We start from the raw sequence: 72,089 nt of genomic DNA on the forward strand, positions 1-72,089 counted from the left end.
ACAAACAAACAACAGCAACAACAACAACAAAAATACAATGAGCTCATGAGTGCAACAACTGTGTTATATCTAGACGACATTATTATGCCACATACAATCCCATCCTTTGGCTCTTGCATTTGTTCCCCTCTTTCTTCCGAGATGTTCCTTGAGCTTTGCAGAGGGTTTTTGAAATATGGTTTCTCATTGGTTTGTCCAGAGTTTGTCAATTAAACTGGGCTAGCTAGCCAGTGAAACCTAGGAATCCACTGGTCTCTACCTTTTCAGCACTGGGGTTTTAAGTGTGAAGAACTATAGCCAGCTTTTTACTTGTTGCTGGAAAATCAAACTCAGGTTCTAATGATTTTCTGACAAACCCTTTACCAACTATGTCATCATCCCCCGCCCCCAGTACCATAACACAGTTGTTTTCAAATTTAGGAGCTCAAAAACATTTTTGTGGACATGCATCCAGACTAATGGGTCACTAATTTAATATGACTAAAAGATGTTAATCAGTTCAATTTAAACATCTCCCACACTCATGAAACAAATGGGTGGTGAGATACATTATGTGAATAGTTTCTGTAGTCTTGAACTTAATAAAACTTCATGAAATGGAAGGTGACAATAAATGAGATTTCAGGAATGTTTCTTTTGCAGCAGAAACTCACAGTTTTATACTGGGGATGCTTGTTTTACAAACACAAAAGTACGTATACACATGATTGACTGTCAATTTGTTAAGAAGAGAACTGTAAAAAATAATTTATTAAAATTTACTTATAAATTAAAGATGATTGTTGTTTAGTAGTTGTAGATAAAGCTGTATGTTAGTGATATCATTCACATAAAAAACTATTCTTTTCATTGATGTAGTGTTTCAACAGAATTTCAGTTTACAGAAATTATGGGTTTAACAGATTGTTTTATAATTACATATAAAATATATCAAAAAGGTTGGTGGGTAAAATAAAATATCCCTTGTATTCTTCTCAGAAATTAGAATGATTGGTCAACAATGTGGAATATATACTTTCCAAAGCCTATTTTTGAGAAACAGGGTTAGGCACCTCTGTAAAGATGGGCCACGTCAAGTTCACTCATATTCCCAGTAGCCTTGTCTCCTAGCACATTATTAAAATGGGGGCATTTTTCTGAAGATATAGACTTGTGCTTCATGGGATTTTCACAGGCTACTCAAGAGATTATTCCCCAAATGATCCTATGGCAGTGTTCAATGTAGCAGTTTGTTGTTCTAGTCATAGACGTGAGTGTAGGGCCAGGCAAGCCAAAGAAAAGATTCTGTCTCAGTGGCCATAATGAGAGAAAGGAGATATATTTCTTAGGAATGGTAAATTATAAATTTATGACGAAACTGGTGAGTGATAATGCTCTCTGCCATGCACGTGGCCCTGAATGACTGTGTTCAGTATATACTCTGAATATAGATACATAGATACTTACCAAGTCTATGGTGTCCCCTGTCTCTCTCTTTTTGTATGTCTCTATGTGCTGTTTTGACTAACTCTCTCTCTCTCTCTCTCTCTCTCTCTCTCTCTCTCTCTCTCTCTCTCTCTCTCCCTTCTTCAGCTATACATACCATCTGGTAATTATTACATGATATTAAGCTGACTAAGAAGCTAGATCACTTCTCACTGTGTGCGTAGCAGAGAAGTGATTTGAAGCAGAACAACTAATCCCCTTTTCAGCTGGAAGAGATCTATATTTCATTCTTCTCTTAACAGACAGAAGTTTCTTAACCCATCTTGATATGGCTGCTCATTTATTTGAACTTTTACACACAACACTTTAGTTAATCATAATTATGACAAGTCAGCAGAATATCATGGTGATCTTAGTAGCTTTCCTTCTTTACACACAATGTCTTCCAGTATAAGCAAAACTGAGCATAGCATTTCAAGGTTCCTATGAAAACTGGCGATTCAGTGAGCTGGGAGTCACTTTTGGTGGTCAGCCTCAATCATGACTGTGCCTGACTTGGTGTGGTCTCTTAAGAATACTTGGAAAATTTTAAGGACTGCTCAAGCTCAAGTTATTAACATGACTTCACCCTTTTCTTCTTTCTTCTTGATTAGATTAAAGTAGTTTTGAACACACGTTCTGTGGCTCTCCACACTGTGACTGTAACTTTGTTTTGGTTTAGGCTGTATCCAGCTACCTACCTTTGAAAGACTTTAAATCTCAACCAGGTAACTTGCAGGGGACTGACCTAGGCTCTCTGCATATTTGTTACAGTTGTGTAGTTTGATCCTCTTGTGGGAATCTTAACAGTGTGAGCAGGGACTGTCTCTGACTCTTTTGATGGTTTTGGGGACCCTCTTCTTCATACTGCATTGCCTCGTCCAGCCTTCAGACTAGGGGAGATGTCTAGCTTTATTGCAACTTGATAAGTCGTGTTTGGTTGATACCCACAAGAGGCTTGATTTTTTCTGAATAGAAACAGAGGAGCACTGGATGGGGCAGGAAGTAAGATAGAGGGTATGTGAGGGAAGGGACTGGGAGGAGAGGGAAGATAAACTGTGGTCAGGATATAAATAATAATAATAATAATAATAATAATAATAATGATGATGATGATGATAAATTTTTAAAAACATGTTAAATCCTCATGAATCATCTTCATTGAAATTGAATTGTACCCTTGTAACCAAGTGAAAGACAGAAAATTATCATTTTGAATCAGCTCCTTTTATCTGTATGTTTTAACCCACACTTGTACTGTTAAGCAGAACTTTATTGGAACAAGAATATGTAAAGTACATGGTAAAAGGCAGTCATACATTGTTAGACTAACAATTGGCAGTCTAACATTGGTTAGAACCTCAACCTGACATATTTTTCTTCACAATGATCCACACATTTGGAGTGAAGAATGAAATGGTATGCAGGAAAATCATACATTTATTTATAACTGTCTCCTATCTTCTTACAGGATGTGATGCCCATATACTCATTTGGGCAGCATGTGTACTAAAATAGAGTGTGTTGACCTCTCTAGTCTTGCCATTTTGTAAGTGTGAGCCCTGACTGAAACCCTAGCTTCTTATTTTGAATTTAATTTGTTGTTAAGGATTTCTGTATCTGGGGGATGTAATTAGGCTTTCTCAGACATCTGTCTGTCAGGAAGGATAATGACCTTTCCAGCACACGTTCACCACTGAACACAAATCTTAATCGAAGACAGGACTTGAGGAGCTCCATGGAAACAACAGAAAGTTCTGGTCTCCTGGGTCTGGTAATTTAAGAGAGCTGGCCATCCAGCTGCATTTACAAGCAGCTCTTCACACAGAAGTCAGCAATTATCTCCTCAGACCAGGTGACAGATGGTAGGAAAACATTCTCTAAGCCCAGGAGCTAGGTGTCTGCAGCTGTGAGACATATCTCACCAGGGTTCCTCTGCATTTGCGTCCTATGACAGGCTTCAGTGCTATCAAATGGGCCAGACCCCTTTAGAAATGCCACTCATTGCATGTCTCTTCTTCTATGAATCTTCAATCTCCCCAGAGCAGGCCTCTGCTAAATCAAACAAACAAACAGAAAGGTTTTCATTTTATACTCATCTACCTCTGTAACAGTAATTTAATGCATAAAGTCCTATAATCATAAGAAAGAAAAAAACACAATCAACTTATAGTTAAGCAAGCAAAAGCCCATTCTCACTTCGTTGACCCATTAGGAAACTCCACTCATACTGTGTTCCTGTTGATTTCTCTCTCAGAATTCTAAAGTTCCTTGAAGCCAAAGATCTTATTTCATTCGTGTTACTTCTAGGTAGCTACCTAATGTACATTTTACACATAAATTAGTTACATGGAACAAATAATGGATTAATTAGCTGGGAAGACACTACTGATATGCTCTGATGAACTAAGGGTTATGGTTGGAAGGAAAGGGAGCATTGTTAATTGATGAGGTCCCCCTAGATCTTTGAAAGCAGTAGGTAATTCTGAAGGATATCAAGTACAAAGGTTTCATCAGAGCAACACATAACTGCCAATTCTGCCAAACAGTTGCCTTGACTCCAGGTTCCCTTTGGAACTGAATTTTCACCAGAATTAATCACTTAGCTCCTTTTCTAATCAACCTCTTAGTAGGCCCAAATTCCAACAGCAGTTCTTACTTAAACAGTTCTGCTGAACTTCAAGCTTTTTGTTACTCAGCTGCAGCCCTGTGATATTTTCCAGTCTCACTTCCAAGTTTGAAGCTACACTCTAACAATGATTTTTGCCAATGTCTTTTATATGTTTATAGATGTCAAATTTTAGAAGTACTTGCACATTTTATGACAATGACATGTACTATCGTGGGTGATGCTACATATACAAATCAATGATGTTATGAAAAATGCTATCTTTAGATGGTACATGAAAAGTAAATATATGTATATTAATTAAATACAGTTTTCTAACATTTACAGAAGAGTTTCTGGGACAAATCATGTCACTCTCAGGGGCAATGAACCCCTTATATCCAGAGAAAAAAGTATCTTGAAAAATTGTCATCTATGTATAATATTATAGTGGGTATTCCTTCTACTTATGGCCTTAGGGTACCAGCCCCTAGGCTAGCTTAAGACCTGAGGAGCATGTACGCAGGTCCCTTCTCTCTAGCGCTCTTGGATGGTGGAGACCGAATCAGGAGGCCAGAGCAGCATGAGACCAGTACTCAGCCTTTTAGGACTCTATAAATGAATCTGTCTTATCCTGTAGTCGTGAGTTGTTTTCCCCACAATATAATTCTTTAATAAATAATCTTTTTATTAGTAATATACATATTTCCTGTATTATGTGGTGCATAGCAATAGACAACTTCTCATAACCCAAGATATTTCTGTTTTGCACCTTTATGGCAGTTAGAATTTTAAGGAACATAGAACACAAGTGCTTTATTTATATTTCCCTAATGATTAAATTCATCATTATCTATTTTCATTTTACTGATGTATGTGGGATCCAATGATGACAACTGACAAACAAAACCAAAATAAATATCTCTGAAATTTTTATCAGAGCATTTGACTTCATGGCACATGGCAATCTGATGCCTAAGTGATAGGTCATTGTAAAATATTGATAAAGCATACCAGACACCCTTGCCTAGTGAAATTATCATGAGGTATTCCTGAGACTGTGCCTGAAGACACATATATTGGAACATACATAATGATACAGTTAAACATTGTAATGACATATATAAAACTATTTTATATTCTCTTAAAGAAACATGTGAAAACTATTTCATATTCTGTTAAAGAAACATAAGAATGCTTTGTTTTGGAATTACATCCAAAACAGAAATGGTAGTGTGCAGCTCTCTCTGCACTCAGGAGGCTGAGGCAGGATGGCCATAATTCCAACACCAGGCAGTCAGTGCTACACAACACCTGTGTCAGAATACCAAAAACAAGCACAAAATCAATCAATTATGTGCACTAAGAGTTTTTCCAAAGTACTGTGACATTTAGGCATTTGCCTTTACACATTTAATACGATTAAAGATCTCAGCAAATTTCACCATGATGAATTGGAATCATCAAATATTACTAAGGCAGTGAATTTCTCTTGATATAAAGATGGCTAACATGTTTTGATAAAAGTTTCACAACAATACTTATTTTTTTTAATGTAGAAGCATCCAAATGGAACAGAGTATATTTAGAATAAAAGATATGACCAAGGAAGAGCATCTTCATACCCATCCTTATAATTCAAATCCTACTAGCCCACAAATGTCAAATGAATAACTTGGAAAGTACAATTATAACTAGGGGAAGGATATACTGCTAGCCATCCAAATTTTCTGTTATGTCTGAAAACCCTTAGGGATGCCTTATGTTCAGAGACTAAATTACTCATATTCTGCTTTTTCCAGGATTGCAGGCTGCCTGTAGTCTCCACACAATAAATCTCTTTCTAGCAAGTGTGGTCAACTCCAGAGTTCCAGCCAGGACCTAGCCGCCAATATGTGCTCTATCTAAACATCAGGGGTGCCTAACAATCCTTTGTCCCCATTGTATCTTTCTGTTTACATTTGTGAATTTCACTAGAATTATCCACAAAAGTGGTCAAAATTTTCATTTCTTTCTGCCTATAACTTACACTATGACACACGATCTATGGTCTCAAAGCATTATCAGAAATAGATTTAAAGTCCTGTCTTCTATTTCAAATCTAATCAGAGCCCAGACCTCAGGACTCTTCCCTCAGGTCCCCTTTTCCACATCACTTTATGTGGACAGATGCCTGTACAGAAGGTTCTGCTACACCTGTCAAGTTCACATATCAGCATAGTCATAGGATAACAAAATCTCCAAAGAGAGTCCACCCACAGGGACCTCACAGTTTAGTGTCAAAATTATTATAAAAGATAATACAATGAAACCCAAAATTAGACAAATGTGGTTTTAGTGACTATGATTAAGTTGAAGAACATTGTGCTTTGGCAGAAAGTCATAAGAGAAATTTATTTTATTTCAGAATCAGTGAAACCAAAGTCATCGATGAGATCAACTGTCAGGGCCAGACTAGTAAGCAGGGAGCAGGCAGAGGAGTGGGTGCTGACCCAAGCAGGTGATCACCAGGGACATGGGTTTTTGTTTAGGAAGAAATGTCCTTTTTTGAGCATTGAAAACAGAGATTCTGTAGCAAAAGCTTCTAAAGTAAAGAGAATAGTGACAGGAACTAAGGCCAAAGGGAGATCTCTGAGCTTGAAAGCTGTCTCATAATGTGAAGTGGGCATTGCTGAATGCATTTGTCAGAATCAGATTTACTTCAAAAGGTAATCATTCTCAGAAAAAAATGGCAAGGCTAGCATGTCAGAAAGCATGTGCTCTTCTCTGCTTCAGGACTCACATTCCATAAACACCACTGCTCAGAATGATACCTAGAATACACTAGACTGTAACCTAGGGTGCATAGTACTAAAAGAACTCAAGCTATCACAGGCTTACTGAATGAATATTCATTTGTATTATGTGTAGTCTATGGCTTTTCCTTTTAACCATAAATATTTTATTGCTATACCCAAGATATGGAACATCTTAAGGTGAGGGAAACAGGAATATGTGATACAGGGAATTAAGAAGAGTCATCTCTTGGTGGGCCACAGAAAAAGACATGAAGTATTAAGAAACTAGTGGATTTCCCAGAAAAATGACTTCATGAAGGTCAGTAATACAATATACACCATATGTTATAGGTTGGGGGTAATGTGAGGATAGTCAGATAAGTGGAGTGTCAAAATCCCATAGAACTTGAAGATTTTGTTTTCCACATGGCCAACTGCTAGACAGGCTCACACTAACAAGTCATGGCAAACTTTACTTAAGTCAAAGGCCATCTGGTATCGTGTACCTTGCCACACAAAATGTGATTGCCAAGAAGAGGTACCAACTTGTTATGCTCAAGCCCCCATGAACATACTTCTGAAACACGGTCCACTATTTCCTCATTCTAAGAAGTTCCAGATCACGAGTCACACTAAAATCTCCTTTTTTGTTATTTTCTATTAAAATTTACTTTTCTCCAAAGTTACATCAGGATCTATTTAATAGTTACTATTAACATTTATGAATGTTTTCTAAAGAAAGCAAATCTTGAGTCAAAACACAAAGAAATAGAGATTCTTAAGTACAATTAATGTTTTCTCACCAAATTTCAACTACCTTTAATAACTTACTAATTTCACCTTGATTTCATTTTCAATGCTAAGAAGGGAAACACCTTCAGCCACTTTTCATGAGGACAATTATTCAGGATCTGAGTACATGCTGCTGTTAGAAGAACACGAAGGGAGTTAAATAGGCACTCACACTGACCTTGAGTAGTTTATGATCTAAGTAGAACATTATGATGCAGAAATATATCTTCAGGGAACGCATTAGAGACCTTACAGTACTTATGTGTTTAAATTATGTGCAAGCAAAAAGGCAACATAATTTAATTCAGTGATGAAGAAGGCAAGGACTTCAGTTCAAGGGAAAGTATCAAAGATTAGCCTTAAGCTTAGGAAGATTGAAAAATAAAGAGTTTCAGATGTGTCTTTCTAAAGGGAAAAGGATCTTAGTGAATTGGGAATGGAATGATCTTTGATGTCTTGATGACTGCTATCAGCTATATCATGCCATTCATGAATATGTTTGCCTAGAAAATGTGATATGTTAGAATAATGGAGTGTGGTTGTTCTGGTAAATAGGAAATAAATGATCAATGGAGCAATATGGGTTTGACTTGGCTGTGGAAGGATTTGGTTGAGATGTTGATCTGAGACAAGTTATGTTACATCTAGAATATCAAACAATACAGGAAAATAAGGAGTGTCTGTTCATCTGAGTAAAATAAGTTCAGACACAGTTAAGGAGATTTAATGTTAGAGTCAAATGTAGGCCTGTTGATCGGAGATTGGAGTTGCTCCAAAGAACATTTACATAACTGTGTCATTTTAAAATCAAAACTCTGCAAACCTGGAGTGTTGAGTAGGCTGGTTCATTGTGTTTTTCTCCTGTGGGGTACAGGTTCCTGATATACCTCGCCACCTTTATCACCTTCTTGTCATCAGCCTTCTTGAGGAAGACTTTGTGGTGTCATGTACATGAAGTATCATTGTTGAGATTGAAACAACACTTCCTTTTTCTATTTGGAACATATTCTGAGTGGCATCTTGCTCCCTAAACAACAGCCATAGCCACACAAACAAGGAAAACTGTCTAGCATTCCCTAGGATGAGCAAAGCTAAATTCACATACCTTTCTTCCCCCAAAGAGATTTTCCGTTCAAGACACCTGGTGTCTTGGAACCAGATTCCCTACCTACCAAGAGTACTTCAACCCAAAGAACCAGCATTTGCAAATGTCATTTCTATCTATATACATTACGTAACATCTTGCCTTGTAAAACCTAGTCCAACATTTTTTTTCTTTCATAAACTTCTACTATGTGTTTTGTTTGACACCTAGAAATCCCTTCTATGAATTCATGACTATTTTCCTCTCAAAGTGAAACTGTATTTTACTTAACAAACTGGTCACATGGACCTTTAGTGGTAACTGAGCTTTAATCTTTAGCAACTCTTCTATGGCCTAGACATAAGAAGATGGGCTAATATGTTATTAACGATCACTTAGGCATATTCAGATTTATTATCTCTATCCTCCAGCTTTTAGAAATTAGGATCCTCTTAACATGGATCCTGAGCCTCACCAATATCATGGATAAAGTGTGCTTCATGTTATTTCTCAAACCTGCTGCCATTTGGGGAAATGGCACAAAGTTTTCTGCCTGGTGAAACGAGGCGAGTAATTTCTGTTCCTTCTTTCTTTTCAGTGATTTCAGTAAAAATACAGACTAAGCAATGAAACTCTTTGAACTGTCTGGAAGAAAAATCCCATTTAAATCCTCTGTATTATTAACCGAACCCCAGACCTGAAAAGCTTAGCTTGGCTTTTACACTTCAAATCCACCATGTTCTTGGGCAGTTTGAGCTTGACAAATCACATCCCAGCCCATCTCTTCTCAGCAGCTCCTGATCCTGTTCAACTCACGAAGTCAGTGACATGAGCTTGTGTGAAGAAGGGAAGGGATGAGTGCTGTGGGGGGAAATTCATATTCATCAAATAGACTCAGACTTTGAATTTTACCAGGACAATAAATGAAGGTACCAGTAAAGTGTTAGTGAACTCTGAATAAATGAAAAATGTACCTTACCTAGCATACCTCACCAGCCCTCAGCCAGAGTTTCTTTGTTTCCCTGAAGAAAGGTAGAACAACAGAAGGTAAAACAAAACCAGCTTTAACTGCCCATCACTTACAGCTTCAATCCTCTTCCCAAAGGTAACATCCCATGCCCCTAACATGGGCTCCACGTACACTGAAATTATTTCAATGTAACTAAAGATGTTATAAGAACATAGAATTAAATGCCATATAAGAGGCTTGATATTGATGACCCCCGCCCCAAATTCAATACATCCTATAGAGTTTTGGGTTAGTACCTTCGGCTCTCTTCTGTACTTCACTGAAGTGGTGCAAAGAATTGCAAGACAACTCACCGGTCTTCTCCCTCAGTCCAGCCACAGAGTTCCAGGCAGAGTTTCGCTGAAGTTTTCCTCATGACAGAAGAAGAGCAATAAAAGTTTGATGACAAAGTCATTTTGAGAAATTAACTTTGGTTAATTTGTCTGACCTTGCTTTCAGAGGGGCAGCTGTGCTGAGTCTACAGGCAGCGTCAGCCAAGCAGCACCTGATGAGTGGTTCTTTAGGAAAGGCAGATGGCTCTGACTGCTTTTGCCTGCACAGAGAAGTTCCCCCCATATCCCACCTTATCGCGAAACAACATAATTCAACTGTTTGTTTGGATATCATTGTCTCTCTTTCTCCCAGTTCAATGATGCATGCTCTTCCCCCTGAACTTAAAACATTTTGACAATCTACCAGTAGTGTGTGTTGGTGTAAATACTCTAAGAAACTGTAATGTCTCTATCCTGTTTTCTGACATGCAGTCCTTAAAATATTGTTTCCTTGATGGTAAAAGTCCTTTTTTTTTTGGTAATGAGTGGTGAATAGGTTCCTTGCCTAGTTTCCTGGTGGTAGTTGGTCATCAATAAAAATGCCAGAGTAAACTAAGAAGCATAGACCTTCTATTAGCATCTATACATTCCAGGAAAGAAGAGGAGCTCAAGGTTAAATTGATGACCAATGATTAATGATCAAATCAATCAATATCTGCAAAATGAATCCTCTACAGAACCAGGAAAGTGCCAGGTTCCCTAAGCTTCCAGAACATAGAAGGCAGGCGCTGGCAAGCTCAATGAGAGTGTGCACACTCTATATCTCTTCATACACATTTTCCTTGTACATCTCATTATATGGCTGCTCATTTACACACTTTCTGTAGTAAATACAGGGGTTCTCTTTTTCAGTGAGTCACTGAAACTAATAAAGCAAACTCCATAAGAGGGTTACCTGGTTAGTATCCATTCAATAAGAAACACAAGTCAAAACTTGAGGCTTCTTGTCACCTGATACTGTTAAATCATGTGAGACTGAGCCCTTATCCTCTGGGACATGATCCTGTCCCCAAACACATACTGTTAGAATTGAATTGAACATTAGGATATCAAGTTAGTGCCCAAAGGAGACTCACTACATGTGAGGAAATCTCTCTCTAGATTAATATATTATCTTAAATACATTGTTGAATGGTGTAAACATAAGAAGAAACCTTTGCCTTTTCTCTTTAATGGATGCCATAGTGAGTATTAAAAGAGATAAAAAACAAAAGCATTTGTTTCTAATTGCATAAGGTTCAACACAGTACTTAAGGCAGCTGAAAGACTTTGTTTTTATTTAGTTTTTACATATAAATAGTTGTTCTGCAGAAATCTAATGCATTCCTAGAACTCAGTTTGAGTCAGATGCTAGCTATTTGGAGATCTCCATAGATACCATAAAATAATGACTTACATTAAAGTGTGTCCCTTATGTCAGATGCCAGTCATCAGCCTGAGATCACAATGTGTATTTCTCACAGACTGTAAATAATCAGAGCTTCTAGAATTTCATTTGTTTCAATTAATTGTTTAAACATATCCCCAAACTCAGGGGAAATATTGGGCTTACTCTTTGATTATAAAGGATACTATATGATAAGCAGATCAAAATCCAAGCAAAGAGGTAACTAGTGAAAAGTATGTGTGAAGGGGCTTGGAGTAGCTTTGCTCTCTGGGTGTGCTGCTTTCAGGAACACTCTTATATCCTGTTTTCTTGAAGTTTCTCCCATTCAGGCCTTTTGTGCTTTTATGAAGAGTTTATTATGTAAGTGTGGTCGATTAAATCATTGGCCAATGGTGATGAACTTAACCTTCATCCTTGCTCCCCTCCGTGGAGATTTGAGTCTATAGAAAGTTCAAACCTCTTAACACCCTGTAGGTTTCCTTGGCAATCGATGTCTGTTTTGAAACTTTTTAAGAGGACAGCCAACAATCATATCATGAAAATACAGAAAAAGAAGCATTTCTAACTTTGGTCTTATAAAAGATTAGCCAACTTACTATTCTGGAGCCAGAGAGTATATATTTATTAAATCACAAATATCACAAGCACATATATTGTTATATTTGAGTAGAATTGTCTTTATTGTAAAACATTGTTATTACTAAGCAATTGCCAAGTTATAAAAATTATCAAGACTCAGGTTGGGCCCTGCTAACCCAGCATGTCATATGCAAAGTACTGCTTTTCAAGTACACTCACATTCCATAGTTTCCAGTAACACGTAATATTTTAAATACCTGCTGTTGATATTTCAAATTAACATTTAGTTGCCCCTACCAAGATCTACACTGATTGTCAATTCTATGTAAAGCACTAAGAAATAATTATTGGTATATTTAGTATAAACAGTCTGACAAAATATTAGTTAAGTAAGAAAGAGCTTAATCAATCACAGAAATTATATTAGAAATTTATGTGTCAAAAATACAAGATGCAATAAAGCATTATATTCATCAATGAATATTATGTTTTACGTGAAGATGACATTACTGAGCAGAGAACTAATAGGAAACATAGTTATATGCACAGAATTTATACAAGGAAAGACTAGGTAATGTTCCTTGTAGAGTAAAATAATTAGAATAAGGAAAATGAAATAGAGAATGCTTTTCTCCTTTGTAGAATTCGGAGTTGATATTCTTTCTGTCAAGTACAACTAAAAACCCTATTTGTTATGTATGAGACAAATGTTAACAAATCTTTGAGGTTTGGGAAGAAAAAGGAATTTGGGAAGTGGCCTCAGAAGTGAAAAACAAAATGGTGGTAGGTATCCTGGGTTTCTTTGTATCTCATTAAACCCAGATTTTGACATAAAGAAGCTATTAACCTGGAAGCCTCAATAAAAACCCACTCCCTCTAATCCTATCAGCAGAAAGAGACTAAATGTGCAAATAAACAATTTTAAAATAAATAATTGGCCACCATACTCTTCCCATACTCTTTACATACATACACACACACCACCACCACCACCACCTCCAGTACCACCACACCACCCTCATACAGGGTGCAAGGAAAGGATAGAAAACTTAGCCTCAGTTGATTTCTAAACTTAGGCAATGGTACTGTTGTGTCTCAATATCTCTGCTAGCAGGCTGTCAGGAATGTAAAAGAGAAATATGGGCCCCCTCTCCCTGTTGACTGGTGAGGGGGACACTTCTTGCTTCATTTTCCACAGCATTTGTGATGATTGGAATACCCTGGCTCTGGACAAGCTCCTAGCAGTAATGAGGGAACTATTTACCTCTTAAGCATTGTGTAAGATGTGATCTTGTGTGGTGTCAGGACTTTCATCATTACCCAAAGGTAGCAGGAGTGCTTAATGCTGCCGAGAATGCCTCCAGTGAAAACTACCATTTCCATCAAAGAGCTGTTCTCTCTACGAGAACCATTTTCCCACTTTGTATAGCAACAAAAAGTTATTGGAAAACTTGGACTTTTGTCTGCACTTGACAGAAATTGAGTGAAAATCTCATCTTTCACTGTTGCAGAATGAAAGCTGAAATAAAAGGTTTAAGTGAATTATAGTCTCAAGACAGTTAAAAAAAAAAAGTCCTGGTTTCACTATAAAACCTCTTGTCACACCAGAACACAGCAGACATCAAACAAATGGGAATAATTACCAGTAGAGGCAAATACTGAGAAAACAGAGACAGGAGTTATTCACCAAAAATTTTAAAGCAGCTATGATGAAGAAATGATTTTAATATGAGAATATGAAGATACTTGAAAGGGATGGAAAATTAAAAATTCTCTGTAATGGACATCTCACCAAAGAAATACAAATACAATAGAGCCAAAGAGAAATGCGAGACTTTTACAATAATTGACAAACAACCTCAATCAATGGATCCAACATCAGAAATAGAGGAAGCAGAGGGGTAATTGCTGTGAACTGGTGGTTTACGAAGTAGAAATCGCTAAGCCTTAATGACAGAAATATGCCAAGACACGTCAAATCAATCTTCTGAGCACAGTGTTATGGCATGTACTACTAGTACCATTTTGGAGCCTGAGGTCAAACGATTGCTTCAGCCTCTGAGTTTGAGGCTAACCTGGACAACATAAGACCCTCTCTCTGCATCTGTTTCCATCAGTTACTGGATAAAGGCTCTAGCTTCTCTGGAGCTGTGGCTTGCAGTCTGGTTATCCTTTGATTTACATCTAGTATCAACTTATGAGTAAGTGCATACCACGTTTGTCTTTCTGAGTCTGGGTTACCTCACTCAGGATGGCATTTTCTATTGCCATCCACTTGCCTGAACATTTCATGATGTCATTGTTTTCACAGCTGAGTAATACTCCACGGTATAAATGTACCATGTTTTCTTTATCCATTCTTCGTTTGAGGGGCTTCTAGGTTGTTTCCAGGTTCTGGCTATTTCGAATAATGCTGCTATGAACATAGTTGAACAAGTGTCCTATAGAGACAACTGAACCAAGCTCGTAGGAACTCACAAACTTTAGATCAATGGACTAGGCCCTCTGCATGTGGGAGACAGTTGTGTAGCTTGGTCTATTTGTGGGGGCCCTGGCAGTGGGATCCGGATCTATCCCTGGTGCATGAGTTGGCATGAGCCCATTCCCTATGGTGGGATGTCTTGCTCAGCCTTGATGCAGGGAAGAGAAGGTTGGTCCTGACTCAAATGAATCTACCAGGCTTTGTTGACTCCCCATGGGAGTTCTTACCCTTTTGGAGCAGTGGACAGGGGAGGGGGGTGTGAGTTGGGGAGAGAGGCAGGGGGAATGGGAGGAGGAAAGAGAGGGGAGGGGGAATTATGGTTGGTATGCAAAATGAAAATAAATAAGTAAATAAAAGACTCTCTCAAAAAGTATAACAACAAACAAACAAACCACAAAATAATACGTCCCCAAAAATGAAGACTGGTACAAATGTGCAAGCATCCATATGAAAGTGATGCTTTGCTGCAGGGTTAAGCAAACTAAAGTAATGGTATCTTTCTTATTAGTGGATGAACTGTCCAGGAAGAATCTTAAATCCCATTAAGTATTCCAGTCCCATCTCTGTTGCTTTGATGAAACACTCTGACATAAAATGTCCAACTTAGGGGAAGTTTACTTGGCTTATACTTCCAGGTCATAGACTTTCAAAGAGGGATGTCAGGTCAGGAACTCAAGTAGGAACTGATGCAGTATTCATGGAGGAAAGCTGCATATGCGTTTCCTCTCTAGTTTATTCATAGCTTACTTTCTTAAAAATCCCAGGCCTATTTGGGTATTGGAATTTCCCACAGTTGACTGTTCCATCTCACATTAATCATCAGTTAAGACAACCTCTGATAAAAATGGCTACAAGCCAGTCTGCTCTGCACAATCCCTTAATTGAGACTCGCTTCTCCAATGACTCTATTGTGCATAGCTTACAGCTGCAGCTAAGGAGGACACGAAGAATAAAAGTAAATATACTGAGCATCCCTGTCTGCTTCCTTCACGGCCACATGGCTCTCCCATTACCACAGACGTGAGTATCCCAAAGCAGCCCTATACCTCTAATATTCATCCAACAGCCCTGCCCCTGTCCACCCCTGATTCTTCCAAACTCATTGATCCGTCAGAACCACCTTCCTACTTTCAGTCCATCATCTGCATGGAAAAGCCATGTTTAAGATGCTGCAGTGGGTGGAGAGAGGGTCCCCAAGACACAACTAATGCCCAGCCTCTGGAAAAGTAACTGGATGTAGGAAAGGTATCTTTGCTGATGTGATGAAGGATGTGGGGAATGAACCCGTTCTTGATCATTTGGTGGACTCTAAACCAACCAGCACTTGTCTTGAGTGACAGTGGGGAGAACATAGGAGGAGGCAGCCATGTGAAGTCAGAGTCCAAGGAGGTAATGATGCAGCCATAAGCTGTGAAAAATGACAGGAATTGCTCGAAGCTATCAGAATGCGGGGAGGGAAGAAGACCCTGCTCTGGAGGCGCTCAGAGAACATGGCTTGCAAGCTTGAGAGCTGCGAAACCCTCTCCATTGTTTCCTACCTCCAAGCTGGAGGTGATTTGTTAGAACATTCCTCAGAGATTAGTACAATCGCTTAGCAGGTTCAAAAAGCAGTGTTTTGACGCTGTCTACTCTAAAGCATTGGCAAAGACACCACACACACACACACACACACACACACACACACACACACACACACACACACACATTGAGGTCTTTGTTAATTCATATCTTTGGCTCAACATTTCCCCAGGGACGCTGTGAACATTTTTCCAGGAAGAAATAGGCTGAATTAGATAATTTATTAAGACTCATCCAAAAAAAAAAACCAGGAGTGGGGAGACGGGCGAGCTAAGCTGGCCCAGTGACAGCTGACATGCAGAGTGACAGAGTGAGTATGCTGTACCACCTTCCCTGTCAAGAGGCGGGAGAAAGTCAGCTCCTTTGCTTTCTGGGCTGGGATCAGAACCCACTGAGGAGGCTGGAACAGCAAAGCCTGTGAAGAACCAAGAGACCAAGCTCTCTGCATACTCACAAGGAAGGGGACCAAGAGCTGGATTCAAAAGTCTAGAGGAAGCTGGAAGGAAAGAGAGGTGAGTATTTTGAGGCACACAGGAGCACTTTGGGCCATATGCAGCAAGATCACTGGGCACCAAAAACTTGTGGGAAAGCTTGCTTCAGGGTAAACATGAGGAAAATGATCTCTTCATAGTTATCTGATTCATACAGACACCCAAACTGTGGGGAGCCATCAGGGCCATGCCCCATATTCTGCAAGTCCGAGTAGGCACAGGTGCCTGTGGCCAGCAGAGTGGGCTCTGACCAGGCCTTGGGGTCCAGTGGCTTCTGGTTGAGGTACACACCCAGGTTGGTCCTCTGTAAGGAGTTCGTCGGGTGGGTATACAGCAGCCACACATCTAAGGCATCTGCCCCTGAGGTGGGGTTGGGGAAGGCAGTCACACTTCCTTGGCAGCCTTTGGGAGGCTCCACAAGTTTACTCACTACCTGGTTGTCCTGGAAATCCAGGCCACCGTTAGGACTTTGTGCCTGGACCCTGGCTCCCAGGGTGCTCCTAGCATTGAGATAGACCACCCTCCGAGCTCCAGTGCCAACCTCAGCCACCTGGCACTCCAGTGAGTTCTGGGACACAAAGTGGCCTAGCTCCCACGTGTGCCCGTGGTCGTGGCTGAGGAAGCAGAAGGCAGAGGGGGCAGGCGCGTGGATAGGGTGTAGTTTTCGGTAGGCGTAAGCAGGCACCAGCAGGCTCCCGGTTGTGTTTCGCAGCTGCAGACAGTGCCCAGGACCCACACCAAATGTGGCCCAGTCCTGGTGGGTGCTGCCAATGGCGGTATCTGTGAGGTCCTGGACGGGGCTCCAGGTCTTCCCATGGTCGGTACTGGTGATGTGAAACAGGCGTGTGACATTAACCCTGGTCTGGAGCTGGTGGTGTTCTGATACATGCCCAGGGACGGCGATGAAGAAAAGGAAGAGGGTCCTTGTGTGCTTGTCATACAAGGGACATGGGTTCATGGAGCGGTGGCCCTCCAGCCGGGCTTGGGTCACCACCTCCTCAGCTTGCCACTGAATGTGAGGAGAGGGAAGAAAGAGAAATACAAACTTGAGATTGCCGTGACAATGACAGGGGTTACTCTGGGGGTCCATGGGGCAGCTGTACCTTAGAGCCAAAGGCCGTGAAAGGACTACTTCACCTACCGATTGCCACCAGAGCAGCGGGAGCCAGGCCCCTCTCCCTCTCTCAAAACCTCTCCTTCCCTGAAGACTCTGTTACTTGGATCCCCACCAACAGATATTTGCAGAACACCTGTGATGTGCCAGACCCCCAAGACACAAAGGTAACTCAGGGGCCGGCAGATGGTTCGGCAAGTTAAGGTACATGCCACCAAGCCTGATGACTTGAGTTCAGTCCCCAGCGCCAACACGATGGAACAAGAGAACTGACTCACTCAAGTGCACGCATAGACAAACAAGCAAGTAAATGTGATTTAAAAAATTGTAAGGCCAGACGGCGGTGGCGCACGCCTTTAATCCCAGCACTTGGGAGGCAGAGGCAGGCGGATCTCTGAGTTTGAGGTCAGCCTGGTCTACAGAGTGAGATCCAGGACAGGCTCCAAAGCTATACAGAGAAACCCTGTCTCGAAAAACCAAAACAAACAAACAAACAAACAAACAAATAAATAAATAAATAAATTGTAAGTAAAAGAAAAAGTAAATATACTTACTAATTACCAGCAGACATAGCCTAAGAGGCATATACAGTAAGTACTTTGAAGAGCCAAGTAATATAGAACACACATCAAGCAGTCTGAGATGAAAGAAAAACACGCTAAAAACAACATGCATAGATGTAAGGGATTTCTTGTTCTTGAAATTTCTTTCTTGTTGTGAGTCCATGTTTTTCTTGAGGCGGGGTCTCTTGTAGTCAGGGATAGCTTAGAACTTGCAATGTAGTTCTTGCTGCGTATTTCAATCAGGGACCTGTCCAGCACTATATCTGCCTTTATGTTGCCATGCTCCCTGTCATGATGAAAATGAACAAGCCTCCGAACTGTAGGCCATCCACAATGAAGTATTTGCCTTATAAAAGTCGCCGTGGTCACTGTGTCTCTTCACAGCAATAGAAGCCCTAAGACAGAATATTTCCAACTCCAAGGAAGTTAAATCGCTCTTAGGACAAGGAGATTATAAAGAAAATAACAGCATTCATTTGAACATACAGAAGAATGCCAGGAAAATCTGTGAGACATATTTAAAGAGTTTCAAGAAGAAAATTCACATTACTAATGTAATACTACATTTATTACAAAATGCAAAAGAAGAAATTCAGTAATTTTTAAATTTTTACCTCATAAAAATCAAAAAAAAGAAAATTTCATTCAGTCCTAACGAAGTAAATGATATAATAGAAACAAATAAAATTAGAATTAAATCTTAATGGATAATATCAATTAAATAAAGACTTAGTACCAAACAAATAAAGGCTTAATAAAACTAAAATGCATAAATCTGGCATACATTTAGAAAGACTAAAAACAACTATCAAGAACAAAAATTGCAAATATCAGAAGTTAAATTCCATATCATTAGTAGCATAATCATTATGAATATAAGGCAGAGGCTCAGATAAATATTAAGTACATACATTTTTTGAAAGCACTATGATAACAACTTACCTGATAAGAAATATTTAGTTTAAGTAACCTCTTATACTAAGGAAAATTACTTCATATCTTTAAAACTTCCTCCAAAGAATTACCTTGATGCTTTACTAGGTTAAAATATTCAGTTTTTTGGTTGTAATAATTTCATTTGAATATAATGTTAATTATATTAATTAATTAATTATAATTAATTAATAGAAGATCATATATTAACTGAGGAGCACATTCAAAATTCATATAGAACAGAGAAATGCATCCAAAGTTATGTCCATGTCCAATAGATGCATGTGTTAAAATATACAAGTACTTTGAAGCAAAATTTTTATGAAAATTTAATGGAAAAATTGAATACTTGTTGGAAATATAAGAGATGAAGAGGGTATAAATTTCAAGAAATTGAAAATGTATTATAAAATTAAATGCAAGTCATTGAATCACAAAACTCGTAGAAAAATCAGTGGAAATCCTCAAGATACATAATTAAGAAAATTTTTCTTAAAGTGACAGCAAAAGCATGAACCACAAAAGGAAATAAATGATGTAATTCATGTCATCACAATGGGAGCCTTTTGCTTTGTAAAAGTAAAGAACTTGAAAATACAAGCTAAGTAGTGAAAACCAAAGGATAACCAAATACATGGCAGGGAGCATTCCTAATATGGAAAGAACTCTTAAAATTCACCAAGAGAGCTTGGGGGAGCGGGAGATCCTAGCTGGATCAACAACAGAGAGGGAGAACAAGGAATAGGAGACCATGGTAAATGAAGACCTCATGAGAATAGGAAGAAGCAAAGTGCTAGAGAGGCCCACAGAAATCCACAAAAATACCCCCACAACAGACTGCTGGCAATAGTTGAGATACAGCCTGAACTGACCTACTCTGGTGATGGGATGGCTAAACACCCTAATTGTCATGCTAGAAACCCCATCCAACTACTGAGGGATCTGGATGCAGAGATCCATGGCTAGGCCCCGGGTGGAGCTCCGGGAGTCCAATTAGCGAGAATGAGGAGGGTTTATATGAGCGAGAATTGTTGAGACCAAGGTTGGATAAAGCACAGGGACAAAGAGCCAAACAAATGGAAACACATGAACTATGAACCAATGGCTGAGGGGTCCCCAACTGGATCAGGCCCTCAGAATGGGTGAGACAGTTGATTGGCTTGATCTGTTTGGGAGGCATCCAGGCAGTGGGACTGGGTCCTGTGCTCATTGCATGAGTTGGCTGTTTGAAACCTGGGGTCTATGCAGGATTGCTTGTCTCGGCCTGGGAGGAGGGGACTGGACCTACCTGGACTAAGTCTACCAGGTTGATCTCAGTCTGCGGGGGAGGCTTTGCCTTGGACGAGGTGGGAATGGGGGTGGGCTGGGGGGAAGGTGAGGGGGGCCGGAGGGGGGAGAACAAGGGAATCCGTGGCTGATATATGGAACTGAATTGTATTGCAAAATAAAAATAAAAATTTTAAAAAAACACGAAAAAAAATAAAAAAATAAATGTAAAGTCATTAAAAAAAAATTCACCAAGAAACAATCTCATCCATACATGCACACCTCTCATTAGTAATTCAATATCAATGGTACTCATTCACCAATGAAAAGATACAAGTTAAAAGATTACGTAAGAAAACAGCTAGAGAGGCCCACAGAAATCCACAAAGATACCTCTACAATAGACTACTGGCAGTGGTCGAGAGACAGCTCGAACTGATCTACTCTGGTGATAGGATGGCCAAACACCCTAATTGTCTTGCTAGAAACCCCATCCAATGACTGAGGGAACCAGATGCAGAGATCCACGGCCAGGCCCCAGGTGGAGCTCCAGGAGTCCAGTTGGTGAGAAAGAGGAGGGTTTGTATGAGCAAGAATTGTTGAGACCGAGATTGGAAAAAGCACAGGGACAAATAGCCAAACGAATGGAAACACATGAACTATGAACCAATAGCTGAGGAGCCCCCAACTGGATCAGGCCCTCTGGATAAGTGAGACAGTTGATTAGCTTGATCTGTTTGGGAGGCATCCAGGCAGTGGGACCAGGACCTGTCCTCAGTGCATGAGCTGGCTGTTTGGAACCTGGGGCTTATGCAGGGACACTTGGCTCAGCCTGGGAGGAGAGGACTGGACATGCTTGGACTGAATCTACCAGGTTGAACTCAATTCCCAGGGGAGACTTTGCCCTAGAGAATATGGGAATGGGGGGTGGGCTGGGGGGAATGCATGGGGGGAGGGGAGGGGAGAAAACAAGGGAATCCGTGGCTGACATGTAAAATTAAATTAAATTATAAAATAAAATAAAATTTTAAAAAAAGAAAAGAAAACGGGATCCAACTTTCTGCTCTATCCAAGACAGAGAGCTTGTCATCAATGATAGACACCATCTCAGGGTGAAGAAATGGAAAAAGTTATTCCAAGCAAATAGATAGACCCAATCAGAAGTGATAGATAATGATACTACATACTCACCAAAGGAAAAAGCCATCTAGATTATATTACAATTCTAACCCTTTATATACCAAACAGAGGGCCAGACAAGTTCATGAGAAACACTACTACAGCTAAGATCACAAACTGAGCCTCACATGGTGATATTTTGTAGTTTTACTACACAACTTTGACCAATAGACAAGTCATCTGAAAAAATCTAAATAGATAAGTGCTATAGTTAAAAATATCATAAATCAAATGGATCTACCAGATATTTACTAAACATTTCACCAAACACAAAAGAATATTCCTTCTTTTCAGTACCTCATGTAACTTTCTCTAAAATTTATCACATACTTGGATACAAAACAAGTCTTAAAGATATAAGAAAGTTGAAATAATGTGATGCATTTTATGTGACCAAAATAAAGTTGGGTATCAACAACAGAAACTTTACAAAAAGATAGATACTGAACAACATATCACTGAATGAAAAATGGGCCCATACTGAAATAAAGAAGGAAATTAAAATATATTAGTATTGAATGAATATGAAAATATAACATTCCGAAACCTATGGGTTACAATGAAGGCAGTTCAACAAGGTGAATTATTGGCACTAAATTGACACATAAAAAACATTGGAGAGATTTCATATTAGCAACTTAATTGCACACCTGAAATCTCTAGAAAAACAACAAAGATCAAACACTCATAAGAATAGGTGGAAAGACATAATCAAACTCAGGACTGAAATAAACAAAATAGAAACAAACAAGCAAAAACAGTACAACAAATCAATAAAAGAAAGAGTTAGTTCTTAAGGAAAATCAATAAGATTGATAAAAACCTTAGCTAAATTAACTAAAAGACAGAGAAGTTTCAAGTTAATAAAATTAAAGTTGAAAAGGGGAACATCATAACAGAGAATGAAGAAATTCAGAGAATTATAAAGGTATAATTTAAAAATCTGTGTCTCCACCAAACGAGAACACCCAAAATAAATGGATGAATTAATTAATATGTATAACCTTCTAAAATTAAGTCAAGATCAAATAAGCAATTCAAACACACCTAAAACCCTAGTGAAATAGAAGCTGCAATGAAATTCTCTCCTCACCCCCTAAAAAAGAGAAAGAAAAAAAAAAAAAAAAACTAGGGCCACATGGACTCATATCAGAATTCTAACAGACCTTCAAAGAAGAATTAATGCCAATACTTCCCAACTTTTTTTTAACAAAATAAAGACTCAGTTTTTTTCCCAATTCTTTTTACAGGGCCATACCTACCTTGATATCTTAACCACACAAAGACTCAACAAGAAAAGAAAATTATAGAACAATTTCACTTACGAACATAGATGCAAAAATTTTCAATAAAATACTTGCAAACCAAATGCAAGAACACATCAAAAAGATCCCCTACAATCAACTATGCTTTTGCGAAGAAGTGCAGGGATGGTGCAAAATACATAAATCAATAAATAGCCCCAAACCACATAATCATCTCACTAGATGTAAGAAAGGCCTTTGACAAAATCCAACAACCCTTCACAATAAAATCCACGAGAGATTTGCTATGCAAGGGACATACCTCAATATATTGAAGGCAACTTACAGATAGTCCACAGCCAACATCAACCAATTTCCAACATGAAACGGAAAGAAACACAAGACATTTACACTAAAATCAGTAGCAAAGTAAAGGATGTCCACTCTCTCCATACTTACTCAAGTCTTGAAGTCTTAGCTAGAGGAATAAGACAACTGAAGGAGATCAATGTGATATAAATTAGAAAACAAGTCAAAGTATCTTTAATGGCACATGATATTTGATACAAAGAAGACCTTAAAATATCTACCATGAAACTTCTGTAGCTGATAAACACTTTCAGCAATATAGCATTAAACAAAATTACTAATAAAAATCAGTAGTCTTTCTATTTATAAATCATAAACAACTTGAGAAAATAAGTGGAAAATATTTTTCTCAATAACCCCAAAAACAACAACAAACAAAACAAAATAAAATAACAACAAAACAAAACACCTGGAATAACTTTAATAAAGCAAGTAAAAGACTTCTATATGAAAAATAATTTAAGGCATTAAAGAAAGATATTGAAGGGGACATCAGAAGACGGAAACATCATTCTATGTTCATGAATTGATAGGATTAAATAGAGAAAATTACTATACTACCAAAATAAACATACAGATTCATTGCAATCCCCATCAAAATTCTGACATAATTCTTTCTTTCTTTCTTTCTTCTTTCTTTTATTAAGAGATTTTCTATTCATTCTACATATCAACCGCAGATTCCCTTGTCCTACCTCTTCCCACCTGCAGCCTTCCCCCTAACCCACCCCTCATTCCCACCTCCTCCAAGGCAAGGTCTCCCATGGGGAGTCAGCAGAACCTGGTACATTCAATTGAGGCTGGTTCAAGCTCCTCCTCCCTGCACCTAGGCTGCATAAAGTGTTTCAACATAGGCACTAGGTTCCAAAAAACTGGCTCATGCAATAGGGACCAGTCCTGGTCCCACTGCCTGGGGACCCCCTAAACATAATTCTTCACTGAAGAATTTATTCATTGCAGGTGGCAGTCTAAACTTCTATAGTCACCATGGAAATCAGTGTTGAGGTTTCTCAAGAAGCTGGAGTAAATCTACATGAAGATCAAGCTATACCCCTCATGGGCATATATCCCAAAACTCTGTGCCATAATACAGAGACACTTGGCTATCCATGGCCATCACTGCTTTATTCATAAGAGTCAGAAAATGTAAAATGCCTAGATGTCAATTAACTAATGAATAGATAAAGAAAATGTCATTATAAAATGGAATGTTATTCAACTATTAAAATTTCAAAATTATGAACATTTCATATAAGTAAATGGAGCTTGAAAGCCATCCTGAGTGAAGTAACCCAGACACAAAAAGACAAATATTATGTTTTCTTTTATATATGGACACTAGATTTTCAGCATTCAGTAAGTATACTACAATTGAAGTAACTACAGAAGTTAAGTATAAAAAAGAAAGGGATTAAGGGGGAGGTTAAAATCACCCAAAGTAGGGTAAATAAAATATATCGTAATGTGGAGGTATGGAAGAGACTGGAGTGGGAGGATTAATGCGTAGAGATGGATGAAAGGGGTAAAGGAAGGATATGGGGAGGAAAAACTAACACTAAAGGCCATTTTAAGGGTCATATTGAAGGCTACTAGTGTAGAGTCTTTCTAATACTGTAAAATCTTCTTAAAATCTATACATATATGATAGAAATATTAATGGAGTCATCAAAAAAACAGCGAGACAATGTCTCAATTAAACAACTTTCACTACCAAGCAAAACCATCAGTGGCAGGAATAGGTTACATCTAGTTCAGTTACTGTTCAAAGGTACCCCAGGGAGCCTCCCCAGGTAAACATCTCAGGCTATTATTAAGGCTGTTGTCTGCTCTCCACAACTGATGGTAAGGCTCTATTACTGATGCCAGTACTCACAAATCTCATTGAATCAACTAGAACCTTCACAATGGCTGACTTCATGGTACTAAAGGGTACTATTCACTCTACCAGAAGATCAAAGTAACCACTGACACAGCTATAAACTCTATTGTGATCTACAATAGTGACGTACTAGCAAGATATGCTGGTGCAGAAGTGGCATAAAGATGATGGGAGTAAGCAATCACTATCTGGTTGAAATACAACTGATGGCTGACATTGCTCAGGTGGCATGAACCTTAGACCAGATAGGCCATGTGTCCATGGGAAAACCAAATACTATTATTTTGTTAAAGAACATAGCAACAAAATGACTCCTGATGACATACTACTATACTCATAGATCAGCTACTCTCTCAGTCATCATCAGAGAGAGCTTCCTCTTGCACTAGCTGGAAATTAACCCAGAGACCTGAGACTAGAAAATCAGCAGAGAGCAAGAGATTTTGGAACATTCAGATCTAAATGGGATGACTTCATCAAATCTCTACCCTCAGAGATCTAGGTAGAAGAGGATGTGTATTACAAGAACTTGAGGGGATGGGTGACTTCATGGGAACAGTGTCATCTAGATACAACTGTACTAAGTTACATATGAACCCAGAAAAGCTGTGGCACTTTTCATAGGGCCTTTCCTGCACTGGTTCAAGCCAAATGAAGTTCCAGGGTTGAGAAGGAGAAGTGGACACATGCTCTCAACCCTAACCAAGAAGTTGTCTCCAGTTGTCATCTGCTTGCCAAGAAAAAAATTAATAGTCTCCAAAGGAGTCTCATTGGTTATATGAGGCCCATTTAAGAAAAAAAACAAACAAACCATACTCAACAGTAGATGGCCAACATGAAAGGAATTTATGGTATTTTTGTACATTTTCTTGTCCCTTATTTCTTTGTTTGGGCATATTGTCTGTTCATCTTAGCTTTAAAAATAGGTCCAGTCTTGGATTAAAAGGACGGGAAAAAGCATCCAATCAAATGAGACCAAGATGGACAGAGGCATTGCTATTCTAATATCTGAAAAAATAGACTCCAAACTAAAACTCATCAAAAGAGATAAAGAGGAACAACTCTGTTTAAACAAAGAACAGTTAACCAAGAAGAAATTATTGTCATTGATATATATGTACCAAACTCTGGGGAACCCTATTTCATAAAAAAAATCCACTACTATATTTAAAGACACAGACCAACATCAGTCCTTTAACAGAAGTTGGATTCAATATTTAACTTTCCAAATAGATAGGCCATTTGGAGAAAAAATAGAAAAAGATAAAAATTAATTGACATAATACATTAAAGAAACTTAATGAATATCTATAAAATAACCCACCAAAACACCAAAGAAGATACATTCTATGCAACAGCATGATGAAGCTTACCTAAAATGAACCAGATTTTGAGACACAAAACAAATATTTACAAATGCAAAAAATTGAAATCACATGATAACTGCATTCATTTCCAGAGGATTGTTCTTTATAATATCAAGACAATTTAAAAAACTCACATGTTCTATGCTGCCACTGATATAAATCTTGATATGATACATTTCTAGAAAATTAGCAGAGTGAAGTTGTTACATGATTCAGAATGGAGTGTAGAGACAGGAGTTTTGACCTCACAGTTAAAGAGCAAGGGGAGTGATGCTCTTTCTGATACTTTATGATTCTTTTTTGCTTCTTTGTTGCATTGCCTAGAGCCTGGCTATTGTACTGCATTACAGTTCTACAATTTGCTGCTGCTGGAGAGATCAGATTAGCTAGAGGTCATATGTAAAATCAGCATAGTATTTCCCACAACTTCACATATATGAAAAACTTACCTGTAAAGAAGTTTAAAATACAAGATGGGAAGTCATGTTTAAATCTTGCATGAGGTATACTCATACTGAAAGAAAAACCATTCACTTTATCCCACATTCAAAGTTAACTGCTATCTTCAATTTTATTGAATGTCTATCATGAAGAACTGTTGTTGTTTGTAGTATTTCTAGACAGGGAAACCGTGGTTTTCAGGGGTGTAGAGAAACATGTGAAGATCACAGAGGGTAAACAAAAAAACACGGTGTGTTTCCCTGAGCTGTTCCATGTCTCTTAAATATCACACAGGCTTTGAGGCTGCAGTGGTAAAATGTCCTGGCTGTGGAATTTCCTAACATCAGAGGAGGAAATGCTATATGTCTGTTAACACAAAAGCGACCTTTCAGTTAGTAAGTTACTTGTTTCTCCCCTCTTTTCTGTCTTCCCCTCCCCTCCTTCCTTCCTTTCCCGCTTCTCCCTTTCCTCATGCTTCCTGCTTAATTCCCTCCTTCATGCTTCTATCTTTCTTTTGGCCACTCCTTTAAGAAATCTATTGCCCAATAGCAGAATTCAGAATGGAATAAAATCAGATTTAGTAAAATGAAAAAAATATTTATTTTTTCTTTACCTTATTAGTTAATTATCTCATTGTAATATTATTTGTCTTCCCTTTTTTCTGTTGTTCATAAGTGCCACTCTTGGACCTATGCCTGACCCCAAGCCTTCGGCTAGCTGTATCATCTAAAATCATTCAATCCTACTTGTTTGCTCATAGGACTTCTCTATTTCCAAATCTATTACTGTGTTCTGGGAACTCTGTGGGGGAAGAAAACAGAGGGATGATTGCCCTGTGAAATATCTAGAAAAGTAAGAGATTACTGAAACATTTTATATTGAGACATACCCATTCCACCAGCAAGAAGACTGTAATGTATGTGTTGGAGCTGAGAGGAAAGTGTAGTTGCTGCCTCAGTTGGAGAGGGCTGTAATATTCCTGTCTTCAGTGATATGAGGCTTGGAATGCCATGTAAACACCATCAGCAATGAGACCTTTGCCTATCAGTCATCTCTGCCACTCCTGCGTCTGTTGGGAGCATTGTATGCAGCAGGCATCTCTCCTGTCCTCTCAGCTGGGCCTTTCTGTTGTAGGAAGAACTCTCCTTTCTCTGAATTATTGCTTGCCTAGAATTTTCATAATAAACTTCAATCAAAATGAACAATCTGCAAGGAATATAGTTACAATGCATAGTGCCTTCTCATCTTGGAGTCACAATAGTGAGGGGTGAATGATGACACAGTCTGAGTGACCCTAGGGCACTCTACTTTGTTACAGAGCTCACAAAGGAACTACACAGAAGCCACAAAGCAAGGAGGCAGCAAAAACTGTCAGCAGTGCTGCTCAGTGCTGTGGCTACTTTAGAAATTTAACACTAGTATGACCAGAGTCTTTGCCTATGGTCTGAGCTTAGAGAGAGGGAAATAAAAGCGCCCTCCCTTTCCCTTTGTGACAGCTGTCCACGCAAATGAATCCTGCCTCCTTATCAATTATTGGTATTGGTGTGAAGGAGTGTATTTTTATCAGAAATGAAAGGGTTTCACCTAAGTACTGTAATTTTTCATCAGACAAAGCATCACCTTCCTGTACCATCTACCCAGTAGGAGGCAGTGATGGTGAAGAGGTTGGTGAAAGAGACATGGATAGAATACTGCAATGTTGTCCAAGGGATCTTCTTATCCCAAAAGCAGGGAAGACACATGCATGCTTTGGGAACTGATACTTAGAATGGGTATTAGATGAGCACTTATCGAGTAAATGTGTCAACAAAAGGAGCTGTAATCTGAAAATGAAAGTGTTCACTTTGGGATAATGCCAGTGCCAGGCTTAGATGACAAAAACAGACTAAGATGATAATTCACATTATCTGAAAGTCCTCCCCTCCTCCTCTCCTTGAGCACTGCATCCCCTACAACCTCCCAGTGCTCCAAGTTCCACCAAGCCCCAATTATTTTCCAACTGGATGGTTTGAGAATTTTCTAAATATTTACTTGATGTGATTTCTTTTCACACTATAAACATTGTCCTTACCCACATTTAACTTTTTATTGCTCAGTTTCCCATAAGTTTTACTGACTGTATTCAGGATACAGTCCAGCTTCGTTAAGATGCCCTTACAGATCCTGAAAACAATTCATGACATACCTGTGCATGACTCTGCTCAATATTTGCTTTAGTCTTTAGTCCCACCTGTCCCTTCTCATTCTTGTTTAAAGAAACTGTATTTTCTTTAAATTTTATCAGGAACCAATTGTCTATCTTCATTTCATCTTTCTACCCCACCTCCAAGCCCAACACACAGTACTACTGTCTTTCCTTGGAATTCTGAATTATGGAGCCATAGTTATGCTGTAAAGTTCCTGCCTTGAGGACACAATTTCAAACATTTTTAACAACAGCCATCAGCAAAATTTTGTTAATATAATAACGTCTCAAGAAAATATCCTGGCTCATTAAAACATGTTTTCCTTCTACAAACAGTAATATACATATGGCCCACTGTTAAAAGGACAGTGATTTTTATCTTTGGAATTCATCAGTGGGTGGTCAACTCTCCAGGGTAGTCTATCTGTTACTAGCTGATAGTCAAGAATCCCATTTCTTGTGGCTGTCTAAGCCTCAGAAACATGTAGGGAAGGGGATCAGCTTGGGGATACCATGGACTCCATGTGCCAAATCATATCTTAAGTGCTACAGTGAGCAACTGAGCTCAGCAGGGGGATTCTACTCCCAACTGAAAGTTTGAGAGCAAAGAAATCCTTCATACTTGTGCATGCGATGCAGACCAGTGAAGCCTCTGCAGAGGTATTTTTTTCCCCCTTGGAAGCCACTGTGGTTAGATTGAATAATGCAGGAGCGCCTCAGTGGTCTCCACACTGATCAGAAAGTGTGCTGTTGCTTGTATTCTGCTTCAGAAATAAGAAAAGAGTAGGAGAAAGGCATGGCTGAAAGTACTGGACACTGCCCTGTGCTTGCTGTAGGATTAGACCTTTCCACAAGTCACATAATTTTATTATGGTGCTAATGTATTCAGGAGACCAACATGCATCTCAGACATAATATGCATATACTAGACATTGAGGATGAGGAAAAAGAAGGGACTTCTAATAATGAAGAGTTTATTATTAATATAAAAGAATATATACATTTCACAGAAAGCTAGAATACGTGCTCGGAGATTTATGCACTGAAATTAAGACTTCAGTTCATATTTTGATTTCAAATTACAGGAAGGTCTCGGTAAAATAATTGATCTTCCATGAGGCTCAGTTTTACAGAGACCTAAGTCTTTTAGTAAATGTTCTTATCTATGTATCTGTCTCTCTGTCTGTAACAAGCACTGATGAAAAGGTCAGTATTAAAGTTGGCTCTTGTTGTCTTATTGTACTTATTGTTGTGACTCTTTCACTCATTTTCTGTGTGTAGTGGTATTTGCTCCACTCATGACCCTGGGCTATACAGCCCAAAGGAGGCGGTGCTTCCTGCCCTTGTGCTTGACCTCTTATAAGGGGTTGGAGAAGGGTCACATGTGCTGCTGCCTGCTCCTGCTCACAAGGTGGAATTGCTCCCATTAGATCAGAGGACGACTTCTGCTGTCTACTCCATTCTGTAATCGTAAGTGTATTTCCTAAATTTATATCTTAATAAATTCTGTTACCATTTTAATACACTCATGTGTACAATCTGAAGATGGAGATGTCCCAGAAGTGAAGAGTATGTAGTGTTGGTGCAGAGGATGCTGGCTTGGTTACCAGAGCCAACATCGGACAGTTTAAAATAGGCACTCCCATTTCCGGAGACTGTAAAACTTTGGGTCTCTCTAAGAAGTTACAATTATCAAAATGGAGCAAGCTAGAATAAATCGTTGTAATTACACTAATTAGTCATATTGAAATACGTCTCTGTCTAAAGGTATGCTAATTAATGTCCATGTGCACACTTTCACGTCTGTCCATTGAGATGGCCTGGTGACAGTAATACTGTAAAAGGATCAAGAGTACCTAATGTCAACACTTTGACTTCCAACTTATCCCCAACTAAAGAAACAGACATTCCCATCAGTGAGTGATTCTGAAGAGCATCAAACATCTACTGTTGAAAGGTAAATATTTGCTCAATGAGACAGGTCAAAAAGATACAGGTGCCAATTAAAATGAGTGTCCATGGGGAAATCTGATATGTTTTAAACATCAGCATAAAGGACAGTAAAAGGTTGCTGCAGCTTCTTAATAAAGAGGTAAATAAAATTATTAGTGATATAAATAAGTTCTATAATCATTGTAAAGCTTGCATGCAGTGGGATATTAATAGTTTGAACTAATTTACCCTCAAAATACCTTTAATTACAAAGGGGCAATTATTTCTCCACAGTGGATTCCCATGGCAGAAGATTTAATGATATGGTCATTCATGGGACACTGTGAAGCCATGTAGTCCCTTAATGGAGGTAGCATCATTTCTGTTATGCTCCTTCCAATGAGGCATAGCCTGAATCTAATGATAATAAAGACTGATATATACATAACATGCAAAGTATCTAATGAAAAAAATGAAAAAAGAAATAAAAGAAGGGAGGGAGGTGTGGGAGACCAGCTCCCACGTTTATTTACCCCAGGGACTCTTGAGGAATGAGGGATAAGAGATTTAGATAGAAATAAAGAGGGGAGAGAAACAGAGAGAAGGGAGTATAGCCTTCAGTGGGCCTAGATCCTTATCCACTGGCCCAAAACTTTATTCCAAAGGGCGATTTATAACAATACCAAGGGAAGGGGCAAACGACCTCCCCCTTGCTAGCTACAGCCAAGTGTAGATGCTTACAAGCACCTGGTACTCAGGCTTATGATCCAATCAACCTTTTATGCAGTCCTGCTGGGTACAGCCACTAAGAAACCTAGTTGGCTCCAACAGGGAGGAAGGGTAAGAAAGTGAGAAAGGCTGGGGAGACGTCTCAGAGGTGAAAGAGCTTGCCATACAATTGAGAGGACCAGATATCAGATGCCCATAACCTACATAAATGCTAAGTAGGTGTGTCTGTTGCCCTGTTCTTCCAGACTCCACAGAGAAAGGGGATCCCCAGAGCAAAGGTGAGATTTAGACTAGCCATGAACATGATCTGTGGGTTCAGCTGGTACCATGCCTCAGTGTCTAAGGTAGAACAATGACGGAGAATGATTCTAGACATTCATCTCTAGCATCACATGCATGACCATATGCACATGTACATACAGACGTGTAAAAACATGTACCACACATTCATTCTATGCACACACGTAAAACTGAAGACAGAAAAAGAGAGAGAAAGAAATATTCTCAGAGTATGCAATCTGTTGTGTTCAAACAGAAGTCAGGAGAAATGATGTGCACTATGTGGTTATGCTCTGTGTCTTCCACTGTCAGGAGCATCTTAGGTACAATTTGAAGGGGGCAAGAGTATGAAGTCCTCACATCCCCTGATGATGACTCTCTGATGTGTACTTTTGTTGTGTAGAAGAATCTCCTTGTTTGGTACAAAAGCACTAGTATACTCCCCTGTATTTGAATGTCATTATGGCTACTCATTTTAAGATTACTCATGTAAACAGTGGTTTATAAAACTTTGGTAAATTTAAATTATTTTTAAATTTTAAAATATATTAGTAAATAAAATGTGTTCAATTAATATCTTTGAGTTTTGGATCCAAGGTGAAGATAGATCCTTGACAGATATGAGATTTTTAAAAATAGATCCTTTTCTCATGCAATACATCCCAACCACAGTTGCCCTTCTTTCCACTCCTCCCAGGTCTCCCCAAACTCCCCTCTTCACCAGGTCCACTGCCCCTCTATTTGCTCTTCAGAAAAGAGCCGGGCGGTGGTGGCGCACGCCTTTAATCCCAGCACTCGGGAGGCAGAGCCAGGCGGATCTCTGTGAGTTCGAGGCCAGCCTGGGCTACCAAGTGAGTTCCAGGAGAGGCGCAAAGCTACACAGAGAAACCCTGTCTCGAAAAACCAAAAAAAAAAAAAAAAAAAAAAAAAAAAAAAAAAAAAAGAGAGAGAAAAGAGAAGGCTAGCTGAGGTCTACAGATGCAGGAGTTTCTGAATGTTTTGGTTCTTTGCTTAGCATTTGATATCTCTGTTAGGATCTTGAAATAGATTACATCTCATTGCTCCTTTATGCTGTAATGTTGAATTCAAAACTTAATAAATCCAGACAGAAATGAAAATCATTAAGCATTTTAAAAGGTCATTTTAGGCTCAATCAATCACTTGCTGGGCTTATGTCCAGCAACTATGTGTTCAATTATAAATTAGCAGAACAAAGTGAAGCCTATACAGGAAACCCTAGGAAGGTAGCCCTGACTGACTGGACATGACCAACAAAAGATGTGATGACATCATGAGGAGATGTGATGCTGTGAGGACATTTACAATTCTCTCTGGTGATTAAGATCCTGTAATAATGTATTTTTATTATACCTTCATTAAACTTTTTTACATTTTCCCACATACATGTAAAGAGCAAATTTAGGAATGTTGACTCGAGGAACTGAACAACTGCAGGAGTAGATAGATGTCTTTTAGCCATTTGTGTTTGAAGACCCTAGAAACATCCACTTGTTTTTGTTATTTTTGTGTTTCTTAAACTAAAGCCTCCAGTTCCATAAGCAAATGATGTTTATTATAAAATAATATCCCTCACATTTTCTCTTATATGTATTTCTGCACATAAGTAGTTCACTTTTGAAAAGCAACCCAGAAAACAACCTTTCTCACTGAGTCTTACTGTTTATTTTGTAAGTCCCAAGTGCTAGAACATAATTAGTAAGTCTCTCAATTAATGGCATATCATCTGTTTCCAAAAATTGAAGGGGGAAAAATGAAAGAAAGTTAATTAGAGGAAGAAATAAGGTTGTATTCTAAAGCATAGAAATAATTTAATAATTATTACAAAATTTATAAAATAAACCTGGCTATTGGTCATCAAATTTCCAAGAACCAGAATTAAAAATTGATTGTGCATCAAGAGCCAAAAACTCTGGGTCTCCAGATGCAGCTTTTTCTCTGAACTTCCATCTTATATTACCACTTAACAAAACACAATCATGAAGTGATAAGGGACACTTCTCCAATGGTTCATCTTCGGTTAGCAACAGAACCATGGACAATAGGAATGTCTTTCTGTGTAAGCAGGCTAGTCCTAGACTTATAATCCTCCTTCCTCAGCCTCTACAATATATGCTTGAATGTGAGTTTTAATATAACATGCACATACTTGCCCATTTACAGATTAAAGAAACCAGGAAGTCTCAGTAGATATTCCTCCTACACATTCGTAGACTAAATTCACTCTTGCTTTCTGGTGCATGAGTTGCTCTAATGATCAGAGTGGGTAGAGTGTTCAAGTGCTTCTTGTCTGGGTTCCAAGAATAACTAAACCAGACAGATTCAGTATCCTATGTTCAGTTCCTAAAGTGAACTCCAATTTGAAACACTTCAGAACTTCGGAACTTCCTCATCTACAGTCAAACGTAACGTGACATCGAGGCATGAATTATGAATCCCTGGCCAAAAACCAAATTATCCTTGTTCTTTCTTTTCTAATTCAACTTTCTATTGATTCTTTGTAGATTTCATATTATTCATCTAGATCCCATTCTTCTCCTGTCCCTTTGTATCCACCCTCTGCCCTTGAAACCCCCACCTCTGCCAAGATAAAATAAGATAAAATTTAAAAGGTAAGGAAAAAGGAAAAGAAAAGAAAAATCTCATTGTGGAAGCTGTAGTGTGAAACAGTCAGTCACAAGTTTACCCTTCAGTCCATTCATCTTTACTTGCCAATGTTCATTGCAAAGAAGTCATTGATCTGTTCAAGGCCTCTGGTTTCTGCTACACTATTGATACTAGGCCCTCAGTGAGACTCCTCTTGGATATCCTGTTGTCCTGTGTCATGGAAATTCTACAACTTTGGGTCTGCAGAACAGACCCTTTCACATGCTTCAGCAGATCATAGATGTTAGGATGGTCTAATTCATGGCCTTGGTAGTAGGTCTGGGTGGTTGCTGGATTAGTCAGCCTGGCAGTTCTCCCTCATCCTCATCACCAGGGTGAACTCTCCAGCACTGTCCTGATAGTTCACCCTATATAGTAAGCAGCAAGGGGCAAGGTCAGTTCTCCTGACCTTACATCCTCAGGCCTGACTCTCCCATTCTGCACACCACCAGGGCCAGCTCTACTGTGTTGCCTAGGTGAGGTACAGGGGCCACTCTGATGAGTGCTAAAGCTGGTGAGAGACAGGGCTAGCTCTCTGGCTCTTGTGACCTCAGGACGAGCTATCCCACCTGCCACGGGTGGTGAGAGGTGATGGTGGGGTGCTTCTTTCCCTTGCCCAATCCACCATATGACAGGTGACAGGCAGGACCAGATCTCTCACATTAAATATGCTACCTCTGAGAACATGTATATGAGTCTGAAGTGCCCATCCCCTTTTCTTTCTTTCTCATTAGGGTTGTCTCTTCTTGTGTTTTTTGTTTGTTTTACTTGTGTACCTATTGCCTGTGCTCCATTTTCTCTCTCAGGGAGGTGTAGCCTGTATTTTGCAGGCTCATCATACTTAAATAGAATGATTCTCAGACTTCAGAGGCAATGCATTCTGAAATATCTTTTCCCTCAAAGAAAGAGCAAAGCTTTTGATATTCCTGTTGGTATATTCCCAGTCCACACTTAGTAGTCCCTTGGCTTTGGGAAACATAAAAAAACTATCTACAAAGTTATGATGTGTGGTGAAATCACAACCATTTTCCTCTTGGTGCTTACATTAAGTCATTTTTCCATTCTGTAGCTAGTGGGATGAGATGACTTACGTTTTGTAACCAACAATGCCTTCACTGTTCAATGATTTATTCATGAATCTAGAAAGCTGTTATAAATGAATGCTTTTGTTAGCACAAAAATTAAGAAGATCTTCAGGAGCCCAAGGAACAACATCTTCATGAAGTCAATTATAAATGGATGTGTATGCTTATTTGAGAATAATTGCAGAAGCATGTCCACTTTATATGTAATTTGTGCTTATTTGTATATGTTGTTACACTGCTAAAGAAGTATCTCCAAGTTTCATTTCTAGAAAATCCACTGAAAAGAGGGTTAATTTGACCTTAATTTCTTAAATGATGCCCCTAAGACCTCAAAAATGTTGACAAGTTCAGGAAAATCTATTGTAATCAGATCTATTGTCACCACAGACCAGGACTGCTCACCCTGAACCACTACCCTGTCTGTGACTTTAGCCAGACCCTTTTAAGTTTGTAAGAGAATAAAGTGCAAAACAAGAGCAGTGCTTTTCAACCTTCCTAAGGCTGTGATCCTTTAATACATTTCCTCCCATTGTGGTGACCCCCAACCATTAAATTATTTCCATTGCTACTTCATAAATGTAATTTTGCTACTGTTGTGAATTGTAACGTAAATAGTTTCGGAGATAGAGGTTTGTTTTGGTAAAGGAGTTGCACCCCCCCTGGATGAGCTCCTCTGCATCTGAAGCTCATAAAGAGCATGGGGTCAAGCTTAGTTATCAACCTGAATTAATATATGGGTACTTCTTTACACCCTTGTTTCCTTAGCCCCATGCTTACTGACAGTGGTAGAAGTTACCTATTGTTTCCTGGAAGTCTTCTAGCTCTAAGAAAGGTTATATGCCTACAAAGAACACAGACTCAGTAAGAGCATTGTGTTTCTCATTCACTGCCAACAACCCAGCAGACTGTGTTCAGGTGATACCATTTGAGAAAGAAAAGACACAATAGGTTTTGTTTTCCATCATAGTTTCCTTTGAAGTAAAGTATAGATTTTTTTAAAACAGGGAATGACTCTTAATTTACTTGTATAGCTCTTATCAAGCTACCTATAAAAAAGCAGCTGGATATTTATTTGATAGGTGGTCATTCCTCTTTAAGGCCCTTTGTCTTTCAATCATCCCTGCCCTTATCCACATGAGCAGGAATAGAATTGCACAAAGAGCTGAAGAACAGTCTTCAAAGGGTGGAACAAAAAGAAAGGAAAACAAGAGACCTGAGACACTGACATAGAGAGTGCACACACCTGAGGTCTGCATAGGAAGACAGGGATTCAGCAAAGGTAACAGCTGTCTGAGCACTCTTGTGGTTATGAGCCTGACAGGAGTTCCTACTGAGCTAATGTACATGGGGTACAGGCTGAGCTGGAATGACAACTCTGGGCAAGTATGAGCTGTGTTTGGGACAAATGCAAACAATTCATGACTGTCTAAAATACTCAGATGGCACATACATGTTATTCCAGTTATTCAGGGGCTTGAACCAAATGTATTGATAGTTCAAGGCTTCCCTGGCTGCACAGTCATATTGAAACAGTGTGGACAACTTGATGAGACCCTAGTTCCAAATGACAAGCATTTAAAATTTTGACGATTTATTTACTTTATATTTATGAATATTTGGCCTCTATATATGTATGTGAACCATGTGTGTACCTGGTGACACCCCACACACACATCCTGAAGACAAAGATGGTACCAGAGGTATTGATTGCTGCAAGCTACCGTGTGAATGCTTGAAACTGAAACCAAGTCCTTTGCAAGAGTAACAAGTGCTCTGAACTGCTGAATTATATCTCCAAGCCCCATAGTATACATTTTTAAAGGGCTGAAAATATGTTGTTGTTGTTAGTAATGAGATGATACTGCAAGAGGATTATAGAAATAATGCAAAAAGTTGTGTAAATGATATTTGGCTAATTTGCAATCCCCACATCTGAAACTTAAGCACACAGTGGGGTGTTCATTAAAAAAATGGCCCAGCATGCAGCCAAGTAGCAAGTAGTGGGAAAATATTTAGTCTATTGTCCAATTTCCCACTATGAAAGCCATGCTGTGTTGTGTTGTTTATGGGATTAAAAGTAAACAACATTTGTGATTCATGTCAAAAAATCCTATTGTCTAGCTTTGATAATTAGTAGTGAGTCTAAAGTCCATGTGACAAAAAAAAAATCTACTGTAGAAAACTAAAATGAAATTGCTTGTTCCAAGCTTAGAACTTTGTACTTCATTGTACTAAACATATACAGAGTTAAGCTTAGGTTGGTCTTAGTTATCATACCTAATAACCCACAATGATTTAAGGATGGTGTGGAAATAAAAACTAGAGAAAGGGTAGGAATTCTTCCTGGGATGCAGTTGGATAAATCAGCCAAAAGTGAACTCCATTCCCACCTCCTCCAGGGCAAAGCCTCCCCTGAGGAGAGATGGCTCAGCCGTTAAAGGCTAGGCTCACAACCAAAAATATAAGCTCCTCTTCTTAGGACATGTGAAAAATAATTCCTTTGAAAAAGGCTTGTATAAGAAATAAGATAGCCAAGACAGTATACCATGGCAAACACATAGAACTGGCTTCAAAGCTGGGAAAGCAAGGAGCGGGAAAGCCCTGGACTCCAAAGATGAGCTCTCTTAGGCACTGGTGACATAGAGGATATCTAAAACTGTTCTGTGTGGCCACCATGAAAGCTAAGAATTTGGTGCTCACTATGGCTTGTTGTAAGGCTGCTTCTTGAAAGGGGCTGAGAAGTGAATCTAGGCTTCAGAAGAATGGCAACAAAAGAAATAATCTGAAAGTCAGCTTCTGCAAGTGTTATTCAACTACAATTCACAGGTCCTATTCATGCTAATAGACGTGTGTGTGTGTGTGTGTGTGTGTGTGTGTGTGTGTGTGTGTGTGTGTGTAGTTGCAACAGAACTTCCAACCAGCATAGCAATTATCAATGCTGTATCCACTACCTCTGATGCAAGTTATGCTATAAATAAGCATTAGCCCTGGGAAGAAAAATACAAATATAGAAAGTTAGCATGCTCAGGTAAATAAAAAGTCTACTATTTGCACATATGAGACTCAAGACCAAGTCAATTTGAACTGCAGATGAGTAAATGGGACAATTTTTGCATTAATAACTTTGTTTCTCTGAATATTGAGTCTGTTATAAATGTATATGGGGAAATAAAATATACCAAGAAGCCCTTTATATCACATGGTATTCTGATTGTTGAGCTATATTCTATGTACTTCTGCAGCTCTTTGGCATGGGAACAGATCAGACCTAAGCAGGTAGAATGCCATTCAGTCTATATTCCTCCTGACCATTCAGTAATTCAATAACTGGCTATGAAAACTAGCCTTCTCTGGCAGCCAATATTATAGAACAGGAGGAGTCTATGTTTATGTTTGGAAGCTCTTTATTCTCACAAGGATATCTGAATGTTATGTTTATTAACTATCTGTTTGAGCCTGTTTTCACTTTACTATACTGTGCCCTGCAGTTGGAAAAATTTAGGGCAGCACCACTGAAGAGAAGACTCTTGAGAGTCTTATATCCACCAGGGATGATAACCTGAGTATGCTTTTTGCTTTAACAGTCCCTGGGTTCATATTATCAGGAGCTTGGAAGACTGGCTGCTGGACTGATTGCTGATAACCTAAACTCTAGTTGTATCGGGAATGTTCAGGCTGGTTTCAGAAATGACTTATTCTGTACTCCTCAGCATCCCCACCACTCTGACAGGCCCTAGTGACAATTCAAAACTAAGACTCAGTGGCATCGGAGTCTATAAATCCAAAGAAGTGTAAATTGTTGAATGGATTATGGATCATCATCTTTGCTCTTCAGGACCTCAGATCTTTATAGGATATGCAAAGAAAGTATATCTGTTTTCCATGGTGACTAAAATTACTTAGAGGTTAAAACACAAATTGTAAGGGAATAGAAGTAATATGTGCAGGGAATGAGTAAAAGAAATGGCAAGATGAAGTTGAAGCCAAGGGAATTAATTTCACAGGAAGGTTGTTATTGCCCCCTTTAGCAGCTAAAATTCACAAACAGGCACATCTTAAGTAATGTGTCGAGCTGTCCGAAAGATAATTTGAATCTTGTCAAGGCAAACAAGAATATGCTCACAAATTCAAGAGCAATATATGAGCAATTTACACAACATCAATTTCTTTGGTTGTTTTTGGATGGAGCCATCACCATCAATTAAGTTAGTGACTCTTTGATTCAAATTACTTTTTGACATGTAGTCAACTAAATGGCTCACACAAGCATTATTTTCTGCAGAGTTCCCTTGGCAGCCATGTAGTAAATGTAAACAGGTGGGCAGGCAGAACAGTACTGCCTCAGACTCAGCCTCCTTCCCTTGCAGTGGGAAAAATAATAACGTGAAGAAATGTGAAAGCATTATTAGATGGCCTGGAACAAGGCTTCCGAAAGAAGGGATTTGCATATTTATGAGATATTTCTCCTGATTCAATATTTCTCCACTTGAGGATGCCTCTTAACCCCACATCAGGCTCCATTATAATTAGGTCTCAGAGGTGAAACAAGGCTAAGGCAGACTGTTAGACCACAGAAGGATGGCATGCCCTGGTGTGAACTTGAACTTGGTAGGAACGGTGTTGAAGAATAATGTCGTTAATGACAACGACACTAAAACTCAACCTTGTAGAGACAACTGGATATTTAGATGGAAGGGTGAGAGGAACATTCCTTCAAAGGATAAACATAGTGAATGATCAATGAAGAAGCACACTCAGTAAGGGATTATGCCCCTGCATGCTCCCCATTGTCATGGTTAGCACCAGGATTCAATTAAGTACAGTGCTCTTCAGGACTGGCCTGGTAGAGATTTCTAAAAAAAGACAAAACAAAGTTCTAACGCTGTTCTTAACAAATTTGTTTTTAACAAATCAATTAGTAATTACTAATCTGCCCCTATTTTAAGTTCCATAAACAAAATTTCAAGATATTGTGCACAAAGTATTGTGCCTAGAGCCTAGCATGTATAACATGTCATGGAGGGATGTTTATAAGAAAATAAAATTCTGCTAGTAAAATATAAGAATCAACAGAAGAAAAGGAAATCAGTTTATTTTTGTCGTTATTTTCGTTGTTATTGTTTTGTTTTAGCAATGTGGGACTCTGCTATATTAACCATGTGCCTGCCAGTGGATGGCCCCACACTCATGAACATATGGGAGGCAAAACACTTGACTCAGTAATTTGTATCTTTTTTAAAAGGCTATGAAGTTGGAAAGCAGAAGGCATGGGAAGAGGGGACTTGATCTGAGGTGAGTTAGGGGGAGCAGTGAAGGGAAAATAGTCTACAATACATTGTATGCATTTACGAAATTATCAAGAAATTAATGAAAATATATTTTCAAAAAGAAATGAATGCCAGCACTGGTTGTTTTCTGTGACAGTTACTTCAAGAGAAGCATCCCTTTGGACCCTGGTTTTCATCAAGGAGGCATGGCATTGACAGTTTTTAAGTTCTTTGACGTTCTTTTCCATCTTCGTAGAAAATGGAATGATAATACAATAAACCTGTGACCACTCTGGAGCTTCTGGAAAGATAACATGGCAGAATACTTATAAAAGCAGCTTGAGAAACTGGAGCATTGAAGAAGCTAAACTGATGTTTCTGCTGTATCATTGCTTTCTACAGACTGCTTCTTCAGTAAGAATGCTTCCAAAGGGAGGAGGTGGCATGAATCTCCTAGCTGCTCCCACTACAGTCTGACTTGGTATTTCTTATGGACAAGATGAAATGTTTCACACTAAGAAATACAATTCCAAAACCTTTGTGTTTACTGTTTTATAAAATTCAGGAGCATAAAATCTCAAGTTTCCTTGGTTTCTGCCAAGCGTAGACTACAGATGGAATACTTAACATTAAGCCTGTTATACCAAATTTAAATTTGGCTACAAATTTATGGATGGTTTCAGTTCAAAGAAACATGGCAGTGTTCTCTTTAAAGAAAATTATAACTGAAAATCAAACTGGGACTAGAAAACAGAGCACTTCAAACGGAAATTGGGACAATGCATAGTCCATTTTCAGCTCTGCCTGAACACTCATTATGTTGTCTCATTTTTCTTCATATACTAAAATAAATTTAATTCATTCACTCATTAAATAAACATTTATCCAATGCCCCCTAGGTCTGAGGCCTGTGGAGGTCATAATTAAAAAGCATACTCACTAGTCTATAACAGTTAGGGATCTCTGGTTGCAAGCAATCAAAGAAAACTTTTTAAAAATCCAGTTAGGTTACAAAAAAGCACTCACAGTTACATTATGAGAAAAATCTTGGGATGTTTGAAAATGATGTGAGGGAACCTTTTCATTGTACAGAAGTTATGATGGAAGGAGCCAGTAGGAATGTCTTCAGCTTCCATAGAATGAATGCAATACTAGGATGAAGAGGTAAGTCGAATAATCACACACACACACACAAACACACACACACACACACACACACACACACACACACAAACACACACACTCACACACACACACACAAACACACACACACACACACTCACACACACACACACACACACACACACACACACACACACACACACCAAAAAAAAAAAAAAAAAACAACCCAGAATGGATAGTCTACATTGTACAGTGTCGTATCTGAATATGGAGGTACCCAATCCCCTTGTATCAACTCTGCTAACTAACAACACAGGGTATTCTAACTGCACAAGCAAGAAGAAGCATTCAGAGAGTAGCACTGAACATGTGTCTGTTAAAAGAAACTAGAATTGAATGATGGGGTTTACAAGGACAAATTCTTTAAAAAAAAGTATTATTGGGAGGAGTAATATTTAACAATGGCATTGAAAATCTGTGTTAGTTATCTCATTTTGATAGTTTTTTAGGAGCTTTGGTAGTTCATGGAGATGATTTTACTCAGAGCCAAGAATAAATAAGTCTTAACAAAGGGATGCTCTACATCTTCTGTTTATCTCTTTATAATTCTTTCCTTTGTGTTGAATTCCACTTTTGGGGTGACATTCAGTGAAATCTTACCTATACCGGATGGAATTGAGATCCATATTGAGAAACTTTTGTTTGAGTTTTGTTTTCTTTATTTTTCCCCTTAAACTTGAAAGCAAATAGTATTTATCTTCAAGGGATTTTTAAAATTCAAAATATTGAAGCTCTAGCAATTTTACTGTAAGATATGTAAAATAAACTAGAAACGGTGGCCTTTAAAGTCAGTGAAACCAAATAATGCAGCAGAAATAAGAAGAGTCCCTGGAATGAGTTCTGAGATCATCAAAGATGAGCTGAGGACTTCAGTCAAAGTGTGCTAAGATGCCATCATTAAAGCGTCCAGTGACCACTTGCTGAGAACAAAGTCTTTGGCATAAAAGTAAAGAGCAATACCATTTCAGTCATCTAGGGATGCTGTGTCCAGTGGTAAAGGATTTTTTTGGGCATCCCCTGTGAATTCCCTGGAGTCAGTAAAGGACACATGGTGGTGCATAACATTTAGAAGCAATTCTTTGATAAATATCAGTCCTTTTTCCATTTTAAACCTCTCTTTATGATGAGTAGTAAGTTGTTTCTCTTAGTAGAATAAAATATCAGATTCTTGGGAGCTTTAAAAAGAAGTTTATTATATCCCTTGGTATTGGACCAAGGGCAAAGATCAGATCTGACAATGGAATTCTTGCTAATAGAATCTCAAAGTAATGCAGAGCATCACATGGCAAAGCACAGTCAGTACATATATGAATATACAAGTATGTGATAGTGTCTCTTAATCATTGTACATACCTGTGCTGGCTAGTTTTATGTCAAACTTGATTAAGATAGAGTCACTGGAAAGGAGGGAACCTCAATTGAGAAAATGCCCCCATACAATCTAGTTGTAAAACATTTTCTCAATTAGTGATTGATGAGGGAGTACCCAGTCAATTATAAGTGAGGCCATCCCTACGCTGGTGGTACTGCATTTCATAAGAAAGCAAGTTAGGCAAGCCATGTGAAACAAGCTAGTAAGCAGCACCACTCCATGGCCTTTGCATCAGCTCCTGCCCCATGTTCCTGTCCTGTTTGAGCTTCTGTCGTCCTTACTTCCTTTGATGATAAACAGTGCTCTGGAACTGTAAGCCAAATAAATCCTTTCCTCCCAAAGTTGCTTTAGTCATGGTGTTGGCTATAGTTACAGCCTTAGTTAATACTAATTGTCTTAATAATTTTTCCATGGCTGTGATAAGACACCATGATCAAGGCAAGTTACAGAAAAGTTTATCTGAGGCTTATAGTTTCTGATCATTATAGTTGGGAGCATGGCATTGGAACAGTAGCTGAAATCTTACATTTGAGACACAACCATTGATATAGAGAAGGCTAATTGGTAATGACATTGGCTTCTGAAACTTCAAACCTGCCTCTGACAGCAAGGCCATATCTCCTATCCTTTCCAAAAAATTTCACCAATTCAGGAACAGGTATTCATATATATGGAAGCCATTCTTATTCAAACCATCACACTAATCACCCCATAAACGCTTCACCACTTAATACAATGGGTTGATACCTGTCTGTCTGTCTCTTTCTCTTTCTCTTTCTCTTTCTCTCTCTCTCTCTCTCTCTCTCTCTCTCTCTCTCTCTCTCTCTCTCTCTTTATTTTATAACATATCTCCATCTGAATTCCACCATTTTCCATGTAGTTTAGTTCATGTGCTACTGTAGATTGAACCAAGGACTTCTTCTATTATACTTAGGACTTTATCAACAGCACAAATCCTCATTCCCAGTTTTGCCCTCTTAATTTCTCAATATGTAGATTGGATGCTAGCACATAAACCATTACAGATACATACAATCGAAATAATTGTTAGCCATTATTGAACAGTAGAGTGGAGAAAGAATCCTTCCTAAGGTGCTCCAAAAAATGCTTCCCTTTAAGAAGTTGCCAGGTGTTATATGCATCAGAGAGTCTAAAAAGGGATACCACCAACCAAAAACAAAGAGGTTACACACAGTTGGCAAAGGGTAAGGACTGATTTGCCTGCTTTCTGTGGAGATGGGAGGTAGAAGAGTTACAAAAAATTGGTAAACCAAGGAACTTTTGATGCCAGCAAGAGAGAGGTCCAAATATGGCACGTTCATTATATAGTAAGAACTCACAAGAAGTATATGAGAAAATTTCATACCAATTGAAAAAGGTGGACTAGAGTGTAGAAAATGGATTAAAATGTCTGTGTTTCCAGAGTAGATAGCGTCCTTTGGTCACAGAAGTCTACCCTGTATCAGTGTCCATTTGACTATCATATTGTACTAAAAATTTGTCATTTTCTCTAAATAAATATTACTTCCTTGAGAAAAGTGTCCTTATTTTAGTGGTACTTACATGCTTAGAAAGTGTTATAGCATCCTGCTGTTGCTTTATTTTAGAAAAACAAGTTTTCTATTTATTTAAAATTAACTTTACAGTTACTAGATTACAGGAATTCTTACATTTCAAATTAAAATTATTATTATTTTTTTTTACAAAAACCAATGCTAAACACAAGTAAATGTGCAATAGGTAACACAGAGTTTTAAAATCTATTTAACTTTATTGAAAATATTTTTTACTCATTCTAAACCTGGATTATCATGTCATAAGTGTCAGTAACAGGCCCTTTTTTCTGTGGTTATTTATTGAATTTTTTTGTAAGTTATTTAGTATTTCCCATAAGAGATGACTGAATTTTGTTGCCAATCTGTTGTCTTCATTTGTAAAACTTTCCCTCTGGTCACTCACTGTCTGTTCAAAGATGTCTTCACTCTTCCAGTCTTACACCCCTGTCCTCCGATTTAATGCCAAACTGTCAAACTTCCCAATTGTTCTTCCTGGTGTTACTTTGCCTCTTTAAGTCTATTCTCAACTTTTTAACAAGAATTTCCCAAGAGAAATACGTCAGATCTACGCTGGTGCCAGCTGAAAAGAACAGTGATGCGATGCGCAGAGCCATCAGATTAAACATCTGTTCATTGACTTAGAAGAAACACACTTCTACCAGGTCCTTCTTTTAGAACTTCCTGTCAGAATTCAAGGACAAGGAGCATGTTAATGTCTCTAAAGTTAAAAGGCAAAGGAGTAACAGAATTTTGGTCCAGTGTTTATTATTACCACAGAATTGGTATGATGTGTTTCAGGAGTCAGGTAATAGCCACCAAATAATTCCTGGAGATTACGTGCTCTTCAGCACTTAGCTCTTGACTGTGGAAAAGAACAGGCTAACTATATGCTGTTCCTCACTGAATTGAGCCAAATTCACAAGGAACATGCTTCAGAGATCAACACCTAGATAAGGTTATAGGACAAACTAACAGAGTCACAGTGTGGATCTTTTAAGTATTCTCTGGAATGAAAGTCTGTCAGAAGAATCACTCAGTGGCCAGCTCTTCTGAGGTTTATGGCCACTTTTCTTATAGCAAGTTACAGACAGGCTGAGAAACTGCAAGATAGATACTTCACAAGATCATTTCCTAAAGTCTTTTAACTGACGAATTGATAATGAAAGTTGTGATACATACACTCTGAGATGCCTTTCAGCTATGAAGAATAAAATGAAATTTCAGGTAAATAGATGGAACTAGAAAAGATCATACTGTGTGAATGATATCTAAAAAGACAAGAACTGCATATTCTTTCTCATCTAAGGTTCCTAGTTCCAGATTTTTAGTTGTGAACAATAACCTAAACTAACTACAGAAACCAGTAAAATAAAAAGGGACTATGGCTATAGGAGAAATGAGCAGTAGAGAGTTGTATAGCAGAATACAAATGATCTCAATGGGAGAATGAGAAAAAATGGGAGGGAGCTTTAAATGGGGAAGTGGAAGAAGATAAAGGAACATGACAGTAAACATATCTGAAAAGTCATAAGGTAAAATAATAATGTCACTCTTCATAAAAGAATAATGCATATACATGCATATATACATTTGCATATACATATACATACATATATATCTGATGACAATGTTCCCCCTAATAACCATAGACTACCTAACAAAATCTATGAGGATTTAGGATTGTCGAAGGACTCACAAAACTCTGAAGGCTCTTGCTATTATTATTGCTCTTGGTTGCCTCCCTGAGATTGAAGGTAAGTTTCTATTGCTGAAGACACCATATACTTCAGATACACTACTCAAAAGATCACAGCTGGGTATGACTTGAAAGCATCCTTTCAGAGGTCTAACTTTAATTGTACTGGAAGGTGCCATGCAAGCTTCCAAGGGAAAGAATGAACCAGCAGCCCTACCCAGGTAAATGGCTATCCAATAAAACAGTGCCAAGCATGGCATGATACCTCGAAGAGTAAATTAGTGGCACACATACCTCAGTGGTAATCGGACTGAAGGCCTTCTCAACAAGAGCTAAATCATGCCTAGAAGTGGAAACCTAGACAACTATCTGGGTAGTGATGTAATAGATCTTGGTAGAGAACCACTAATGCCACTTTACTAAACCAGAATAATTACCAATTTTATTCTAAATAGTTATTCTCACAGAAAAATATAGGTTTTACCCCTCACCAAAAAAATAAGATCTCAATAGACTGAGAACATTATAAAAAGGCACAACTGTTCAAAATACAGAGAACACATGACCATGTGGCTCCCTGACTCAACTCCTAAACCCAAGTCTTGGGAATTATAGTGGAAGGGAGGTGGAAGGACTGTTACAGTCAAAGAAACAGAAAATCTGCTGTGAGATTGTATATTAGAGAAATGTCAGAGAAGCTACACATATGAAGTTTAAACAACACAGACGCCCAAATAAGAACAAGAGTAGCCACATTAGGCATTCTAACATGGAAAGGGTAAATATCGTTGAGTCTCAACCCTAGACAAAGAACTCTAGGTGCTTAAGAAATGCTGAAAATGGAAGAAATAGTTTTCTTCCAGGAAGAGATCTAAATTTGCTTATTCAATACCAAGTGGTTATCCCTGAAATCATGTGCATACAAATAATGTTATGTAGACTGACAGGTCATATTTATACATTTAGGAATACATAGATGCACATATAAAAATCACAATGATTTAATAAATAAAAGCTATGAATTTGAGAGAGAGCAAATGTGAGGGTACATGAGATGGGCTGAAGGGAGGAAGGGGAGAGAAAAAATGATACAATAATATTTTAATTTAAAATTTCTAAAATACTGAAATGTATCAAATTCTAAATGATATAAATATAATAAGATTATAATAAATGGAGAAAGTAGGCCGGGCGGTGGTGGCGCACGCCTTTAATCCCAGCACTCGGGAGGCAGAGCCAGGCGGATCTCTGTGAGTTCGAGGCCAGCCTGGGCTACCAAGTGAGTTCCAGGAAAAGGCGCAAAGCTACACAGAGAAACCCTGTCTCGAAAAACCAAATAAATAAATAAATAAATAAATGGAGAAAGTGATTCAATTTTGTAATATACAACATGTTCTTAATTATGATAATACATATTCACAGAAAGCAATAAAAGTATGTTTTCAAAAATAATTATTTGGATGAGAATGGACATGCTGTCTGAAGGAGCAAAGAAGCAATACGTGAAGTATGGTCCTTTGTCAAGATTCCCAGATTAAAGTAAATGATACATCAGGGTGTAGCTGAAGTTTTCCTGGTCCTGCCTGGCTCATGGTCAGGACAAATCTCTCCCACTTGTCCCCCAAGTAAACACATAGAGACTTATATTACTCATAAACTGTATGGCTGTGGCAGGCTGCTTGCTATCTGTTCTTATATATTAAATTAACCCATTTCTGTAAATCTATACCTTGCCACGTGGCTTGTGGTTCACCGGTATCTTATATCATGTTTCTCCTTGTGGCAGCTGGCAGCATCTCTCTGCCTCAGCCTTCCACCTCCCAGAATTCTCCTCCTTCTTGTCCCGCCTACACTATCCTTCTTGCCTGGCTACTGGCCAATCAGTGTTTTATTTATCAATCAATCATAGCAACATCAGGGGGCAATAATGTTCTCAATCCACTGGAATGATGCTGTGTGCCTAAGAGGTAAACTAGGTGAGGATCTTTTGAATGCTTCCCCTAGCTAAGATAGACAAAATTAAAAGGCAAATGTAAACAATCTCTGTAATAAGAGATTGTCTATCAGTGCTGAGTAACTGTGGCACAGTGCACACACACACACACACACACACACACACACACATACACACACACACACACACACACACACACACACATCATCATCATCATCATCCTGAAAGAATAGCTCCATTTTCAGCTTATACTTAGCAACACAGCAGGGTGACTTATTCTGGACCTTGTCTGGGGACAGAACCAAGTGTGACATGTAAGAAGGAAATCAGCAAGCATTTAAGGTCTACTGATCATAACATATTCAGATAAGAAACACTCTGCAGGGTATATGTGGGAAGAGGCATCTCAAAAAGTTAATGCACATTTTAAAAAGTCTGGTTTTAAGAGTATAAAATATGCCATAAATTGAAGCAAGGATGTTATCAACAGTAGTCATGAAAAGCTAGTACTGTGAAAAACCAGGAAATATTGCATTTAATTGAAAGGTGTGATGGGTGTCTGATGACTATCATCACTCTGATGGAACTGAGGATGCAGAATGTGACCAGCCAGGACATAAGGATGAGATGTCAAAGTCAGGTGTACTGTTAAGTGCTTGAAAGGCTTGAAAATGTGCTAATGAGGTGGACTGGCCACCCAAGAGAAGCGATGCTTGCCAAAAAAAAAAAAAAAAAAAAAAAAGTACAATAGAACCGCAATAAAAATAAAAGGCCAAAGAATTCTCCCGCCTGTCATCTCTTAGTGAATATTGTGGGTGTATGTATGGCTGTCCGTGTGTCTGTTTGGTGTCTGTACAAAGACATTGTCTGTGTGCATGTGTGGGACACAAAGGTGGGTACCAGGATGTCTTTCTCAATTTCTTTCCACCTTATTTTTATAACTCTGTCTCACAATCAAGTAGAGCATGCCATTTAACTAAACTGGCTGGCCAGGAAGCCCCAGAGATCCATCTGTCTAGGCCCCACAGTGCTTTAGTTACAGATGTGTATTGGCCTCACAGGCTTTACTACAGTGTTAGGGGTAGGAAATTTGGTCCCTCTGTTTTTTCAGCAAACACTTATTCACTTAGCCATCTCCCAATCCCAAATCCAAACTTTGGTATGCCTTGATGTTTTTGCAGAGTTCAAAATTATAAATGCAGGTTTTCTAGGTTGTCATTAAGGAGGAGGATGGTTCTTTTATCTTAATTTTTTATTTAATGTTTGGTTTTTATATTTGAGATTGTAATTTAATAGCAACATTGTTTCCTTCCCTTTTCCCTCTACAACTCCATTTCATTCCACTCTCCTTCAAATTCATGGTCTCCTTTTCATCAACTGATATTGTGTGTGTGTGTGTGTGTGTGTGTGTGTGTGTGTGTGTGTGTGTGAGTGTGTGTATTCCTAAATGTAACCTGAGTCCAGATAAATGCACTGGGCAACCAAATAGTGTGCTCTTCTCTAGGTATTACCACCACTCCTGTTCATAGCTTTACTCAGTTGCTTTTAGTTCTTTGTGTAGGGCTGAGGCCTCATGTTCTATTCTCCACCCAGTTTGTTATGTTCATTGGTGTCATCCTTGTTCATTTAAATTTTTGCAGTCTTGTTGGTTAGACTTTTTGAGTATAGTTTCTGATGTTACTAGATTTATATATTTTAGGTGTAATCAGTGTTTTGCCTATATGTATGTATGTGTGTGCCATGTGCATGCTATATGATCACTCTTTAAGTGTTCTGGGGTTTGGGGGGTTGATAGAAGTAATGAAGTCTTTTGTCCATGAGTATAATTCAATTCGAAATGGAAAGAAAGGGGTTGACATTAAACCTCTATTTATTCAATTTAAATAATAATTTAAGATATACACGCAATGCTATATCTTGTCAGAAAACTTTCCAATGTTAATTCTTAGTGTCTGTGCCTATATAGTAAGCCTTGTCACAAAATATCCCTGTACTTGATAAATAACTATTGCCAGATCCTTCACTCTCCCTTCATGCTTACATTCTTTCCTCTTCAACTTTTATACCCTGTGTAGTTTACTCTTGTTATAGTGTCTATGGTGAAAGAAAAAAGCATCATTACTTCTGGACAAATACTACAGTGGGCTCTCGTCTCACTGACAGGAAGACTCCCTTTGATGCAACACTTTTGTCAGTGTCCTCCCACATGCCCCAACTTCAGGGTCCTTTGCAGCCTTCCTTGGCTCTGGTGCTATTCCTGAAACAGCACAGGCATACATCTGCCACAGGGCCACTTTCTAGCATTCTTCTCTTTGGAGATCCCCCCAACTTCTCCCTTCATTTAGACAGACTACCCATAGTCACTCAGTTGGACAATTTCTGAAAACCTCTACTAATATTGTTTCATTTCTCAATACTCCAAATCTTATTTCCTTTTTCTTGTCTCCCATGGCCTTCCCACCATTTCCCTACTTCATTTTCTCTTTCTATTTTACTCTGTGCTCTTTGTGACTCCTCTTTGCTCTCTGTCATTGTGTCTGGTAAAAAGTAGATGCTCTAAATGCACAAGGTCCTGTTTTCTGTCATCCATCCTCCGCTGCAAGAGCAGTACCGATTCTACCTGACAAATCCATAGCTATCCATGGAATGGACAATGGAGCAGATCCATGAATGAATGCATGAACCTCTTCAGCTCTAAGAGCCAGCTGTGTATAGAGGGGTGGCATCCAATGCTGCCCATCTGTTCGTGTTCTGGGGGTCTGACAGGCTTACCCTTGTCACTGCCTTACCTCAGCCCCCCCCCCCCACTGACACTGATGGAGTTGACAAGACGTCAGCTGACCCTTATTGATTATGCATGATCTTATTAGCAAAACCTCTGCCCAGCATGACCTAATCCTCACTGGGCAAGGCTGTGATATATGAGGACCAGCACTTTGTCACTTGAGGTTAGGCAAACAGGCGGAACACTTAGTACCTGTGGTGTCCAAAGACGCTTACCCCCTCCTGTGCTTTGGGAAAGAAAACAGGAGAGGCCTGTACAGGGGGGGTAATATGGGTCAGACAAGTCACCGAGAGCCATGCAGGCTCACAGCTGGTTATTTATTTATGTGCTGTTTGCTAAAAATTCATCCAGTGTGGCAGCTCCATGAGCTTTGTCCCCCTAAATAGTAAAATCAGAAATGTGGCAGAGAGATGCATGCTTGCAGAAACTTACCGAGATCCCTGAGGTCTGAGACTGAAGTTCCTTTGAGTCAAATCCCATGTCCTAACTTGTCCTGGTCCCTACCCCTGCTTGCCCTCGCTCTTGAAAGACAGGGTTACCACAACAGATTTAGGGGAGGGTTGTTTAAACATGAGACCTAAGAATATGAAGGATAAGTTCTGTAGTGGAACAAAGGAGATCTCTGCTGCCATTGATGGTACCGCCTTATGAAACTCCCCTGCCTTGAGGAGGGAGGAATGAAAGGAATGTCTCTTTTCATGCACTGAGGCAACCCTCTTCAGTTGCCCTCGGTTTTCTCTTGTGGGACACCTCTGTGAAGTGCACAAACTGTTTAACTCGATCTTCAGTTGCAAGCATGGTGTGGCTGACTTGTTCTTATTCTGGGAAATGGGTAGTCAGAGGAAAGTGTTGAACAAGTAGATAGACACGTGGAACCACTGGTTAGGCCATGGGACAAGGAAGCAGCACTAAGACCATGGAATAGTCCATCTGGAAGACACCACCTGATGCCACCCTCTGCTTTTATAACAGATGAAACAGAGCACTATAAAATAAAATTTAAAAAAGTGCCACATGGTCCCTTATAATTTCCTTTAAAGGAGAATATGGGGTCAATGTGGGGCATACATAGAGTCTCCTTAAAGTCTTTTATAAAAGTAAAGAGATGGACTTGTGTCTAGAAATAGATTGTTCTCATTTTCCAAACTCAGTTGTTTACTGTTATTAGGGAGGAAAAAGTGGCCTGTCTTGTTTCAGCCATCCTCTTTATGAGTACTCTCTCCCGACTGAGCAGTCTGGAAAGGATCGTTAGTAAATATTGCATATTAAATGCACCCATCAGGTTATCTGCATGTCAGGGAAGTGGCTGGGTATGAGTTGCGGCCTTTGCTGCTGAGTGAGCACTCTTGGGTTCCCTGAGCACACCTCAACAGCACCCAGCCATTAATAAGTGTTGTGCTCAGTGCCCTTTTAAAAATGATTGAATTATGGCTTTTTATGACTCTATAAAACCCTTTATTAATTTTGGAAAGCTGCTGCATCTTCTGATCCTGTCCAGTCCCTGCCAGGAGGTTAAATTATTCATGTAGATTCTAATTGGCTGCACTGATTGAGCTCTGGAAGAGCAACAAACAGGGATTTTTGGTTTCCAGAAAGGTTGTGGCAAGGTCATTGCAGAAGCCAGAAGGATAGAGTATGTAGGTCTTTTGTGGGGTTCAGATAGTTTGGGAAGACAGGGAATGAGGCCTTCATCCAGTGGTCAGGGAAACTGCTGAGAAGGCATCTAAGTTCAGGTAAAGGATGAAATGATAATGGTGTTCCAGCTGGAAATGCTTCTGTGTCTGTGTACATGTGCATGCATGCATGCATGTATGGTGTGTGTGTGTGCCTCTGTGCCTGTGCCTATGTTTGTATGTATGTGAGTGTGTATATGTGTGTGTTTATAATGAAAATAAAATAGTCTGTGTGTGTGTATGTGTATAATAGGAATAAAACATTTTGTGTGTGTATGTGTGTGTCTCTGTGTGTATGTGTATAATGGGAATACAATATTCTCTCTCACTCTCTCTCTCTCTCTCTCTCTCTCGTGTGTGTGTGTGTGTGTGTGTGTGTGTGTGTGTGTGTGTGTGTGTGTGTTTGAAATAAAATACTCTGTGTGTATGTATAATAGGAATAAAATATTCTTATTCTTTCTCTTCTGTGTGCAAGTGTATGTATAATGGAAATGAATTATTTTTTGTGTATAATTCTCTGTGTTTGTGTAATAGAGGGGGGCAAGGAGAGAGGGAGAGAGAGAGAGAGAGAGAGAGAGAGAGAGAGAGAGAATCATGTACCAGTGTAGGAGAAATGCCAGAATTGTCATGGGGAGAGTATCTGGGTAATGGTTCCCACACAAACCCTGAAGTGAACAACATCAAGGAGAACAGACTCATAGAAATTGTTCCAGCCTTGAAATAAAAAGATCTGGACACTTTTCCAAGATGCTACGTGTGAGCTATGCAGCTCCAGACAACAACACATTCCTGAGAATATGGACCACTGGGGCTGTGGTTTGCTTTAAAGGAGACTATGGTACAGGAAGACTGGGACTGGAGAGATGCTTCAGAGGTTAAGAGCTCTCGCTGCTCTTGTAGGTTTAATTTCCAGCACCCAGATGCCAGCTCACATCCATCCAGAACTCCATTTTCAGAGCATATAGTGCCCTCTTCAGGCTGCTGCAGGCCCTGCATGCTCACATTGAACAGGCATACCTGTGAACATAAAACGAATAAATGTAAAATAAAATGATGTTAACTACCCCTTCTGTTGGCGGATGTCATTCATTTCCTTGTCTTCTACTTATTTCCTACCTAGGATGATCTGATTCTTCCATGACCCGTTTAGAAAATTACTTCTTCCGTGACTCCTGCTGTAAGTTACTGCCTCTCACATTGTGACCTGATGGAGAAGAAGGGTGAGCATGGACCAGAACATGAGTCTAATTCAGAGCTGACGGCTGACGTGGAAAAGTTTGACCACTCATTTGTAGCCATGACCTGTCATCTATGAATAGGGACCACAGCCCTGCTCAGGGTTATAACCCTGTTATAAGGAAGAAATAAAATCCTACATGAAGGAAGGAACTTAGGATTTTCAATCCAAATTCTTCATACATTTCTGTAAGAAATAACATAAGTAGGAGAGAGATCAGGAAATCTGACTTCATTGGTGAGGGCCCAGACTTGGGGCTTGGGCTATTATGACTCTTCACTAAAACTACCAGAAGTATGAGGCTCCTTCTGAGACACAAAACTGTTGAGAAGCTGGAGGTGACAGAGAATACTGAAGGTGGAGTTTAGGTGAAAAATGATTAACAAGCAGCTCCGCTAGGTAAAAACCCAAGGAATTGTTGTATAGTCATTTCCTGCAAGATTGAAACATACAGTCCAACAGGGAAGTTTCTTAAGCCGGAAGGTAATAAAGTCAAAATGGCTTCAGGAAGTTCCTGAGACTCCCAAGATTCCATAGGTCCCTCCCTCCTAAGAGTAAACAATAAAGAGTGTTGAAGGTCACTCTCAGACAATCCAACGTGGAAAGAACATTCTCAGACAAGCCCAAAATACAAAGAGGACTCTAAGTCCTGACGAGCTGCCTAGAAAAAAACAGAAACCAGCTGAGCTGCCTGGAAGAGGTTTAGACCAGAGTCACTTGGAAAGAGAATTCTCCCATCTGTTGAGCTTCCTGCATCCTGTTCAGTGTGATCCAGGTTCCCGGTTATTGTCAGCTGTCATCCATGTTGGGGTGAGCCTTAGTCATGCAGATGTCTTTGATTCATGTCTGCTCCCATAAGTAACTCCTCACCAAAAATTCCTGCGATTAACTCCAATGAAATGCATTGATTTATCAAGTTGCACATTGGTGGTATCTATGCTTTGATCTTATATGGGCTCCAAATCATGGATGAGTAGACGTGTTATTGAGTCTCCCCAGGAAAAGTCTTGTCACTGAACAAGCAGTACGAAAAAGGAAAAGAAAGGGTGGCCAGAGGCACAGTGCAGTTTTGAAGTAACCTAGTTTTTTTGAATATCTTGCCAGCCTAGGAATCTTTTTTTTAGACTGAAAGAATAGTTTAACGTGTGTGTGTGTGTGTGTGTGTGTGTGTGTGTGTGTGTGTGTGTGTGTGTGGTTGCTTGCTCTTGTGTATCCAGGTATACAGGCATGTTCACATGCATATGGAGGACAGAGGTCAATCCCAGGTGTCATTCTCAGTAACAGCCCTTCTCAAAAAAAAAAAAAAAATCTCCCTCTCCTGGCATTTGTAAGGTAGGTTAGGCTGGCTAAGCAACCAGTCCTGGGGATCCCTGTTTCCACGTCCCCAGTGGTGGGACTACACACATGCATCAAGCACCACCACACTTGTTTTTTTTATTTTTAAATTGGATTCTAAACAGTCTGGGAGTTAAGCTCAGATCCTCTTGCTTGAAAAGTAAGCACTTATGGGGCTGGAGAGATGGCTCAGTGGTTAAGAGCACTGACTGTTCTTCCAGAGGTCCTGAGTTCAACTCCCAGCAACCACATGGTGGCTCTCAACCATCTCTGGCGCTTATAATAAATAGCTAAATCTTAAAAAAAAAGAAAAGTAAGCACTTTATAAACTGAACCATCTCCCCAGGCCAGAGAGCTAATATTTTTAATGTAGGTATTCAGAATGCCATAGCGTGTAGAAGAAATTTATTAATACAATATAGAGAAAACAAGGACTTCTGGTGTGTTCTGTTCAACATCCTTCACACACACACACACACACACACACACACACACACACACACACACACACAAACACACCCCTCCCTAATTCAACATGGCCAAATCCAGAAAGTAAAATGTATCCTACAGCCATTGATGCTTTGAAGAAAAGGATTTTAAAAGCAATCTGATATTTCATTACTCACTCGTGACTAGTTCTAAGTTCCAGACTCTATGATCTCGCCACTGTAAGAGTGATTACTGAACACTGCTAAGATCTATATTTCTCTACTGTATTTATTGGTCTTGTCTTTGTCCCTCTTCCCTGGTGCTGCTCATTGGCCTACATCCTCTATTATTTTGTATGTGTAGGTTCCATTTTGAAGCCCCACCCTCTCTGTGACCAGAGAGCATTGAGAAGGTACTTTCCTCTAGAGTAACCTTGGAGAGATGTTTAGTGTAGCCCGGTGATCTGTCACTCTGTGTACCCCACACCTACTCCTATACCAACTCCCAGTGTCGCAGTCCATCCCCTGGCAGAAACGAGAAAGGTGGGACCCCCTACTCAGATTACCATGGAAAAGAAGTGGTAGCGAGGGCTAATTAATTAGTGGGAAAGGACAAATTCATTGTTTCCACCAATAACAAGTGGAGATTAATCTATTCCAGGTCCCAGAGACACAGCAGAGCCCATGTTTCCATGGTATTCAGAATCTAGTGTGGGGACAAACACTACAGTAACAAATGGCACTAGACCACTAATGGGTCTGAAACCACAAATCTGGATAGATGTGTCTAACAGGGATGATGTGTCTAACCAGGGAAGACAGTGGAATTCTAGCTTCAGTCGGAAGCATAGTTTGTGACAATCCTCACAGGACAATGGGTATTTCTCAGCCTGAGAAAATGGGCCACCCCGTGTTCAGCCTACTTCTGAGCCTTGTCTGGATCTCCATGTATAGATTCATCTTATGTTAAATTGAACAGAAAAGATGAGAATTCAAATTTAAAACTTGCATGTAGCACACAGAAGTAATGTTAGAGCTAAAATTTTACAAATTAACTACTTACAGATATTACCAGGTCCATGTATAATCCTACATTCTGCCGGTGGTTCCTTCGAGACCATTTCCTTCTTTTTTATTGTGTTGAAATTTATAGAATAATCAGATACCTGGTGTCTCAGTTAGGGTTTTTATTTATTTATTTTTTTATTTCTGTGAAGTGTTGCTAGAGTTTTCCTGACTGGCCCACAGTCAGGACAAATCTCTGACACCCGCCAGTCCCACAGCCACTCAAACCCGACCAAGTAAACACAGAGACTTATATTGGTTACAAACTGTATGGCCGTGGCAGGCTTCTTGCTAACTGTTCTTACAGCTTAAATTAATCCATTTCCATTAATCTATACCTTGCCACATGGCTCATGGCTTACCGGCATCTTCACATGCTGTTTGTCATCATGGCGGCTGGCAGTGTCTCTCTCTCAGCCTTCCACTTCCCAGCTCTATTCTCCTCTTTGTCCCGCCTATACTTCCTGCCTGGCCATGGGCCAATCAGTGATTTATTTATTGACCAATCAGCAACACACTTGACATACAGACCATCCCACAGCACTTCCCGTTTTCTTTTCTTAAAAAGGAAGGTTTTAACCTTTACACATCTCCAAAGTCAGCTTGGTATATTTGGGAATTTGGGCGTAGCTTCTCTTACTACTTCCTGCTGGAGGGGGGCGCTGTATCTTATGGGGACACAAAGAATATTTTAGGATTATGGAGTAGTCCGTGAGGCTGTATCATCTGAGCCAGTTGCCTTGAAACGGTTCTGGATGTTGGATCATCTGGGCCATGGTGTCATCGGAGACCTTTCAGGTGGTCTTGGCTGGTCAAACCTGATGTGTCTTAATCTGGAACAAATCCATAGCCTCTGGCTTTCTGTGGAAACAAAAGCAGAGTCTCCTTTCCAAAGTAACATATCCTTATATCCAAATTTTGAAGTCAAGGTACCTTTAAAATATGCATATTGGTTTAACTCAGCTTTCTTTATAATCAAATATCTCTCTGTAGTTAAGAATCCCAAAGACAACACAATCCAGATTCTCTGTGTGATATCCATCTTTACGGGGCTTATTTTTTATATTAATTTTACTGTCTCTTTAAAGACTTTATTTTTTAAAACTATGTATTTGTTTCTATACTGTATATATCACCTTTTTTTTGTCTCTTTTAAGCCTACGTATATTTTACACACATTTTAAACTATTACATCTGAATCTGTCTTATTGTGAATCTGTTGCTTTAAGCTGCAGCAGCTGTGGCTGCTGGCTCCGCCCACCTCAGCTTCCCAACATGGCGGCGGCGGTACTGTAGTTTTCCGCCAGCTCTGGGAGCTATCGTGGGTCTATGCTTTTATCCAAGCAGCGTGTAGCCCAGAAACCTTTTTTTTTTTGTTTTGTACTAGCAAAGGCTAAATCCACAATGCAGCTTAATGTGCCACTTGCAGAGGCCTCATTCCTGCCATACTGCAGGTCGAGCGCGCACGCTAGGAACCCACCAGTAGCTCAAACCAGCAGGCTGCCGCTAACTTGAAAGAGACAACTAGGAACTGTCTTTAGCTCCGTTTTAGAATCTTTTTACTCAGTTTTTAGGTGGAAACTCTTGTCAACACGTTGGATGCCATTTGTTGCTAGAGTTTTCCTGACTGGCCCACAGTCAGGACAAATCTGACACCCGCCAGTCCCACAGCCACTCAAACCCGACCAAGTAAACACAGAGACTTATATTGGTTACAAACTGTATGGCCGTGGCAGGCTTCTTGCTAACTGTTCTTACAGCTTAAATTAATCCATTTCCATTAATCTATACCTTGCCACATGGCTCATGGCTTACCGGCATCTTCACATGCTGTTTGTCATCATGGCGGCTGGCAGTGTCTCTCTCTCAGCCTTCCACTTCCCAGCTTTATTCTCCTCTCTGTTAGTCCCGCCTATACTTCCTGCCTGGCCATGGGCCAATCAGTGATTTATTTATTGACCAATCAGCAACACACTTGACATACAGACCATCCCACAGCAGTGAAGAGACACCATGACCACAACAACTCTTATAAAGAAAACATTGAATTGGGGTGGTTTGCATACAGTTACAGAGGTTCAGTCCATTATCATCATGATAGGGAGCAAGCAGACATGGTGCTCAACTAAGAATCCTTACGTCTCGATAGGCAGGCAACAGAAAGTCAGCTGTGACACTGGGCAGTATCCTGAGCATTGGAAAACCTCAAAGCCCACACCCACAGTGACACATTTCTTCCAACAAAGACACACCTCATAATAGTGCCTCTCCCTATGAACTTATGGGGGCCAAATACATTCAAATTACCACACCTGGGAAGTCTAATCATTTTTGTCAGCTTATAGAAATCCTGTGTCTTTGGTGATCCAGACATAGGGGAACATGGGGCTACCACAGTCCAGTTGAGGATAACTCTTTATGAGCAGGGACTGATGACAATAGGAAACCATAAGAAAAAATGATTCCTTACACTGATCTAGGCCTGTGAAAAAAGTGCACATTACCAAGTTATTTTGTTTCAAACGGTTCGTTTTAAATGACTCAACATTAGAGAAAGCACTAGCCAGTGTGTCCCTGTTTACTTCTTCTCTTTCAATAAATGACTTTACTGAAACCTAACAAGTCCAGGCCAGCTGCTCAGTGAGTTCAGAGATGGGAAGTCACACTTGGCTTAGTCACCCACAATAAGGGCACAAAGAGAAGTCTACGGACACAGTTCCCTTTCCCTAACATTTGGTCAATCTATTTGGTAATTTTCATTACCACTGAGCACCAAATTTACAGGCAAACTATAAATCTGAATTTGGTTGACAATAGGTTTTGAAAAAAAATGTGCCAAGAGCTAGTTTCACCAACCTGATATACTTGATGACATTTATTAAAAAGATGTTCTTGTAAGTCTCTTAACCAGATGCTTCCTTTTAATTTGTTTTTTCAGAGGTAAGACAGTGGCAAAAGGGAAATGTGTCCATCTAAAGGTTCTGAGTTGATTTCCTTTCTCTTAAAGATGTCCAGTTAGTACCAATTATTCCATAAGAGTGATTCTGATGTCACAAGTCCTCAGTGACCAAGAGCTTTCCATCAGATTCTGCTTCTTCCTCCATTTCTAATTAATGAATCAGTTAACTAAATAATTTTTATTTTATCATTCCAAAAATAATTGTCAACTCACTGTCAATAAATGGGAAATAGATAGCTCAGGTGATAAAGTTTCTTACTGAGAATCCAAGTTCAATCCTTAGAACTCACCACAGGCAATCAAAATATAGAGTAATGGAACCCAGTCACAAAATGGGCTGCCTCTGTGGAACACTCCAATACCTAAGGCTCAAGGAACATTGTGGATAAGGGAAAGGAAAGACTGAAAGACCCATAGGATTAGAAGGTTTGCTGAGATTGTATCTCCTAGTAATGTCAGAATCTATGTCCATAAAATCTCACCAAAGTGACTGCTAAAACTTCAGCAGCGTGAGAACAATAGATATGGTAACATGAAGTAGGGAAAAAGCATGAGGCCATAACCCTAGACCAAGAACTACATACCACTGAGGAATGCAGAGAGTGAGAAAAATAATATTCCCCATGGAAGAACCCACCAATTGGTTAGCCAGTACCAATGGTCAGCCCTGAAAACATAAATGCCAGTAATATCTGTTATTTACTAGGCAGCACAATGTTATTCATTAAGTGGTGCTGTTTACCATGCGAGAAAAGCCACAAAGGTATGACAAAACCCACTATAAGAGTTTATTAAGGGAAGAGGAACAGAAAGGATGTGTTTAGGCCTATGGAAGATCATGCATAGAGAGAGGGGGGAGAGGGTCTATGATCCACTTTTTATGGATTCCCCCCGCACATGTGCATATGGAATTATGTAGCTATGCCACACATGTGCATAGATTACGTGATCATGCTTTGTGCAAATTACGTGACCATGCAGTGCATTGATTACATAGGACCAAAGGTCCTGGGATGACTAAGTCTCCTGGTTAGCACATGTGCAGCCATGCAGCTGGAGGAGTGGCCAGGAATTCCAACAACATCAAATGCACTAAGTAAGTTATATTTAGGAATATTTATCTATCTATCTATTTATCAGTCTATCTATCTATCTTCTGTATGTTAATATATAATATGTGTGTATGCATATATGGATGTAACAACAACTAATGAAAAAATAGGACATGAATTTTAAAGCTATCAAGGAGGAGTATGTTAGGAGGGTTTGGAGATAGGAAAGGGAAGGATTAATGATACAATTATATTATAATCTCAAAAGTAAAAGTAAAAGTGGAAAAACAGAGAAAAAGTTGGTAGCCCACATTTATAATTCCAATCACACAGGTGACTCACTAAGGCTTGTTAACCTTAGAACTAGTTCAGACAACTGAGAGATCATATCTAAAAAAAACAAGCAACAACAAAACCCCCCAAAACAGGAGAGACAGGACAGAACATATGTGAGGTGGCCTTACAGGTTACACACACACACACACACACACACACACACACACACACACACACACACACACAGAGAGAGAGAGAGAGAGAGAGAGAGAGAGAGAGAGAGAGAGAGAGAGAGAAAATCAATGTGTAATAAAATGATATGTGAGAAAAGAAACACAATATATATTACGTAGGTAACATATATATCTTAAGTTTTTCCAGGAGTGTATGTATTGAAGAGAACATACCACCTTCCAGTCTTATCTGAAGTCTGGGTAAGGTAATGAAATTTCTCCACCCCAGGCAGCCCAAGTCTACCGAAGAAATGAGTAAGTAAGTAAACAAATAAGATGTAGCTTCTTGATTTTTTCATTCTATTTTGGTTTTCCCTAATTTTCTTAAATTTTGTGAGACATAAAGTATTAAAATGTACCACTTAATCTCTGAAGATGATTGCTTTAAAGGTATAATTATCTTACAAGATGAATTTGTTAAAATTATTTAAATTTTTGTGGATTTATTACAAGAAAAATAGTAACTGCTCCTAAAAGGTTGCTAAGAGTACATGAGTATTGTGCTTGTCTCCAAGACAAAAATAACTGTGTTTTGTTCCTCAGGGAATAGCGCAATTTTCTAAATATGCATAAGTGGGAATGAAGGTCTGCTCCTTTGCTTGTTAGCTTTCTGTTCTTAGGGAGCTGAGTTGGGAAAAGTTCATGCAGAATAAACAACTTGTCTGGATAGAGACTAAAAAAGGGGAGTCGAACCTCAAAAAAATATTATTTTATTTAATTTGGAGGGCTAAAACCAGACACAAACAAGACTAACTAATTCAGAGAGCAAAATGGTCCTGTGTTCTCAGGGCCTTTTGCTTTTCAGTCTTCCGAGGGCATGGTGCACAAGTCTTGGTGAAGTTATTTACCTTAGAAGCCTGTCGACCTGCTACTTTTGTATTCTTCTGAATTGAGGACAACACAATTTAGCAGCATTCACTATTTTATTCACCACACAACCTTTGTAAACAGTAATTGAATTCTCACTAATCCATGGTTTTGTGGCAAAATCAGTTGCCTGCAGGGATGCAGTGCTGTTTACAGTCAACCCTGAGGGGAGGCCAACACTGAATGTATTAATTCTGAAGTGTAATAGTTATATTTAAGCCAGTCACCAAACTCACTGCCCCCACCAGCAATCAACAAAGCAGAGGCTTTTGTTGATGGATCAACCCAGGCTTTTGTGGCAATAGTTATTTTTAAAATTTCTGTGTGTAGAATACCTTCTTACAGAATTAAAGTTATTTTGAGAGGGAGCACACAATTTCATATCTTGCAAACAGAAATGTACATTTTAATTATTACCATAATAACCTTTATTTTTCTTTAAAGTACCCTACAAAGATCTTTGTCCCTTCAGAAAAGAAGCACAATTGAAATGTATAAATGTTGGAAACCACATGTTGGCAAAAGACACTAAAAACAAATTTAACAATAATTATACACTTGGAGAAAATATGCATAATAATTTTAATGAGCAAATGATGGATATAAATCTATGCAAAGAGCCATTAAAGTCAATTATAAAAATAATTTGAATAGTAATATTAAATTAAATGTGATGAAGAATTTCTAATGAAATAATAATAATGTACAGTAAATAGTTACAATACTAATAACTACATAAAAATAAGGTAATAGTTTAAATGAACTGGCAAACAATAAAAGAACAATAATATGTTAGAATTTTAAGTAGCCATCCTTTATATTATTGGTTAGGTAGTTAATTGCTAGCATTGTAAAAAACTTACATATGTGTGCTGATGATATAATTCTATGTTAATTTGTCTCTTCTATATATTTGCAGAGACTGCTAAGTGTGTAAAACTTACAATCTTAAAAACAGTGTGTACCTAGGAATAATCCGTATCCATCTGCCTGGCAAGAGGAAACTGCCGGGTGGAACATCCTTAGTGGTAAGCAGTGGGCAGGCACTCTGGGTGGTATTTACTAATGGTTTTTTATTATTCAACAATTTTGAAAAGTGAAATGACAGTTTTATCAATGTTATGAATAATAGGAACTATTTGTTTTAGGAAAATACAAATGAGTCAACTTTCCTGAACTCTGTAAAATATTCTCCTATGATCAATCTTTTCAAACAATTAGAACACAAATGGGCTCTCGGTATGGTAGTTAAAAACTATTTTTCCTGCTGTTTGAAAGATTTATTGAACATATACTATGTTTATATACATAGTATGTGTGCATGTGCATGTGCATGTGGGTACACTCATCCATGCTTGTATTATGTGGATATCTGCTGTCTTCCCTCATATCAACTCTTTCGGCTAGATTGGCTGGCCTGAAGAATCCCAGATTCCAGCTCTTTCTCCTATACAGCTCTGGGTTCTAGGAACCAACACTCAGAACTCAGGCTCTCATATTTATAAGACAAGCATTTCTACACTGAGCCATCATCTGTGTGTTTGTCTGTGTGTGTGTGTGTGTGTGTGTGTGTGTGTGTGTGTGTATGTGTGTGTAAAACATGTTTATGCATCTGTGTATGCACATATATGTAATTTTATGTATTTGCTTTGTTCTATATATGTGTGTGTGAGTATGTATAATATCCATAAATGTGTGTGTGCATTTTTTTATGAGTAGTACATTTTATATCCAAACATGCATTTTATATTTGTGTGTGTGTATTAAAGAAAATATTGTTACACTTTTTTCTGGGAACATAATGCTATGAAAGAAGACTGAATAGCTGACTCTACTGTCCTTAAAGGCAACATCTCCTTCTAGGGCAGCTTCTATGCCTTATACAGTTTAAAGAAACAACTGAAGAGCTTTCCCATACTTACTGTCCAACCAGTTGCTGCTGGCTGCTAGTAGAAAGCAAGGCACCTCCAGCTTTGGAAGGAAGGGCCCCCACTTCTGAAACAGCATTATCAGGGATTGAACATTTCAACTGAGCAGAGGTTTCTCTAAATCCACATGCAGCTCACCAACTTCTCAGAAGCTGTGTTATAGGGAATGCTCTCCCTGAAACAAAGTCTGATGAGAAAGAGAGTCTTGGTAGAATGAAGTAGGAAAGCTCTGTGCCCTGGAGTCTTTAAAGATGAATAGATGAACTTGCAAAGAAAAAAAAAATCAACTGAACAAATATCCTGTCAACATGTCACAGAAAGATGGACTCAGAACCATCCATAATACTGTAATGACTTTTCTTCAAAATCTCATGTATTTTTGAGAAAAAAGTCTAATATTCAGCTGAATAATGACTATTGGTGAAATTATTAAGGCCACTCCACATAGTTAAAAGGAGATTTATTTAATGGCGTAACTTACAAATTAAGGGATGGGTAGGTCACGGGGTCTGGGGAAGGTGTATCACAGTCCAGCGGTGTTCTCTGGAGCTCTGCTTGGTCCACCTCCACTATCCAGGGTCCTGGAACCGAGAGAGCGCCGCCAATCCAGATCTCGGGTCCCCAGGTGCCTCCCTTGGCCCCGCCTTGTAGGCGTGACAGTTGCTGAAGTCTCAATGGGGGTTGGAACTTCCAGATCAAAGCTGGAATGGCTACCCACTACATCTCCCCCTTTTTGTCTAAATAAGAAAGTTCTAACCTAATACAAGACTATATACAAAGGAATGGTTATCAAATATTGTCCAGGAATAATGAGGGATAATGACCTAGATAAGATGGAACTACAACTAATGCAAACAATATCAAGCAAGAAACACATACTAAAATCCAGAGAAGTATAGAGCATAGGTAAATGGCATGTTACAAAGATCATTCCAAAAGGTGTCCTATCCTAAAGAACCTGAATCTAATACTTAATATGTTCTATCTACTAAGTTGTAACTATAACTGCTAGTCTTCAATCCCATCAAAGACCTGAGAAGGAATATAATGGTACCTGAGAAATGGTAGATGGATGCAAGCAACTTTTGGGAATCTTGCGAGAGTAGACCGAGACAGCTGGCAGCCTGGACAGTCACCTAATGTTTCTCAGCATTGTTGGTGCATTCAAATTGGCTACAGGCCTAAAGTATCTGACAGACCATTTTCAGAAGCAGGAATTCTGAAAGACCATCTTACCCTGTCTTGGCAGAGTACAGTGGTCGCTTTCCTTGTGTCCCGCTTGTCCAGAAAGGATAGCATTATATTTGTACTGTCAGCCGTCGAGGCAAGGGCAGTTCTTTGCCCAGTAGGATATTTTGTGCCAAGGAGACAAACTTCCAAATGGAAATGTCTTAGAAGCCCAACATTCTCTCGGGATCAAATTGGTGCAGCCAGGAGCAATTGTGTCTCACATCGACAGAATTCTAAGTTATTTAAATGCCATATTCTCTAGGTCTATGAAGTGTTTGAAGATTACCTGTCCATCTGACCTATGTATCTGTAAATCTGTATAACCTAACTAACGTAACTATAGAGATGACAAGCATAGGTGACTATAAATCTATAAGTCTTATCTACCGAAATAACCTAAGGACTAAGGCTTCACGTAAACAAGGTAAACAGGCTATAAGCAAGTGCATGGTAAAGAACGATGACTTCAAAATTGTGACAATACACAAGATGTTATAACAGAGGTACAAGTATATAGTGCGATATGCAATATGACAATAATATTAAATATATATCAATATACCGAATATCCTAAACACAAGTAGAACATACATAAAGTATGACAGATATAAATTTACATTTATATCAATATACAAATATTTCAAATAAGAGAAGAAATATATGTACATTATAACAAATATAGTTCTGTATTTGTATCAATATACAAATTATCTTAAACAGGAATATAAAAATAGTTTACATTTGTATCAACATATAAGAATCCATAACAGTGCAAATTACAGTGCAAATTATTTAAGGCTGCTATTTTACTAAATTTGTTTACTAGTATACACAATAATCTACCATAATATCTTATACCTATCCATTCCATTTCTTCTTTTCCTTTTTTTTTTTTTGACAGCAAGAAAATACTTTATTGGATTGACTAATTCAAGGGAGGTTGTATGACATACTCAGGTGTGATGGCACCTATCTGACATCCTAGCACGTGTAAGGCTGAAGCAAGAATGATTTTAGGAGTCAAGACTGTCTAGCCTACAAAGTGACACCGTACCTCAAAAATAACAACAACAACAAAAATGTATGACAGGACTCTCATCAATAGCAAGCTAAACATCTCTGTGATAATGTCCAAGAAAGTGGGAAGAAGCCTTTTAGAAGGGCTGTACAGTAGCTGCAATGCAAAGTGCCTCATAGAGAACTCCTTGCTCTGAAGCAAGCTCCTGCCTGGGAAAGCTGAACTCGAAGAGATATTGGCTAGGAAGAGGAATGTGTTCTGAAATCCTATTCTTGTACATCAACAGGATCAATTATTAATAGCAATATGAAGGAATAGAAAGTGTCTGGGTGTAGGTGATATTGCACATATCAGGCAGAAATCCCGAATGATGAAAAGCTCATCTCAGAAGCAGGCTATGTACAAACTCCTTCCACTCCACCCCCAGAATATTTACTTACACCTACAGAAGGAAAAGAAATTGGAAATCTTTACTTTAAAATAGGGAGAATTTTTTTTGTCAGTCAGTTCGTGGTACTGCATACATTTATATCAAAAGAAAAGAAATAGAGTTTACAAGAGGAGGGCACTAATACAGTATTGGGTTAAACAGGAAAATAAACATCTCAATTACAATTTGATATAAAGATAGACATCATTTGAAAAATCTGCAAGGGACAAATTGCTATCACTATAACGTTCAGGAATCCATTCACGGTTCTGCCCTTCTGAGCCTGCTTCCACCCTCTGCATTTCTTGTTACAAGTATGTTTTCTACAAATTTACAAAACATAATATAACTTTCTGTACATAAATACACCTCATACACATACATAGTTGCATATATTCAAAGATGTGATGTACATATACACCATATATATGTATAAACCACACACACACACACACACACACACACACACACACACACATATATATTTTTAAATGCATATATCCATAAGGTTGAAAGACAGATAATTTGTCTTGATATTTAGCAAGAATATAGTGCTCTAACTGGTTTTCAAAATTCTATGATAATAGAATGGAGAATCTAAACAGCACAAACTTCCAACACCCATAGCTTAAAAATAACATGTAAATATAAAAATATGCCTAAAGTAGAAATGTGAGGGTGATAGAGGGTCATTGAGTATTTTCTCTAAGTTCTCTGGCAGTTTTTCTTTGGAAACAAGTACCTTCTGTGTTTCGTGGGAATTGTGGGGTATGACATATATGAACTGTGTGCTATTTTTGTTGTTATTTACTGTTTGGAGGATAGTTGAATATGTAACAGGTCACAGACTTTGAGGGTTTAGTCCAATCTATGCCTATGCAAGGGACACTGCTTTTGTTCCATGTCTGATTAGGCCATTCCTTCTACACACCAAAGTTGCTGATACAATAACAGGAAAACCTGCTGGGGGGCTTTGAATCACTTTGGAAGTAAAAAGGGCCTGTTCATGCCATCTCCATGACAACTTATTTAAAATGCATGAAAAACTGAATTTACACACTTGCTTAAATTCTTCTGTGGGATTCACCACACCCGGAAGTGGCTACAAGCACCAAGCCTAGAGGGATCAGAACTTCTAAATTTTTGGTTACAAAATTAAATACACAGAGTTTCAAAAACATTTTAATTGAACTTATTGCTGAAAAATAAAAGGCAGCGGTACCATTTAGATCCTACGGTGGTCCCCAAGGGTGGCTTCATCAGACTTGGAGCACATGTTAAAAGCAAAACAAAATAAAAACACAAGCAAAAGCAAAATAATACTTAGAAGTCCTGATTTCCTATGTCTCCTAAGCGTAGAGAACAACCCTGCTCTTCAGAAACAGGAAAAGCTGAGCAGGTGTATTTGCTAAGGCCCAGTTTAACTGGGGAAATAACCGTGGAAAAATAATACCAAACATTTCTGAGAAATGGAGAGGCATGATGCCCGAGGTGCATATCAGGAGAAGGGAAGCATAAAAATGGACACAAAAGTAGAAAGTGCCTGAAATGAATAATGAAGAATGAAAGCAATCTCAAAAGAACACCTGCTAGATTGACAAGGGAAGAGGAATTGAGGATGCAAAGGAAGATAAATGCTCATCTCAGAGATACTCAAGATCAAAGGTAGGGAGGAAGAGGCAGGTATGAGCTGGGGATACAGGTGACTACACCGAGGCAGGTTTGTTTCAACACACGCTTGAATCAATGCTATGCAAAGATCTATGATAACCTCTATGCTGTTTTGTCGATGCTCAGAATAAGCAAGAGGAATCAGGAGGAGTGATGGTAAAAGACTGAGAAGTTGGGTCCATCTGTCTTTTCCTTTTCTGCCACGGTTGTTATTATTATAGCAAAGCTGTCACACTCTGAGTCCACAGGCACAATTCATTCTCTATAGCTGAGTTTCTTGATAGGTAACTGCTTGTCAGCTTAAGGATCTGAGCTTCATGTTAAACCTTTAAGTCAAATCTTTTCTTTCAATAGACTACAAGCTACCTCATTGCCTTTATGTTAATTGCTGTATTTTGAACCCTGGCCAAATTCAGCCCCAATGCCTGGCATACAGGTTTGGTTTAGCTATTTATTAAATCAGTACAGGTATCATCTTTGGCTGAAACTTTCATTCAGGGCTAAATCAAGATCTACGTGTTACCATTTTCATTTTTCTCTTCACCAAATCTATACTAGTGCTCTGTAGTTTTAATTTTGTGAGCTCCCTTTTCATCTTTAATTTTTACAATATATATCTTTATTTAGCTTTAATTAAATGAAGTGGTATGATTGGAAAAAGAGACAGTTTATAGAATTTTGCAAAATTAATAAGGAAAAATAAGGGAAGTTAACAAACTCCAGTGCAAATAGGTTATTTAAAATGAGAAAGTGCATTTATTGAGGCGTGTATCTTGCAGAATGTCACACATCTGATGAGGAGGAAACTTAGGAAATTACTATCCAGACTTCATGGATTATTTTCTGCTGTGGGATGTTCTGTATGGCAAATGTGTTGCTGATTGGTCAATAAATAAAACACTGATTGGCCATTGGCTAGGCAGGAAGTATAGGCGGGATAAGGAGGAGAATAAAGCTGGGAAGTGGAAGGCTGAGTCAGAGAGACACTGCCAGCTGCCACGATTACAGACAGCATGTGAAGATGCCGGTAAGTCATGAGTCATGTGGCAAGGTATAGATTAATGGAAATGGATTAATTTAAGCTGTAAGAACAGTTAGCAAGAAGTCTGCCACGGCCATACAGTTTGCAACCAATATAAGTCTCTGTGTTTACTTGGTCGGGTCTGAGCGGCTATGGGACTGGCAGGTGAGAGAGATTTGCCCTGACCGTGGGCCAGACAGGAAAACTCAAGCTACAATTTTCCTATAGATGTCATCAACTATAACATAAAGTTTCTTGTCCCAGAGCTCTTCTGTTTTGCATCAGAGAGATGTGTATTGCACTGGTGATGTTCACATCGTTGGTAATGCAATACTTGAAAGAAACAGAGGAAATGTTTGCATTACCTCCCATTTTCAGTGCACCTTGATAAAGGAGAATTTGACATGGGCTATTCACATCCCGATGGGCAGGGGAAGAGAGAACCAGAATCAGGAGCTGGAGAATTGTCAAAGACTTACCACTAGTGACTTATTTCCACCAACAAGACAGCTCCTTCCATCACCTCACAAAATGGTGACACTAGCTAGAAAGCATGCATTTAAAACATAAACCTCTGAGGGGACTTCATATTCAAACCCAAATTGCAGGAAAAATTGCAGAGATGAGCACAAGGTATGGAGATGGATGTAGGGCCTCCATCACCCCATCAGAAAGAAAACTGCGATAGGATATGACTTATAAGATTTTAATACATGAAAATAACTCTGAGTTCAACTGTGAACATCTCCAGAAGATTGGAAAGGGACATGGCTGACATAAGGTTGGAATTTTTTTTTCTATGTGGAACTACTTAGAATCTCTCTAATAAAGGCTTCTCCTACATGTAATTTTATGTTACCTTCAAGACAGGGCCAATTGAGAAGAAGAAAAGTGATTTGAAATTAATTACTTTGCATCTGCTATTAAGCAATCCTTTTTTAGGTTCCACTAATTTCCGTTTGACTGAAGAGAAAGGCAAATCATCTTCATAGATAAACCTTAAAACTAGCACATAATTAATTCCTCTTGAGAAGGATGCTGCATAGTTCTGGCAACCAGACATTAAGTTGTATGTCTACAACCCAAACACTAGATGAGCAGTCATTGTTCTTTAGGGGTTGCATGCTTAGCCTCTGGCTTCAGCATTTTCTGTTGACAATGGTGTCTTTGCTTTCAGCAACAGCAGCAGCAGCACACATCCTACTCAAAGAAACTTCCACAAATTGAGAAGAACACTCCATATCTTTCCATTGTTCCTTGATTCCCTTACACTAACTTCCAATCCTTTGTTCTGGAACTGTAGGATGCTATGAATGACTTCTGCCTATTACCATGTTACACAGGAGAACACAACCAAGCAGATGTCTTATGGGAAAAGAGTGTGAGTATTGGTAATGGGTGACTAGAATCCTGTTGGTACATACAGGAAAGACATGTGCATGCTTGAGCATGGGGAATGAGGGTGTGGCTACCTCCTTACATCCATGTAATGTACGGTTAAACCCAAGGAGCTGTAGAATAGAGAATTCAGCTACACTCGTCTAGATAGAGAAAGAGAATGCAGGTGAGCATGGAATAAGGAAAGGATCTGCTGTCTCTAGGCAGTGTAAAGAGGTTTAGTATTGCCTGAAAATGGCTCACATGGTGAAGATGAGATGAAAAATGAAGCTAGAAGGGCAGCAGGGGCAAAGAATACAGTCACTGTATTTTTCAAAAATATACTCAGGGCACCACCAAAGACTCTCAGAGAAAGTGTGGCATAAATATTTTGTACTTTAAAAAAATGATATCAGAGTTGTGCTGCACAAATAGATTGCAGACTATCTACTGGGCTGTACTATAGTAGTCAAACTGAGAGATTCCCGTCAGGAGGATGTTGACACGGTTCATAACACAGGAAATGGGCATGAGGACAGAACTGGCAAGGATCTGAATATAGGTTAAAGTCATAATTGTTAACACGGCTCAATAATTTAGCAGTGGTATGTGGGAAAGCTAGAAGTAGGAAAAGAGGTAAAAGATTGAGATTGCAAGCTTAGATA

General features: G+C 38.9%; 1 protein-coding gene across 1 annotated transcript; it reads right to left on the reverse strand.

Annotated features, from left to right (window-relative positions):
- Positions 1 to 16,321: 16,321 nt before the first annotated feature.
- On the reverse strand, positions 16,322 to 17,746 carry LOC128112413 (sialidase-2-like). Its single transcript, XM_052741424.1, has one exon. The coding sequence runs from the start codon at positions 17,671 to 17,673 to the stop codon at positions 16,654 to 16,656; it is 1,020 nt and encodes a 339-aa protein (XP_052597384.1). The 5' UTR covers positions 17,674 to 17,746; the 3' UTR covers positions 16,322 to 16,653.
- Positions 17,747 to 72,089: the final 54,343 nt, after the last annotated feature.

This window comes from Peromyscus californicus, unplaced genomic scaffold (assembly GCF_007827085.1).
Source record: "Peromyscus californicus insignis strain IS unplaced genomic scaffold, ASM782708v3 Scaffold_17__1_contigs__length_78620276, whole genome shotgun sequence".
Lineage (NCBI taxonomy): Eukaryota > Metazoa > Chordata > Mammalia > Rodentia > Cricetidae > Peromyscus > Peromyscus californicus.

Coding starts and splice junctions, on each gene's coding strand:
- LOC128112413 (XM_052741424.1), bottom strand. CDS start 17,673: ATGGACCCCCAGAGTAACCCCTGTCATTGTCACGGCAATCTCAAGTTT.